The sequence below is a fragment of the Eptesicus fuscus genome, chromosome 5, assembly GCF_027574615.1.
Source record: "Eptesicus fuscus isolate TK198812 chromosome 5, DD_ASM_mEF_20220401, whole genome shotgun sequence".
In the NCBI taxonomy this organism is placed as follows: domain Eukaryota; kingdom Metazoa; phylum Chordata; class Mammalia; order Chiroptera; family Vespertilionidae; genus Eptesicus; species Eptesicus fuscus.
In genome coordinates, this window is record NC_072477.1 from 71,873,691 (window position 1) to 71,945,779 (window position 72,089).

The 72,089-nt window shown below is 44.2% G+C and overlaps 1 pseudogene; it reads right to left on the bottom strand.

Moving 5' to 3' along the window:
• Nucleotides 1-40,250: 40,250 nt before the first annotated feature.
• LOC114232038 (THAP domain-containing protein 3-like) lies at nt 40,251-53,589 on the bottom strand (annotated as a pseudogene).
• Between the last annotated feature and the right edge of the window lie 18,500 nt (nt 53,590-72,089).

Sequence of the window (72,089 nt, forward strand, 5' to 3'; positions counted from 1 at the left end):
AGCTCATCTGAAGCCGTGTGTTTGACTGTCACCCAGTCATGGCCTGGATCACTCATGCCCCACCAAAGTATCAAATATGCGCCAGCACCCAGCTTGGTAAGACACCCCTCCTCTGTGGTTCGTTTCCTGGGTAGACCCAGGAAGGAGGCCTGGGAGGCTAGCAAGAGGCAGAGGGCAGCAGGAGGAGCCCAAGTCTCCATGCACTAAAGTTCAACCAGGACCCAAAAGATCTGGGCCTTTTGGGTTATTTATCAGTTACACCTATAAAGTGTGTGCTTGAGAGCTTTTTAGAAGCTTTTCATACTTACTCTGACATTTGACCAAAGATCCTCATCGACTAATCTTATCTTAAGAAGCCAAAGATTGAGTCCTAGGGTATTGGGTGGTCTAGACAGAAACGGGGATGACATTAAATAGTAATTGGGTCAGTCAAACACACTGGTGAGATTAGAAAAGAATCCCAACCCTTTAGAACCCGGACAAAAATAGCCACAAAAACAGAGACAGCCCCTTTTCCCTCCAAATGTTTTCCTAACTTCCATCTAAGATACTTAGATATTTAGCGTCAAGTTTGTAAAACTGTCTCTCAGAGTCTCTAATAAAACCTGCAACAACGCTCTTCTCCAGAGCCCAAAATATGCTCCTTTCTGCCTGGAAGGGACAGATACCTGCAAAGACATTGTCAATCTGTCAAGATTGATTTAACATGCAATTTCATTTTAATGTTGGGCTTTTGGACCCAAATTGGACTTTCTATCTGACTACTGTGTTTCTTTTTTCCCCCTCTCCTCTCTGGCATATCTTAGAAGTGCCACCACCAATGAATCGCTGGGCGGCTCTGTCCAGTTCAACGTGAACAGGAGATCAAATGGTCGAAGGTAATGGGAGGGAGGAGGTAGCAGGACACAAGCTCTGGAGGGACCCAGGTGCTGCTTCACATAAAAAAGCTAGGCTCGCCTGGTGGAGTGGCTCAGTTGGTTGAGCATGTCCTGTGCACTGAAAGGTTGCCTGTTCAATTCCCAGTCAGGGCACATGTCTGGGTTGTGGGTTCGATCCCTAGCTGAGGCATGTATGGAAGGCAACCACTCGATGTTTCTCTCTCTCTCCCTTCCTCTTGCTAAGCATGTCCTTGGGTGAAGATTTTTTTTTTTAAAGCTAGGCTTTCCGGCCATTGAAACCCCTGAAAAAGGCCTAGACTTGGGGCAGTAGCAGTGAATTAATTTCCTTTTCCTAAAGTAGAGGCTGGAGTCTGGATCTGGGGAGGCAACCTCGGTGGACTCAGGAAGAAATCCGCTGTGATGGCAGCGGACGTGCAGTGGCCGGGAGGCAAGAAGCTGCCATGAAAGGAAAGGATGGGTTGGTTTTGTAAGGAAAGTGGGGTAACAGAGGTGGCCTTTGCAAAGTCTAAACAGCCTAGGGAAGACAAGTCGGTTTCACAGAAAGGCCCACCTAAAAAGTTCCACCGGCGCCAGCCAGTCTAGTTTTGATACTCCTAAGGTGTCAGCAGGGAACTGCCCGCCGCTGGCCAGTCCCTTTCTCCTCTTTAGGCAGCAAGCGGAGCCGTGGGTACGAGTGGGCTGGGTGGGTGCCTCCCTGTGCGAGCTGCCTCCTTGGTGTGCAGGCTCCAGGCATCTGTTCTCGCCGCCTGCCTAAAATAGAAGGTCTCATTGTGATAGATTAATCCTTTGGCTCAGATCCTGCCCCGGTCACCAGCTCAGCCTGCACTGCGTGGGTGGGGGAGGTGGGGACAAGGACACTTAACTCATTCAGCACATCCCCTCCTGTCTCCTGCAGGAGTGCCCTGTGCAGTTGCTCAGCCTTTATGGAGAAAGGGAGGCCTGGCTGGCAGGTGCTGGGCGGCCTCCACCAAGAGGCCTTGTTTGCTTCCTTTTCAGGGGCTCATGGACCCCTGGGGACGAAGGACCATGTGAAGGGAGACTGTTCCTTTCTCTGATCTCTCTGAACACTTCCTTTGGCTGCTCCTTTAGCCTGTTTGTATTTCGATTTCTTCATCTGTTAAGTGGTGATAATAGTTTTTACTTGCCTCATAGAGCTGGTATTATGATTAAATGAGTTAATACGTAGGAAGTGCTTGCAACTTCACAAAAGAATAAATATTGAATGATTTCATTTATATGAGGTACCTATAGTAGTCAAATTGATAGAGACAGAAAGCAGAATAGTGGTTGTCAGGCATTGAGGGGAGTGCGGAGTGGGGTTGCTGTTTAACGGGTGCAGAGTTTCAGTTTGGAAAGATCAAGAGTCCTGGTGACGGCTGCACAACAATGGGAATGAACTTCATGCCACTAAACTTTACACGTAACAAAGGCTATGGTGGTAAACATCATATTATGTGCATTTTACCACAATTAAGCACACACGCACAGACACACAGGCAGTGCCAGGTATTCCTTTCCTACTGCACTTTATAAATACTTACGTATATAAATTTTCTCCCAGAAAAGCCTCTTGCTCATATATAGTATTACTGTCACCTCAATCATAGATAGCTTCAGTTTACCCACACAGAGTGAATGAATGAATATGTGTTGGGCCAGAAAGTAAAATATTCCAAAGTAAGTTCTGTTGCTGTTAACCTCCTAACTTACAAAGGGACAGTGTTCCCCACCCGAATGCTGAAGTGGGGAATCCCAGATGCTACACTGGGAAAGGCTCCAGCAGAGTGGTAATTAATTGTCATTTCTTCCTGGATGAATTGCTTATAAAATTTAGGAATACTCAAAGTTCACCTGTGAGACCTGCTCAGGGTCTACCTCAGGGTCATCTGTGTTGGAAGACTATTTAGAGAATGCGTCAGTATAGCCAGTACCCCAAAGATTTAGACCCGCCCTAGGATGGACTTGAGGCTTCATTCAAGGTTTATTCATGCCCGTCTCCCAGGACCGGCCCTTGGGAGGAAGAAGCAGAGAGCTGTGCATCCTGCCATGCACTCTGAAGCCCATCCTCTCAGTGAGGTGTGTTCTCGTCTTTTCTGACCGTCCTCTATCGTCTCATCCAAAGTGAGCAAGGAGAAGAGAGCCAGTCTGTACTTCACAGAAAGGGTTCCAAACCTAAATGTTATGAGTCTCAAAAAACATTGTACAAAGAAACAAACAAACAAAAATCTAGGAATCACCTTAAAGAGTTCTTTGGAAAGATCCAGAAATGATTCATTGCACCTTATAAGCAAGGAGAAAAACCAGGGGAGCAATTTAAGGCTGAGTGCATAAAAACTCTTGAGTCTCACAAACTAAGCATGAGGCTATTTTTGTGTGGAATACTTTCACAAGCTCGTTGGGGCGGTGCGGGGGCTGGGGGGGGGGTGGTGTGAGGCTTCATCAGAAAGCAGCCGTTCACCTTGTAATTTTTGGATCCTTAAACAACATTTGGTCCTGGCTCAGGAGGCTGGGGAAGGAGGAGAAGTTGAGGGACTTTGGGCAGCAGAACTAAACAGCCACAAGGCAGATGATTAACATGGTGGCTGAAAAGGGCAGGAGAGGAGAGAGGAGCCAAAGGCTTAGAGATCATGAGAGAACATCAAATGCTGCTGGGAAAAGTTGGGAGACAAAATACAGGTTTAGGCTCTGGCCCCAGCCCTCCCACTGACCTGAATATTTTCTGTCCCAGACTGACCTCCAGTTTCACACACTTTGGTCTTCTGCAGCAGCTTCTGCCTAAGTTCCCAGGGAGCTAGAGATTACAGATGAGTCACCGTGTAATAAAGCGTTGTACCCTCTGGGCCACCTTGGGAAACACTTTCTGCTGAGTAGGCCCAAACGCGGGGTGGGGGTGGGGGGTGTCAAGTCAATTCCTTGTCAGCCAAAGGCTCCCTGTTGAAGCCTCCCCCTGGGTCCTCTGCAGGGACAGGGGCAGGACAGCATGTGAGAACCTGATCTGAGCAGCTCTGGCTTTTGCTCCCTTGTGTAAGCTCTGATGTAAAGATGCTTTCCTCACAAGGGTGCTGCACCCATTCAGGCTCTCAAGATTCGCTTCATGCAGGCACACACCGCAAGTGCACGTGTGTACACACACACACACACACACACACACACACACACACACACACACGCAGCGCCTGTGACCAGTTTCCAAAGCCAGGCCTGGGACCCAATGGGGCCTTGTTTCTGAGGGGGATGGAATTGCCAGCTAGAAATAGCACGCTGCTGCTTTCAGCAACGGTGCTAAGACACACACAGCCCATGTACACTTTGCATGCAGACAGAAACCCAAAGGAGAAATGATTTCAAATAAAGGTATTTGGCATCCCCGCTAAAGTGAGAAGGCAGACTGGCTCAGTGCCCAGAGAATCAAGAAGCAGTCATTTCTAAATCGAAACCTGTTGTTGGTGACCTTGAGCAAATCATTAAACCTCTCTGTTACCAGCTAATCAACAATGCAAAAAATAATTGAGAAGAAAAAAAAAGAGAGAATTAGTAGAATTCTTCGCCTATATATAAAGTACAAAGTGTTAGGGAATGAAATAAAGACTTGGTAGTTCTGTTTGGATATTCATGTCTTATTTCACATCTTCATCCCATTCCTTTGCGCTAGGTAGTCCCACTAATTCAAGCTGAGATCTGCCCACCCTCAATGAGGAGCATCCCATAAGCTGCTTGCCCTAATGGTAGCGGTGTAATGAAATAGAGCACACACCCTCACATACCCCAGCAGGTCCTGACTTGATCTGCCAGCTGATGAGGGAGTCTCAGCATGGTTCACCATGTGGAATAGAGTCCTGGATTATCAAGCATAGACAGCTAAGCTTCAGGCTTCTTGTTTCCTCACGTTTCTTAGAGATTTTGCTCTCCCCATCCTCCCACAACTGTAGTCTCCATGTAAAAATTAAAATGTCACCATTTTATTAATTTACATTTAATTTATCTAAGAGCTGATCACTTGGGGATTTGGATCCAGAAATATACTCAATTATTCTGCACTTGTCAGAGTCAGAAATAATGATTTCTGTGCAAGGGGATTATGAAATACAAACCAATTTTCATTCATTGCAATCAAGTCATTTCTGCTATGAACCTCTTAATAACTTACATAGTTGGGTCTTTGTAGGGTTGGGGTGAGAGAGTTAGACTGAAGGATATGTATGACTGAGATCTATAACATCCTGTCATGGGGTGGGGTGAAGGATGTCATCAATGTAAATATTTCACCTATGTCTGATAACAGCCAATTTTATTAAATGATGAGATCTAGCCTTTTTTGCTCAGTCATCTATGGAGAGACTAATCTGGTATATTTCTATTTTAGTTAGGGCCCATGCTCTAAAATAAAGCAGCAAGTTGTTTTGAAATGAAATGAATTAATTTCTCTTTAGCCCATGCAATTATTCTCATTGAATATCCTGCTTGTGTGTGTTATTTTCTCCAGCATTTCCATATAAATGTCTAACAAGGTAACCAGAAATAATAAGCTCTTGACATTTTCCTCCTCCTCTTGGACAGAACCTAATTATTCCCTGACATCAACTTTCCTTGTCAAGAGAGTCCCACGGAGCCTAGAAGCAAGGACAGTTTAGCCTTTACAGATTAGCAGAGCTGAGGAATTTGTACGTGTAGCTTTAAAATAGATGAGGTGTCAAACAGGGGTCAGTTTTCATGTAGGACATTTATGGTTAAGAGTCTGGTAACTTACATTGCTTAGCGTATTTATTTATAGTAAATTAACTATTGCAAAGCTTGGTCCCAGGATATTTCAGGGTCTGTAGGGAAGTCAAATGCACGCGCGCACGCGCGCGCACACACACACACACACACACACACACACACACACACGACACAGACATCATTTGAACACTAGTTCTTCAAGTTTATTCTACCTTCTAATAATGATTTAGAGAAATTTAAAGGAATTGTCAGAATCAAATGATCTGAAGACTTGATGTGAAAACAAGGCTTTGTGCTTACAAAGGGGAATTTTCATTAGCCATTCTTGCAGATTCATTCTTAGCTTAGCATGGGACCACTCTACCTGGAGTAGGGAAGAAGGCTTCCAATTCCTTTTCTAGGCCTCTCTGTTCATCTCTACTCACTGCCCTTCCAGGTCATCCTAACCATCATCCTCTTCCAAAGACCCAGAGGTCTCCTGTGGGCTGAAAGCAAGCTCAAAGAACATGACCAGCAAGGTATTGGGAGTTCATGGGAGACCCCTTTTAGAAGTATTTACAAGTTAAAGGAGAGGCCTAGAAAAGGTGAAACTTGAAAGAACTATGCCTCTACTGCTAGAATTGTGGGGGTCTTGGCAGAATGGGAGTGAATGGAAGAGGGGCGTGATTGTTTTGGAGGGAGAGACATCTTCCTAGAGACCATTAAAACATACCATATATATCACCTTCTATTCTCCTTGCTTATAAAGCCACTGCTAGGCATTCAAATGAAAAGTAACTTTGGGTATAACAAACTTGGTTCGGTTCCATATTGCTTGATTCTTTCCCAGAACCTGTTCATACACCTAAAAACATGTTTATTGGCAAACAGTGAACATGCTTTTATTTTAAACATGTTTTTATTGATTTCAGAGAGGAAGGGAAGAGGGAGAGATAGAAACATCAATGATGAGAAAGAATCATCCATCAGCTGCCTCCTGAACGCCACCTACTGGGGGTTGAGTCCACAATGTGGGCATGTGCCCCAACCAGTAAGCGAACCATGACTAACTGGTTTAAAGGTTGAACCTCAACCATTGAGCCACACTGGCCAGGCAACAGTAGACATGCTTTTAGCAAAAAGTTGTCTGGTAACATTTTCAGGGTTGCTGGCAGATATGCTCTATGCACTTCATTTCTGCTGTTTTCTTTTTTCCTACCTCTTTTCTAACAGTTCTCCTCCAGGAACCCCACCTGATCTGTCTGTCCTTTTGCTACTGCTCCTGGGCAGTCTGAATCAAATGGTTAAAGGGGAGTTGCATGTAAGTCCACTCAGCACTTACATAGACAGTGACTTGCATGTGTGAACTGCCGGCATACCCAGGTCTGCAAGGTTCCTGCCTGAGGAACGGCAGGGTACTGCTCTGAAAGGCAAGGCAGAGTGTGATCACCAGGGTGGGCTGAAGGGCAGGAAACACCATGTACTTTCCAGTCTCTGTCTGAGCCATCTGGCAGCTGGACAGGGCAGAGATGGCTGCAGGCAGAGAGGGCACGTCTGTTCACCAGCTCTGTGCCTCTCAAGCCATAGAAACTGCTCATTCGTAAGGAAACGTGTTGGTTCACACACATGGCTTCCCTCCTCCATTTACAAAGTGCAAGGTCCTCAGAATGTCTGTTATGCATATCTATGTTTTCAAATTAGAGCTGGTATTTATACTCAGCCAAACCTGGGGGAGGGTAGTAAGGTGCTGGAGAACAAGATTTAAGGTAGGAATTAATTTGTGTTGCTGAACACATTTTAGGGACTATTGGTTCAAAGAATGATGGCCAATCATCAGACTCACACTGAAGGTGTTTCAGTGGATGTAGCCTCTTCCACCTTCTCTGCAGTTTAACTCCAGTTCCTTTACTCAGAGGTCCTTCTTTGAATGAGGTCAAACAGCTCCTGTGGAATACTTCTGAATTATGAAATCTGTCTGGTCAACATGATTTCCCTTCCCTTCCCTTCCCTTCCCTTCCCTTCCCTTCCCTTCCCTTCCCTTCCCTTCCCTTCCCTTCCCTTCCCTTCCCTTCCCTTCCCACATAACTGATATATGCTAACATCACTGAGGTGGCAGAACTTGAACAGCATTGATTGCCATTATTATCTAGGTCTTGACTGAAAAACCATTTGCATTGTTTTCATGAAACCCTGATGACGCAGCTCATAGAGGCCAGAATGATGCAGCGACGGAGCCCAGAATGCTGGTTCGGCCTCTGTCCTATGCTACTTGAGAAAACTTCTTCCATTTTCTCTGCCTCAGTTCCTCCATGGGAGAAAGGAGGGTGTATTTGTCTCCCTCTCTTAGAGATATTGTCAGTAGAAAGAGAAGAGAAGGAAGTGAAGATCTTCTGAGGCTGTGTCACAAGGCCTTCCAAGGTGGCATGGGTTGCAAGGGAAAGTCACTTTGGCTGGGAGTCATGGTCATGACTTTAGTTCCACCTTACAGGCTCTCCCAAGACAGGAGGGCTCATACAGCTGGTATTGGATGCAGTGTGAAAGGAATCTTGTTACTGCATAAGTGATTCTGCTGGGACCTCAGTGCCTGCGAGGTGTTTAATGAACACTTGAATAGCTGAAAATATCTTTGACTGGAATACAGAGCCATGTCTTACATGCAGTGGCCACTCATTAAATGCTTGGTTCATGATGTTATATTTCAACTCATTCTGTGTAAACAACTTAGAGTCTAGTGTTAAGTGCTTTGGCATTACGTTGCTCTTAAGATGAAGGTGGGGTGGTATTCAGGGCCAGCCACACCTGCGCTCTATTAGCAATGAGGGTACAGATGTCTATGCAGCACAATGAAAGGCAGTGGCGAGTCTATGGCTTCACTATCAAAGCCTAAGAGGTCCTGGAAGGTGCTGGAAAGTCACTGTTGACTCTCAAAAATAAATGGATCCATTCTTTCGACTCATCATTGAACAGAAAAGCCAGACACGGCCATATCTAGCCATGCCAAGCCAACACCCTCATGGAGGTTTTGCTCTTCAGTATTTCTCCAGAAAACCCAGAACCACATTTACATTTTTTTCTAAGTCTTTCTCCAGGTTGCACAGTGAGAAAAGCTCATCTTATCTACTGGACAACTCCAGGTTCCCCCGACACTCATCCAGTGCATAGAGCAGAGGCTGCAGGTCCAAGCACCACACATGTGCTTTTCCTGAGTGAGAGCAGAGATGTGCTGTGTCTTGGGGCCCATTTCATATGCACGTTATCATATGTGTGTGATCCAGAGTGTATCAAGAAAGTCCTTTAAATGGACCATCTTATGTTCATGTGGGGTTGCAAGACTAGCTATGTTGTGCCATGTTTTTATTTGTCAAAAATGTATTGTATGGAAAAGAGTATTAACCTTTTGCACTCGGATGTCTAGATTAAAATTACTCTTTGAATGTATCAATAATTTGAAATATAAAAAAATCCAAATAAATAAGTTTGTATGAAAAGAAACTCCAGTTTCTTATTCTACTGCCATGCTTTGTAAAATCTGGGGTATTTAAAAAATTAAATCCCGAGTAGAATAAAGGAATCGAGAAAAAAGCAAGCGAGTGCAAAGGGTTAAAGGGGCAATTATTCTGCTTGGTGGTAAACTCACCAGCTTCAGTGTTGGTTAAGGGGAATGATAACTGATGACAGAAGTAAGGACTGAGAGGAATAGGAAAGACTCCAAGTTTCACTATTTTATCATGAAATGAAGGGGAGAAAATAATATTGAAATTGTGACAGAAGGCAATGAGAAATTAGGGCTGGATCCATATAAAGTGATATGCACCTGAATGTGGTGAGTTCTGAAAAGTTTAAGAATTTTAGTTTTAGTCCCCAGCCCATGGGGCTAAATCTTTTACAACCTCCTACAGAGACTGTATAGAGGCTGTGCCTCTTCCCAGCAAGATGAGCACAGCTTGCCTGCATCTCTGAGTTGTGATGGGTGTAAAGACTAGGTCATAAATGCTTCCTAGGAACACTTAATATCAAATTACTGAAATAATAGTGTATTTTCCAAAAGCCCCTCCTGCCCCCTCTGCTCCATCTGCTAAATGTGCTTGGGGCCTTGCATGGTTCAGGATTTAGAGCACGCCAATCATTTGAGGGGAAAGTGACCTTCCCCCAGGGTGGAGAACCTTGTGTTTGACCTAATGAGGACATTCCCTTCGGAGCTGAGAGCCAGGAGCCCTCTCTCCTCTGGGCCCTGACGTTTGTGTGTTGTCTGCTGACCAGCGTGGCTCTCCACTGGCACATGCCTTCACCTGGAGTGGCCTGTCAACAATCAAATTGTCCACTTCTCCTGGGCCTATAAGGAGGCAATTCCATAACTACATCTGAAAATCAGCCTCACTGCTATTGTTACACATCATATGTTGACATTATAGTCCTCTTTTCTTTGAGTTTATAAGTGCCTTTTCCTGGTGCATTACACAGTCTTTATTTCCTTGCCATCCCTCAAGGACAACCGAGTTGTAGCCTCTATCACCTCTGTTCCAGGTGCCTCCCTGCCTCTAGTCTCAGCCCTCTCCTCAGCCAGCCTGAGCACCCTTCTATATTTACCTCCCAGTGCACTGCTTTGATCATATGCTCCCTTGTTAGAGAAACTTCAGTGACCGCCCCCATTGACTATCAACTCAAGTCCAAATTCCAGAGGCTGGCATTTAAGAATCTTCCCAATAAATTCTCAACTTTTCTTTCTAGGCTCATGTCCATTTACAGCCCACTTATACTCCTTACTACCATTAAACAGAGATACTTACATTTTCCAAGTACAGGCTATATTTTCCTAGTCCACACTCACCCAATTCCCCATCTCTTTGTCTACCTTCTGAAGTCCTCCCTATCCTTGAAGGCTGAGTTCATGTGTCCCTTTTTCACAAAGCCTTCCTGGTATAAGAAAGCATGCTCTCATCCAAATCCTTTGTTGTTTTCTTATTTCAGCTTTAAAACATAATTTATACAAATATTACATATTTGTTGTTGAAAAAAAAATTTTAATCAAAACAAGGAAAATAAAAAATTTTCATACCCTTGTCTTCAAAAATAACTTCATCTCAGTAGAACACCTGGTATGTACACTTCCAGATTTTTCCACATACATATACACACATATCTTACACATTTTGTTTCACCTAATTGGCATGCTTGGGTATTGTTTTGACTTGTACTTATTATGTAAGTTCAACATAGCCTATACTAGACTGTAATCTCCTTATGGGTTGCAGTTCTTTTTATCCCTCATAGCACTGAGTACAGAGATGTTTTTTAAGTGTTTGTTGATAACCAGAATGGATTTATACACTTCCCTGAAGACTTGGGGAACTCTCAAAAACATTATCCAGTGCCAATTAAGGGGCAATCATAAAAAACCTATTTCTTGTATTTGAACTACTTTTATTGGTTATTTGTGAAGAAATATTCAAATTTGAACCCTGTATGGTCACGGGAACCAATAAACTAAGCCAACCAATAGCCTAAGTTGATTGATACTTAATAGATTCACAGATTTTTAACTTCTAACTTCTTAGCAGAAGTTGGGAAGATGCAAGAGATGTAGGGTCTTGGGTAGAGGTATGTTCTGGAAACTCCTATTCCTAGTCCACTCTTCATGTCCTAAATAAGGGTGCAAACCCCCATCTCTAGAATTTTTACAATTCCCAGTGCAACATTTGGTTTTTAGTTGGGAAACTAAGGGCTGTGGATATCTCAATCTCACATTTTAAACTTGCTTACCTAGACTTAGGACTGCCCGTTCTTTGCCCTCAGAGGCCAGTTCTTCACCCCAGCTCTAAAGGAAATGCCCATGTCTTGTTTCTCAACTGAAGCTAGTGCAGTTTCTGAGTGCTTATTCAGAAAATATCTTCACAGGACCAGAATGGATATTTAAGAACTGAGCTGCCCAGTTCAATTTTTCAGATGACTCATGTGGTGAGAGCTGAACTGACCTGAGGGAGCCAGCAGCCGGGGTGCTAGGCTGGTAGATGAGGCACTGCCCTGGCATTGGGTTGGATGGTGAATCAATGTTGTCACATCCCCTTTTAGGAGCTGTAGAAAGGGAAATAAATGTGGCTCTCAGCCACTCTAAGCATTTCTTAAGAAGGAGAGAAGATCCAATCATGGAATTGTTTGGAACCTGGCAATCCAAATTGAAAAGAAAGATCTGAGATTTTTCTGTGAACTATGAACTATGAAGATGCTGATAATTTGTTGTGTCATTCTTGTTGTTGTTATTGTGTGTGTTTATTTGTTTAAAATAATACTTTTTTATGAATTCAAAGGAAAGTGCAGAGAAAATAGAGCAACTCGGATTAGTTAGAGCAAGTTTGCATCTATGGAGAGGAACAGGGAGAAGACATGTCTCATTATTTTATAGCCATAGCTTGCAGAGACATTACTATTTTTTTCAAAATCCTGGAAGTATTCAGCAAAGTTCAAAATAATCAAATGGGAAACACCTGGTTCTTTGGGGAGACACACTCTAGTAATGGTGATTTCTTGGGCAAATTAAAATAGATCTAAATAAATTTCAGCTGCAGGGATTGGACTGAGCAGTTCTGCAAAGGTTTGACATAGGCTATGGGAAATCCCAGGTGAATCTGTGCCTGACAAGGAATTCTACCTTTCTCTAGGAAAGGAAGGTGAGACAATGTCTCCAGGATGAGCATTTTCCTCCTCAGAAACATCATAGGTCTGATGCCGTATTTTGTGGAAACTAGTTCACAAAATAAAGCTTTCTGTTCTCATTCATTATTTTCTCAATATTAAGTGGCTGCTCTCTGCAAGACACTGAACTGTGTGTTGTTATCTGTGTCTTGGTTGAAATCATTTTCATGGGGTCACCTATGATGCAGCGATGGAGCCCAGAATGCTGGTTTCTGGTTTGGCCTCTGACCTTCTATGCTATTTGAGAAAACCTCTTTATTTTTCTCTTAGTTCCCCGATGTCTGAGATGAGGGTGTTTTTTGACTCTTTCACTCGGAGATGTGGTCAGCAGGGAGAGAAGAGAAGGAAGTGAGGAAGTGCTAAGACTCTGACACCAAGGCCCTCCAAGGTGGTGGTGACATGGTTGTAAAGGGAAAGTCACTTTGGCTGGGAGACACAGCCATGGGTTTAATCCCACCTTACAGCCTTACAGCTTCTTCTCAGACAGGAGGGCTCAGCCTGGAACTGGGTGTGGTGTAAAAGCAGTATTGTTATTACACAGCTTTCCTGTTGGTCTATTTACTCCATGTTGTTTTCTTCATCAGTGAGTCCCCAAAGCCTGGGAGGCGTTCCACAAATACTTGTTGAATAATTGAACAACTGGCTGGATGAGAGTACTTGTTGCTGGACTTCAAGTGCAGTGCCCTACAAGCCCGGACAGTAAATAAATGCTTGGTTGATGATATGCAGTAAATAAATGCTTGGTTGATGATATTTCAACCTACTCTATGTACAGAATTCAGAGTCTGCTGTTGACTACTTTGGCATTTCATTGTTTTTAAGAGGAATGAAAGATGGTGTTCAAAGCTGTCCACACCAGCACCCTGCTAGCAATGAGGGTACAGATATCTATGCAGTGGAAGGTAGTGTGATGTTCTGTGGCTTCATTAATAATGAATTGGAAATGGTGAAAAGCCTGGTTATTCATCTTTCTTCCACCTCCCCCTCATTTAGGGCTTGGACTTTGCAATTACGGGCTCTGTTGAAAAGCTAGTAACTAGGAGACAGTCAGACTTGATATGTCCTGTTGAAATCTGCTAGGAATCTGCATCATAATGACCATGTTCATATGATGACAAAGAAGCCCTCTTAGAAAAGAGCTAAGGACTGTGAGTAAATGAATTAATTACCGGGTAAGCAGCATAGTTGGAGGAGAGATGGGAAAGTCTGACGCCTAGTGGTCATCATGGAAGACCTGGAACTAATCACACGTGATTCTAAGGAAAGTATCTAAAAAGCATCGCTGAATCCTGCCTAGGTCTGAAAGGGACTTAAAGAGAACCATTTCCAACTTTAAAAGAAATGTTTTAAGAACCAGGTCTAAGATCTTATCTGTACCCTGACTGCTGGCCTACATGGTGGGCTGATTAAAGTTGTGGTGGAAAAGACTGACTACCAGAAAAACATAGACCCATTAAAGAAAATCTAGAGCTTGTAGTAAGGGAGTGGCAAGATAGCTCCAAGTCAAGTTGCAGACACCAAGCTCCAATTCAAAAAGGGACTGAAGAGAAAGGCCCTTGAGTTCAGGAATTACACACCTTTCTTCCTCAATTTGTCTATAAAAATACTAGACTTGGGTGGAGTGATTTCAATTAGTCTTTTCAGCTCTAAAGCACCTCATTTAAGGCTTTTAACAGGTGAATATGTAGACACCTCAGTGAGTAATTGAATTATCTTCAGCAAGCCATTGAATCTCTATGCTGTGGTCCATGGAAAAGTGGAAAGTAATTTTATTCCCTGAAAACCTTTCTGAGAGGTAATTTAACTACAGTTAGCAAAAGAGTTTGAAAGTGCAGTATTGTTATTACATAGCTCTCCTGAGTTTAGGTATATCTCATAAGAAAATAATCAAACAAATGGTAAAAGGTGTGTAATTGAGTTGTTCATTGTAAAAAAATTTTTTTAAACAATCCAAAGTTCATTAGTAATGAATTGGTTAAATAAATCAAGTACTTCTATATAATCAAGTACCTCCATATAATCAAGCACTTCCATATAATGGAGGGCTTTTTAAAAAGATATTGTAAGATGTTAAAAATATCTTAATATTGCAAGATGTTAAAAATATCTTGAAAAAAGCAGCTCTGTGTGTGTGTGTGTGTGTGTGTGTGTGTGTGTGTGTGAAAATCTCAACACCGAATGGTGGAATTATTTGTGTGCCCTTTCATTCTATACCTTTTTGTATTGTGTGATTTATTTCTGGCAATGAGCATATATAACTTCACAACAAAAAAATCAACAATAAAACATCTTAAATTTTTCATTTCTATCCTTATTTCATGGAGAAGATGAAAAGATGAGAGGAGATAATATATATGAAAACTATTAGGCTTTACTCTAAGGCACTTGACCTCTGACAAGGCACTGTTACTTACTTCATTTTAACAATAAAGTGTTTGCAGGGAGGTAGGGCACTGAGGAGGGACAAACACTTATGTGCAGTTCTCCTCAGTCTTTGCTTTTGAGGCTCTTCCTGGGTTGTTTTGCTTGCTGTTAAGAGATAGCTAAGAAACACAGTCTCTCTGTTGCAGTGATTTTTCATTTCCTCTTTTTTTGTTTTTGTTTAAACATGAAGACAAGATATATTCACCAATAAATATCACTAAGAAAAATCAAATTTTGGGAATATTTTTAAACTTTGGGCTATGATTTGTCTCCTTTTATAGGCATTGTTGGTAATGATGTTGATAATAAGTGCTTTTCTTAATGATGTGTTTTAATCTTACTAAAACCTGGGACGTGGGTAAACCCATTTTACAGATGAGGAAACCAAAACTCAGAGGGCTGACACCTTCTCCAAAATAACACTTGTGTCTTCTCACCCAACTCCACTCCTGGCTATACTATGAGCTCCTCTAGAGAAGTAGTGATCTTCAGAAATAGAATACATCTGAAATAAGAATTCTGGCTCCAGCACTGACTAACTGTTCAGGTGGGTACAAATTATTTAACCTATCTCTCAGTTTCCTCAATTTCAAAATGAGGAATGGAGCCTTTACCACACAGGGTTATTATGAGGAGTCAGTGAATTAATATCTATAAAGTGCTCTACAGAGTCTAGTACATATCGGCAAACAGTGGTCATCCTTATTATCATTATTGTGTTCTTAATGCTTAGTCTTTTGCATGCATCATCTCATTGAGCCCCTGCAATAAGTCTATTAATATAGGAAACTAAGGCTCAGGGAAGTTCACAGCCAAAGAGAAAGGACTAATCAGTGGAAAGGTGGGGATTCCAACTTAGCTCTGACTTCAGAGCCCACCCTCTGCTGCCTGCCCCATGTTGCTGAGCTGACCAAGATGAAAACGAACTGAACTGTGGTGGAGTAAAGAGCACTGCTGAATTTTTTCTCCATGTGGTAACAGGATTATTTGCTTCAGAGCAGTTTCATACAAGAAGATACTCAACTTTATGCCTGAGGCAAGAACTACGTGGTGCATTGTTTAACTGTCTGTGTAAAGCAGAAATTTTTCAATGCAAGCGATAGCAGCCAGTTTATTGGCTGACTAAATGAAATGCCCAGGGACAGATCTCCCCTACCGTCAGATGTGATCTGATCCAAGAATAAAGTGATGCCTCCAGGAATATTTCTCTCATTGTTTATGAGCTATCTTTGTTGGCATCACTCAGGCTTTACCTTCTTAGAGGCCAGATGGACACCAGGGGCTCTGAGCTTGTACCTTAATAGTCACATCTATTGAATTCCAGCAAAAGTCCTGAAAGGCATCTCATTAATCTGGAGCCACACTCCCCTCCCTGAACCAAACCTTGTGGTCAGGGTGATGGAATGTTCTGATTGCATTCAGCCCATGCTAGGATTAAGTGACACTCCTCACTCCTCAAAAATACAGTGAGATATAGACAGACTAAGAGTGGTGGTCAGGTGGCTTTCCAAAAGAAATGTTCATTGTTATTGCCAGAAAAGGAGTGCTGTTTAGGCAGAAAGGATCTATGTCCACTACCACGCTGTTCACTTGCAGATGATGGTGTCTTGGACTGCAGTGAGGAGATTGGACCCTACTGCCCAGGAGCTGAGGAAACTTAACAAATCCCTTAACTCCTCACAGCTTCAGTTCTCTCACTTGTAGGAGAATCTAACATTGTGCATGGCCCCATTTACTTCTCATCATAACCCAATATTGTAAATACTTTAAGTAGTCTGAATCTTTCATTTTACAGCTCAGAAAACCTAAATAAATCATTTGTCCAAGGTCACACAGCTGGAAAGTGGCTGAGTCAGGATTTGAACTCAGCCAAGCTTTTCTGCCATTTATCTGTACAATGATGAAACTGGACAAGATAAGCTCCTATTTTGTGCCCTCAATGTTCTGTGTTTTAAAAAGAAGAAGAGGAAGAATAATTGATCAGAGAAAGGAAACTCCCAAAAGACCCATTTTACAATAAGTGTTAATTTGGAGAGGTAATGGTTTCTTGGTTTCATGCATTCTTATCTTCTCTGAATCTGTTACAGGAAAATTGTTGCTGTCATTTCCAAATGAATTTCAAATCTGACTTTTAAAATAGCCAACTCACTGAGGTCTTTATTCATTGTCAGCTTAGTTGCAGAAATATAATGATTTCTTAAAGCAATTGCATAAGACACTCCACTTAATGAAAACTTAATAGCTGAATATGACTGTGAAGAAGATATTTTTCTGCCTAATAGTAACTTCCTTTTCATTGTTTCTCTTCAATGAATTATTGAGAAAACATCAAGATGACTTACACATTCTCCAGCTTAAAGCTGCTTATCCTCAAAATCTATGTCTGGAACTGTACTTTGTTACTAGATGACTTGCGGTAAAAGCAGTCTATAAATTAGTAACTCACATTAAAGTACAAAGTAGCTACTTAATGTTGAATAATGAATCAGGCAAAGCATTTTTACATTGCTAATTCATGGTTAAATAAATAAAAATAATCATGTAATATGACAAGTTAGCCAGGGAAGCAGCCAAAATGCAGAGACAAATAAACAGGCACAAATGACAGAAATAGAAGAAAGCAAACTACTGGATATAGAGTTCAAAACCACGGTTATAAGGTTATTCAAGAATCTTCTAGAAACCGATAAATTTAGTGAGACCCTCAAGGATATGAAAAAGGACCAATTAGAAATTAACCATACACTGACTGAAATAAAGAATAATATACAGAGATGCAACAGCAGACTAGAGGATCCCAAGAATCAAGTCAAAGATTTGAAATACAAAGAAGCAAAAAACACCCAACAAGAAAAGCAAAAGGAAAAAAAGAATCCAAAAATATGAAGATAGTATAAGGAGCTTTTGGGACAACTTCAAGCTTACCAACATCTGAATTATGGGGCTGCCAGAAGAAGAGAGAGAGCAAGATATTGAAAACCTATTTGAAGAAATAATGACAGAAAACTTCCCCTACCTGGTGAAAGAAATAAACTTACAAGCCCAGGAAGCACACAGAACCCTAAACAAAAGGAATCCAAAGAGGACCACACCAAGACACATCATAATTAAAATGCCAAGAGCAAAAGACAAAGAGAGAATCTTAAAAGCAGCAAGAGAAAAACAGTTACTTACCTACAAGGGAGTACCCATATGATTGTCAGCTGATTTCTCTACAGAAACTATGCAGGCCAGAAGGGAGTGGCAAGAAATATTCAAAGTGATGAATAGCAAGAACCTACAACCAAGATTACTCTACCCAGCAAAGTTATCATTCAGAATTGAAGGTCAGATAAAGAGCTTCACAGATAAGAAAAAGCTAAAGGAGTTCATCACCACCAAACCAGTATTATATGAAACTAGAGGCCTGGTGCACGAAATTCGTGCACTGGGGGAGGGTGTCCCTCAGCCCAACCTGCACCATCTCCAATCTGGGACCCCTCGGGGGATGTCTGACTGCCTCTTTAGGTCCGACAGGGATCGGGCCTAAAGAGGCAGTCAGACATCCCTTTTACAATCTGGGACTGCTGGCTCCCAACTGCTCGCCTGCCTGCCTGATTGCCCCTAACCACTTCTGCCTGCCAGCCTGATCACCCCCTAACCACTCCCCTGCCAGCCTGATCGACACCTAACTGCTCGCCTGCCAGCCAGATCATCTCCAACTGTTCTCCCCTGACAGCCCGGTCACCCCCAAATGCCCTCCCCTGTATATTGCCTCTTTATTAGATAGGGTATTTTCTTTAACATATTGGACAGCTCTAACTGGTTTGGCTCAGTGGATGGAGTGTCGGCCTGCAGACTCAAGGGTCCCAGGTTCGATTCCGGTCAAGGGAATGTACCTTGGTTGGGGGCACATATTGCAGGAGGCAGCTGATCGATGTTTCTCTCTCATAGATGTTTCTAGCCTCTATCCTTTTCCCTTTCTCTCTGTAAAAAATCAATAAAATGTATTTTTAAAAAAACATATTGGACAGTGTACCTGCTGTGGTCTTGACAAAACAGTAAAAATGTAAACCCAAACTAAAAGTGTCATAAAATAAACTCCTTAAACAGGAATTTCATGAGACTTGGAAAGGTGATATCCTGTGGTTGTTTCTTCCTTTTTTTCTTCTCTTTCTTTTTCTTGATGTTTCATCTTTTGTCCTTTCTTACTTTTCTCCTTGTATTCCTTTTCTGTCCTCTCTTTCTCTAAACTTTTCCTTTGGTAGAATCATCAGTACTTGAATCGCTCCCTGGGGGCATGGGTGCCTCCCAGCCAGACACCGAGGGCTACCACTGGGAGGGGTTGCCGGCATGGGGGCACCTCCCAGCCGGACACCCCAGGCTGCCTCTGGGAGGGGATGGCAGTGTGGGGTTGAGAGTGCCTCCCATCCAGACACCCCGGGCTGCCTCTGGGAGAGGATGGCAGCGTGGGGTCAAGGGCGCCTCCCATCCAGACACCCCGGGCTGCCTCTGGGAGGGGATGGCAGCGTGGGGTTGAGGGCGCCTCCCAGCCAGACACCCCGGCTGCCTCTGGGAGGAGATGGTGGCGTGGGGTCATGGGCGCCTTCCAGCCAGACACCCCGGGCTGCCTCTGGGAGGGCATGTTGGCGTGGGAATGGATGCCTCCCAGCCGGACACCCCGGCTGCCTCTGGGAGGGGATGGCGGCGTAGGGTCCCCGGCACCTCCCAGCCAGACACCCAGGCTGCCCAGCTCTCAGCGGCAGCCCTCCCTGTGACTGGGGGATTCCAGCGGGGCTGAGCGTACTGGTCGCCGCCATCTTGTGGTTATGGGGGCCGCCATTTTTGTCACGGAGGTATGGTTAATTTGCATATTACTCTATTATTAGATAGGATGCTGAAGGTTATTCTTTAAGAAGAGGAAGAAGAAGAAAAAGGTAAAGATAAAAATTATGAACAACAAATACATATCTATCAACAAGTGAATCTAAAAATCAAGTGAATAAGAAATCTGATGAACAGAATAAACTGGTGAATATAATAGAGTCAGGGGCATAGAAAGGGAGTGGACTGACAATTCTCGGGGGGAAGGGGGTGTAGCGGGAAGAGACTGGACAAAAATCATGCACCTATGGATGAGGACAGTGGGGCAGGGGTAAGGGTAGATGTTGTAGTGGGAACCGGGTGGACAGAGATATGGGGGGGGGGGGCAGGAACAACTGGCTTATTTTAGATGTTTCAATGATATGAAAGATTAAACTATAGCTTTTGGTATAAAAATGCCAACATTAAATATATTATATTCATTTTTTAACTTATTGAACAAAAGAATACTTCACTTAAATTTCTTGGTGTCTCAAAGAAATTTTTGAGTGTAAAGATTGCTCTGGTGGAGGCATGTATGTTCCAAATTGTCCTCTCCTTATTTGGGATTATTTGTTCAAGTGTCTCACCAACTGGTATCATGATTCTAATATATACACAGTAGTCATGCAATTTGGTCAGTACTAAGAAGAATTTAGCAATCATCCTACCTAATAAAAGAGTAATATGCAAATTGACCCTAACTCCGCTACACCCACAAGCCACGCCCACCAGCCAATCAGAGCAAGTATGCAAATTAACCCAACCAAGATGGCTACAGCCACGGGGAAAGTAGGAGAGAGGCTTGGGTTTCCAAGGCGATAGAAGAAGCCAAGCTTTCCGCCTTCCCTGACCGGCCTAAGCCTCCACTCAATGCTACAAAGTTTCAATTATAGAAGGTAAACAAATCCAAACAGAAATGGCTGCCAGCCATGGAGTGAGCAGGAGGCTTGGCTCCGCTCCAGGATACAAAGTTTCAATTGTAGAAGGTAAATAAATTCCAGATACCAGGGCCTCTGCTTGGGTTGCCAGGGGGCGTGGCCAGCCTGCAAACCACCACAGGCCCCTCACTCAGGCCGCCCCACACCCCAAGGGAACCCCCACCCTGATCCGGGATACCCTTCAGGGCAAACCAGCCGACCCCCACCCGTGCACCAGGCCTCTATCCTATCTAATAAAAGAATAATATACAGATTGACCATCACTCCAACACACAATATAGCTGCCCCCATCTGGACACAAGATGGCCAGCAGGGGAGGGCAGTTGGGAGGGACCAGGCCTGCAAGGGAGAGCAGTTGGAGGCGATCAACCCTGCAGGGGAGGGCAGTTAGGGGTGACCAGGTCAGCAGAGAAGGGAAGTTGGGGGCAAACAGGCTGGCAGGGGAGCAGTTAGACATCAATCAGGCTGGCATGGGAGTGGTTAGGGGGTGATCAGGTTGGCAGGCAGAAGCGGTTAGGGGCAATCAGGAAGGCAGGCAGGTGAGCAGTTGGGAGCCAGCAGTCCTGGATTGTGAGAGGGATGTCCGACTGCCCGTTTAGGCCCGATCCCAGTGGGACATCGGACATCCGGGCAGTCGGACATCCCTCAAGGGGTCCCAGATTGGAGAGGGTGCAGGTTGGGCTGAGGGACACCCACCAACCCCCGTGCACGAATTTCATGCACCGGGCCTCAAGTGAATAATAATTTTTTCTGAGTTCCCTTCCTAAAATCATGACTAGTATATGCAATAATAACTACAAATATGGCATTAGCAATAACTACTATTTATGTAGTATTTTTATTGAAGCAGGCTTTGTGCTAAGTGTATTACTTACATTTAGTCATGTAATTTTAAGAAGTCTGTAAAGTGGATTAGTATACATTTTTTTTACAGTGAGGGTCAGAGAAGTTAATTAAAATTCCCAACGTCACACAGCTACTAAGTGGTGGACTTAGTATTTAGATTTTCTTATAGCCCTATTCTGAGGCCAACATCTTCCCCTCAACTTCAGTACATTTATTATTTATTTATTTATTTATTTATTTATTTTATTTTATTTTTAATGAATCTTTATTGTTCAGATTACAATTGTTTCTCCTTTTTCCCCACATATCTCCCCACCACCCAGTTCCCACCCCCCTCTGCCCCTACCTCCCCCCCGCTGTCCTTATCCATAGGTGTATGATTTTTGTCCAGTCTCTTCCCATACTCTCCACACAGACACCCCTTCCCCCCTGAGAATTATCAATCCACTCCCATTCTATGCCTCTGATTCTATTAAGTTCACCAGTTTATTCTGTTCCTCAGATTTTTAATTCACTTGACTTTTAGATTCACTTGTTGATAGATATGTATTTGTTGTTCATAATTTTTATCTTTCTTCTTCTTTTTCCTCTTTTTAAAGAATACCTTTCAGCATTTCATATAATACTGGTTTGGTGGTGATGAACTCCTTTAGCTTTTTCTTATCTGTGAAGCTCTTTATCTGCCCTTCAATTCTGAATGATAACTTTGCTGGGTAGAGTAGTCTTGGTTGTAGGTTCCTGCTATTCATCACTTTGAATATTTCTTGCCACTCCCGTCTGGCCTGCATGGTTTCTGTTGAGAAATTAGCTGATAATCGTATGGGAGCTCCCTTGTAGGTAACGAACTGTTTTTCTCTTGCTGCTTGTAAGATTCTCTCTTTGTCTTTTGCTCTTGGCATTTTAATTATGATGTGTCTTGGTGTGGTCCTCTTTGGATTCCTTTTGTTTGGGGTTCTGTGCACTTCCTGGACTAGTAAGTCTATTTCTTTCATCAGGTGGGGGAAGTTTTCGTTCATTATTTCTTCAAATAGGTTTTCAGCATCTTGCTCTCTCTCTTCTTCTGGTACCCCCATAATTCTGATGTTGGTTCGCTTGAAGTTGTCCCAGAGGCTTCTTACACTATCTTCAACTTTATGAATTCTCTTCTCTTCATGCTTCTCTGGAGGAGTGTCCTTGGCCTCTTTGTATTCCAAATCTTTGAGTTGATTCTTGCAATCCTCTAGTCTGCTTTTGGGTCTCTGTATAATATTTTTTATCTCAGTCAGTGTATGTTTAATTTCTAGTTGGTCCTTTTTCATATCCTCGAGGGTCTCATTGAATTTATCGGTCTTTTCCATGAAATTCTTGAAAAACCTTATAACCGTGGTTTTGAACTCTATGTCCAGTCGCTTGTTCTCCTCCATTTCTTTGGTTTGTGATCTGTTTCCTTGCCTTCTCATATTCTCTGCTTCCCTGAGTTGGTAGGGTAGCTTTGTGTACTAGGTGTCCTATTGGTTCAACGGGTCAGCCTCCCAGTTACCTGAGGTGGACACTCTTGGTGTACCCTTGTGTACTGTGTGTCCCCCAGCAGGAGCTACAGCAAGAACTAGTTTTCTCCTCCTTTGCTTGGGTGGTTTTGGAGCAGTCTGACTGGAGCTGCAGTTAATTTGGTTGAGCTGCCACAGAAAAGGCCATTTATATGCAAAAGCCACTGTGTGGAGCCTGGGCGGGTTTGTAGAATGTGCGGGGTGGGGCCTCAGGGCGGGGCGGGGTCTCAGGGCGTCACTAGGCTGGGGCGTGGCCAACGGCGATGGCTGCCGTCAGCCGTCTCTGCCTTTCCCGTTTCCAAGTCCCTGCACCCCGTGCTCCAGCGCAGTAAACAATGATTGCTAGGCGCACCACCGCAAAAAAGTCACTCTCACTTTCCAACCCGATGGCCGAGAGTCCAGCCTCTCCCCGTAGGTGTCTGGGTCCCCCGAGTGTCCCCAGAAATTGGATTTCAGAGCGATCGGGAGCTTGTCTCCCTGCGGGTTGAAGAAAAACCGCACGCCCAGTCGCCCGCTGCCAGCCCGATTCGCGCGCCTCAGTACCTCAGCTCCCCAGCGTTTGTGCTCCTTTCTTTTCATAGTTGTAAATCTACCACTCAGCCAGCTTTCCCGTGGTTCTGGGTGGTAGACACTCTGTCCCTTAGTTGTACCCTCGAAATTGTTGTGTGAGGCAGCAGATTAGCTGCTTAACTATGCCGCCATCTTGGTTCCTCTCCAACTTCAGTACATTTAAATTCTGAACTCTGACACAGGCCCTATATAACCTGTCCTGTTGACACTCTGTTAAGAGCTTAAAAGTTCCTGAATAGAGAAGAATTTTTCTTCCATGGCTTCCCAAAAACTAGATCTATAAACTATTTTGTAGGAATAATCTTGAGGGTGAGGAATGGTAACCATGAATTGAGACCCATTCAGATCATATATCATATTGGAACTGTGCTTGGATCACTGGGAAGTTTTGTTCTTTAGCCACTGACATTGACTTTTTCAGCACAAAACACCACATGCATTATGCTGTCATCAGAGCCATCCTCGGTGATAATTGTAACATGCCAGTGAAGAAAACACCCAGCCCTGGCTCCCATGGCCTACTTCTGAAAGGAGCTGCATGGCTTTACAATGATCGCTCAGCCAGGCGGGGAGAAGGGGAGGGTGGGAGAGCAGCAGGAGAAGAAATCTTTTCAATCTGGATGAACAGATCAGCTGCCTTGGACACCATGCTGTTCTGGCCAAGCCAGGGTTCCTGTGACATCATGCCCCACTCTCATACTGTCAGCAAAATTCCCTGAGGACAACAGCTGCCCCTGCCTACAAACAAGTGTTTCTGCTCACTCTACTCAGGGATGCATGCCAAGTCCTCTTTTCCATGAGGTGCTCATCTTCTTCCTACTCACCCTAGATGAGAATGCTAGAATACCACGTTTCCCTGACAGTTACTTAGTAGACAACCACGGGTGAGGTGGTCAGACACTGGCCATCTCCAGGGCTTCCCTACCAGGGTGCCACAGGTGGGTTCCAGGTGAGCAGAGACATAGATTGGTCTCTCACCCTGGAGCAGCAGGAAGGGGCATCATGAGGCCACAGCCCCAGCAACCTCTAGTTTTTCCATTTTCACAAATTATTCCTCTCCATTTGTGCCAAGATGTGAAAGAATTTTGGCAGCACTGATAAAAATGACTGGTTACGACTCTAATATTATTTCAGTTATCATTAATAACAACATAAAAGTACAAAGAATCTCAAGAGAGCTAAACTCTTATTTCCTGGGAAATAGGCAAAGTATGTCAGATAGCTAAATTCTGCCTCTTAATTATTCATTTTGTGATCTATGACAAGATGGTAATTATACCCCAATAACCAGAAAATTCAAATGTCCAGGTTTTCATGGTTCAAAGTGATTGTTCTTAACCCTAGAGTACTGCAGGGTTATTAAGGGCCTCTGACTCATTGAAGCTAAAGTGTTTCCTGGCATTGTGGGGTATTAGATTATAGTCTAATTCATCAAGAAATTGTAATCCATTTATGATATGACATTAGAACATTTTACAGTTTTATCACGGGAAGTTTAGCCCTTCTGAGATACTTTAACTGTGATTGAGGTAATTTACCAAATCCTCAATTATAAAACAGTGATTATGCCTTGGTTATGGAGTCATAACCTTATTATCAGGATTTCCTAATTTTGTTACATTATCAACCAGGTTAATGGAGACACTGCCTTGGTCTTCTACTCAATAGTCATTATTTGTCTTAAAATTAAGTATGACAAATTAACCTCTAAAAACAGATCATTCCTGGAAATTTGTCTATAGGTTCCTAACACTCCAGACCAATTTGGCATCAAAAGTCTTTCAGTTCATTTTCCTAGACAACAAAGTGATCCACCACCATATACATTTGACTTCTGGTCCCAAACCAACACTTTTGTCTTTCTCTGGGGTTTCACCAGTAGTCTTTCTTTCTTTCTTTCTTTCTTTCTTTCTTTCTTTCTTTCTTTCTTTCTTTCTTTCTTTCTTTCTTTCTTTCTTTCCTTCCTTCCTTCCTTCCTTCCTTCCTTCCTTCCTTCCTTCCTTCTTTCTTCTTTCTTTCTTTCTTTCTTTCTTTCTTTCTTTCTTTCTTTCTTTCTTTCTTTCTTTCTTTCTTCCTTCCTTCCTTCCTTCCTTCCTTCCTTCCTTCCTTCCTTTCTTTCTTCCTCTTTCTTTCTTTCTTTCTTTCTTTCTTTCTTTCTTTCTTTCTTTCTTTCTTTCTTTCTTTCTTTCTTTCACCTAATTACAAGCAATGTCAGTATGCTCTCTATATGCAATATTCTCTATTATAATTTTCCATCAAAGTTTCTTCTGTTCAAATTTTAAATTAAATTTCTCTTTCAATTCTTTTTTTTTCCCTGCATTCAGGAACCTAGTTTCTAAATTATGTTTACCACTAATTTGTATAGAATCATGTCCTAAGTAGCCAACATCTTGCCTGTGACAAAACCGTTGGTTTAAAAACATATTTAATTTACACTACAGATGGATTTCTAAAAGTGAGAAAATCTGCCAAATAATTTAAAGCCCCTTACGGTAGATGTCAATAAATACTAAATTACATATACACAATTTATTTGATATTTCTTTTGCTGTCAATGAGTAAAAATTAATTAAACTGAAGCATTCCGCACTGACCCCTAGGGGAAAATGACAAAGTATAAAATATTTAAAATATTGCTTTTGCCTTATTAAATTGACAATAAGTTGGGATTCAAAACCAACACTCGGCCAACAATAAAGAATACAAAATAGTTTATGTTCAGTTGCTTAAGTGTATGGCAAAGACTATTCATATTTCAGAATGTCGAGGCCTGACTTGAGAACTGGGTTCTTGAGAACTGGGCAGTCAAGTATGGATTTTTGAAGGGAGAGAGATGGGCCTGGGAGTATCACAAACACAGGGAATAAGAAATTGAAGGTATAAGGGCCAGAAGCCATACAAAAACCACCCAGATCTTAACCATTCTCAATAAAGTTGGGCTAAATTAATTTAGTTCAATTGAAAGGAGACATAACACTTGATTGGGAAAGATTTTGAAAGGCTAACTAGTGCACTTTCCTGTCATTTTATAGCCCACTCCCAGCAAACACAAATTGGACCTATTTTTAAAGACCTAAAGAGACAAATTTTCAAACACCTTGAGTGAGCTGGCCTGTTAACAGCTCTTCCTAAGAAGCAAATTCTCCTGTGAAGATAGTATTATAGTCCTGCTACCCTCCTTACCTGCTTATTATTTCTTGTTCTGTCCTCTGGGGTGTTAAACAAATACTGGTTATGATTATTTTGGTCAGATGCCCTTTGTGTAATTAAGACCCTCTTTGGTTTTCTCTTCTTTGTTCCCAAACTATTTCTGAATTCAAGCATTCCCGTTTCTTTTCCTGCATGTTCATTCTGACTTTATGGCAGTGTAAGGCCCCTTGTCCCCTTTATTCCCTGAAGGCCTAATGAAGAGTGATGATCTGCCTGAGTGAGGACTGCCCTCTCCTCATGACCACACTGTGTTAGCCCCCACAGGCACCTGGGGAATGCAGCAGGTGAGGAGGTAATCTGGTTTCTAGCGAAGGCTGAAGTGAATTGATTATAGCCGCATCTCATTAGCAGCCCTGGGAACATCTAGCAAACCACATCATCATGATCTGAGAGATGAGAGTTAAAGAGAAAATGAGAACTGTGAAAAAGGAGAGAATTGCCTTCCATTCCCATTTCTGTACTATGCATTTAGGCCACAGCGATGTCAATTTTCTACTCTAATTGGAAATATACATTTTCATTAAATTGTCTGTCTATATAATGGGAGGGAAGTTTCACTTTCACTAGTGATGACCACTGATTTCTTTAATTTTAATTAAATTAAAATTTTAATCTTTAAATTAAATGTATTGGGGAACATTGATTAATAAATTATATAGATTTCAAGTGTACAATTATATAATACATCATCTGTATAATGTATTGTGTGTTCACTACCCAAAGTCAATTCTCCTTCTGTCACCATATATTTGACCCCCTTATCCTCTTCTACCTCCCCAACACCTCCTTTTCTCTTTGGTAATCACTATAGTGTTGTCTGTGTCAATGAGGTCTTGCTTGTTTGTCTTATTTGTTTGCTGTTTTCAGTTTTATAACACACACATGAGTGAAATCATATAGTTTTTTACTTTTTCCAACTGTCTTATTTCGCTTAGCATGATATTCTCAAGATCCATCCATGTTGTCACAAATGGAAATATTTTATCCTTTCTTATGGCTGAGTAATATCCTATTGTATATATGTACCCCATCTTCTTTATCCAATCATCTACTGAAGGACACTTCAGTTGTTTCCATGTCTTGGCTACCAAAAATAATTCTGCAATGAACATAGGGGTACATATATTTTTTATGAATAAATGTTTCCAAATTTTTGGGTAGATATCCAAAAGAAGGATTGCTGGATAATATGATAACTCTATTCTTAATTTGTTGAGGAACCTTTGTAATATTTTCAATAGTGGCTATACAAGTTTACATTCCCACCAGCAAGGTATGAGGGTTCCTTTTCCTCTACAACCTTTCCAATACGTGTTAATTGTCTTGTTGATAATAGCCTACCTAACAGGTGTGAGGTAGTATCTCATTATGGTTTTGATTTTCATTTCCCTAATAGCTAGTAAAATCTAGCATCTTTTCATATATCTGTTAGCCATTTGTATGTCTTCTTGGGAGAAGTGTCTGTACAGGTCTTATTCTAAAGAAACCATGTTCTTCATAGTGTTCCCCAGCTCAGGATCATGACAAATAAGTTCTCTTGCTTATGGTACCAATTTGGAATTCCTCGGTCTGATTTTCAAGGCATCCTATAAACTGTCCCATCTACTCATTTCACCACATTTCTCATGATTTTCTGGAGCGTTCCCTTTGCTCCACCAGAGCAAACTCACTCTAGAATAAACCACTATTTTTCCTACCACTATCCTTCACTAACATGAGATAGAAAGCTGTCCCTTCTTGTTTCCTCTCTACAAAACCCAGTGAATTCTCCTAGGCCCAATTCAATTTTCTCTTAGAATTACAGATTCTCAAAATTGGAAGGAACCTATAAGGCTATCCAATCTAATACCTAGCTTATAGTAGAAACAGACACTTTGTAAATATTTGTGGATTAATTAATGAACTACACTTCTCCTAGAAACTCCAATTAGGATTTTTTAAATTATACCTATTCAAAATATATCATGAGTCAGAACTAGAGACTAATTAGACTCTCGCATAAAACTCACCCTGAAAACTTCATTTTCACTTTTCAAAGATCTGGGGGAAGAAATTTGATGGTTGGTGTTGATTATTATAATTTACTGTAATTATGAAAGTGAACAATTGCTTAAAGTAGTTAGATTGGACCAGGGAGGATGTCTTGGCTCAATGAAGCCTCCATCAACAATGAAAAATTTTTAAACCAGGGAGCCCTTTGTTAAAGGCATTCACTCCTGCCAATTCATTCTCTTAAATTGGCAGAAAGATTAAGGAATAAAGATTAAGGGATGCCCACCAAAGATGTGACTAGATGGATGTCATATCATCTTCTAGAGAGGACAAAGAGGATATACCAGAGCCAGAGGAGATACTGGACACTGACTTGCAGGATTCTTGATGATTAAGGAGAGCAAGAGTGTATGATCTTATATCCTGTAAAGTCTAGTGGTTAATAGTTTCTGGAGTGAGATTTCCTGGGTTCATATTCTGCCTCTGCTCCTGTGACCATGAACCAGTTACGGTGCCTCTGTTTCTGCATGGGTAAAATGAGGAAAATATTACATGGGATGTGTGTTTTTCCAGGGGAAAGGGGTGAGAATGAATTAATGATTTTGTGAGCCAGGAGACATGAGGTCATATGAAAGAACTTGAGGTAGCCTCACACTGATAGCTCAGTTTTGTACAAACAATATTGAAGGCTATGAGTGTGGAGTTAATAAAAAGTAAGAATAGGTCTCTTGGAGGCTGGGGTTGAGGATGCCAGCAGAACACTAGGTTTAGGAATGCTATGGATGACTTGAGGAAAGGGGGCCATTCCAGGGTATAAAAATATGGAGGAAAAAAATCAAATACTTTTATAAACTGGTGGCCAAAAGGCCTAATGCGAAGTCCTTTCAGTGACCATTGTATTGGCCCAGTGAAAATACTTAACCTTCCTGAAAGTAGTCCGTAGAGGAGTTGGGGCAAGGAAATGTCCACTGAAGGCAAGTGAAGGAGACGTGGTCAGGAGGTTGGAGCAACCCTTGTATTTAGGGACCTGAGCTATTGCATTGCTCTTCTGTTGAAGTTCCACGTTTGGAAAATGGTATCTTAGGGAGGAAATGGCCCCAGGAAGGACCAGTATAGGCAAAATTTACCAGCCCTACTTTTAGAAGGCGCTCCTCTTAGGGCATGCTTTAGCAGCTCCAGGAGTTCTGAGCAAGGCATCTGTGCCTAAGTTCATGTTTGGTTACTCACATTCTGAGGTCACTGACACCTATTGGTCCATCTTTGCCCTTGAGAAAAGACTCTGCATTGCAAGCTCTGCCTGGGTTACTCCCTGAGAAACCAGAAGATCAACGGGTGTCTATGTTGGCTCCTTGAGAGAGGTCACTTGGTTGGTGAGAGACTATAAGTAAAAATAGAAGTGCCAGTGTAACCTCTTGGGCAAATGACTTATTCATGGGCTCTAAATTATTGAGGTCATTGAAAAGAGTGCTATTTTTAATCTTTGAGAGCAAAAATATGGGGTGAACTGCCCTTTAAGGAAGGCTGTGTCTTTATAGGGCAAAAGATGGATGAGTGAACAGTGATGGAAAGGGCAGAGGTGGGTGCAAGCACCCTGTGTGGGCATGTGCTCAGCGGGCGACCCTTGGAAGCTTGTGTCTGTAGACCAGTCTGCCTCATGTGTGGCTACTTGGCATGAGGAAGAGCCCTTTGAGGAGATGAGTTGGCATTGCAGGCAGGTGCTTTAAGTAGAGTGATTTTACAGTGCTGGACAGAGCTCCTTGCCATAAGGTACTGTCCCCACCTCTTGTCACTCCTCTAGAGCTTAAAGGCCTTGTTTTTCTCTTGAAATGCAAATAGATCCCTGGGAAACTTCACACATTGATAGTTTATCAGTGGCCACCTCCACTTTTGGAGAACACCTTTGCAAGAAAATGAATCAATAGTTGATTAATAGCAAAAATAGAATGCAGAATAGTCTTTTGAGTGAAGGTAAGAAAGAAGGGTTGTGGTAGATGAAGGACCTGGGATGTAGGGACTTTGAAATGAGGACCCTGTCAAAGAAGGGAGAAATGGACACAAGCAACCTTCCATTTGAAACACAGTATTTCCTCTGCACTGTCCTGACCTCCTTAAGGTATTTGGATGATTTTCTCTTCTATCCATATTTCATCCCCTTATAACACTTCTCACCCAGATTTCACCAACAAATATTTCAGAGAGCCTTGTATGTGGAGTTGCTGGTTCTTTCATTTAATATTCTTATAATCCTTCTTTGCCCATTTAGCATTCGTTTTTACTTCTCAGTGTCTGAATTTCATTTCTAAAATTAGAAAAACTCCAAATTCATGAGGCAGAGTTCATCTTCCTTGATAGGGCCTCCCTTGAAGCTACCACATGAGCCCTAACCTACCCCCACCCCTGACAGGCATTAGAGGCTGGTGGCCCAAGAAAGCAGGGATGTTAGAGAATTCCTTCTGGGAGTAATGGGGGCAGTTACCTCCAGTTTCCAGTGCCAGCATCCTGGGTCCAGCATTGACACACTACACTGCCCTTCATGCCAATGCTGTCTTTATGAGATCAGCTCTGCATCCTGCCCATCTATTCCTCCTAAACATTCTATGACGTAGCCAATATCCTCTTAACAAAGCCCAGATATGCTTAATTGATAAGGGTTGGTATTTGTTGTGTGCAACTTAGAGTTCTGATTTTTCATTTATTTAACAATACACATTTTTCTATGTACTAGTACTTTACAAATAGTAATCCATTCAATCCTGATACTATGTCTCTGAAGTAGGGACTATTATTACCCCATTTTATAGATAAGGAAACCAAGATACAGAGAGGATTCTTAATTTGCTTTAGTATCTCAGTTGGCCAGTGGTAGAGCTGGGATTCAAACCCAGACTCTTAAACATTTTGTTCCCCTGTCTCCCAAACAGAGCTTTCTCCATTTTCTTCCCTTGAAATCCTTCCTATTACTTCCACCTGACTTTATGCTTAGGCCTCCCCATCCTGTAGTAAACAATAAGGACCTGTGTCTCAGACCTGCCTGGTTACATCACTAATTTGTAAATCTAAACAGTTGCTTAAAAAGAGTAGATGTTTTTCTCCTGAGACCTCAAGACACTTCTATACAATTGTGAGAAACTATTTCTTATGAGAAACCTTAAAGTTTGCCTTAACTAAGTATCTGTGGGAATGCCTAATAATTTTTAGACATAAGGAGAAAATATTGCTGTCTGTTAGGGAACAGCAAGGCCAAAAAAAATAGTATTCATTCAAGCCAACTTATGAAACCCTTCCCTGTGTTCAATAGCCTATGTTGAAATATGGAGTAAAGATGGTTATTTCCATGTATGATACTCAGAATAAATGTACAATCAATATCAATGCTGGTTCTGATGGGGTTTGTGGTTTCTGTTTCTCACTGTCTCTCTTTGTCTTTCTCTTTCCAAACCCTCTGTATCCTTATTAATTTGCTCATGATCCTGAGCAAAGCACTGACTGGCATTCAAGAATACACACCTTTCACTGGGCAGGAACCCAAGCAAGGCAACTGTGGTCCCAAAGACCTGTCAGGGCTGTTACCACTTACTCCTTCTGGAACTGCCAAAGCCTCTTAACAACTCAGTTCCTTCTGCTGACTATTGCTAAGTGTCCATCCTCCCAATTACATTCCACTTAGATCACACCTATACACTTGAGGTATTTGCCAAAAGGTAATGGAACATGAAAAGATTTTTCTGTAAATGAAAGGTAACAGCTGAGAACTAGGTGAGAGAGCAGTGGCACACGCATCAGTTGTGATCATTTGGGTGAAAAGTGGGAAGAAATTCTCAGATAGCGAGAACAGAAAGCCATAAATGCTATGTCAAGGGAGACTATAAGTTCTCCTTCTTGGCTCTTATTAAAATAAGGCAATTACCAGTTAGAAATGGGAGCCTAGCCCTGCCTAAAGGCAGGAGTTAGATATCCCATTGTGCCACCCCAGTGGGCACTGACAGGCTGGAGTAGATGGAAATGCCAAGGGGAAGGGAGAAGAGACTGGAATTAGGCATATCTGCAATGCTATACTCTTCAAAATCCCCAAGGACTTTTAAAACTGTGTGTTTATATTAACACAAGTGCCCATAAAAGGTAGACAATGTACAGATTAACAAAAATTACAGGTACAGGCAATCTGCAAAACAAGAAAATTTATTCTTTGATCTTAAGGACGTTTGCAGTCAACAGACAGAACTCTGGGTAGAATTCATAGGAGTCTCTCTATGTATCTCCCTCAGTCATATGGAATGTCATTCCTGTTTTTCTCAACCTCACTCACTCTTTATGGCCTGAGCCAAACCCCATATTTTCCATGAAGTTGTCAGTGGTAGCTCTAGCCTAGCTGATTAAACTTGTCTCTGCAATCCTACTAGGTTCAGGGTCTATGCTCCCATTTAAAAGGCAAAAATATATGTTTATGGGTGAATGTGGTCTAAGGGTACAAATTTCCAGTTATAAGTCATTCTATATAATAAAACCCTAATATGCAAATTGACCGAACGGCGGAACGACTGGTCACTATGATGCACACTGACTACCAGGGGGTAGATGCTCAACACAGGAGCTGCCCCCTGGTAATCAGTGCGCTCCCACAGGGGGAGCACCACTCAGCCAGAAGTCTCTTATGGCTGGCAAGCACAGCAGTGGTGGCGGGAGCCTCTTCTGCCTCTGCTGCAGGTGGGCAGTAAGTAGTGAGGGGTCCCAGACTGCGAGAGCCCTGGATTGTGAAAGGGATGTCTGACTGCCAACTTAGGCCCAATCCCCAGGGAGATAGGGCCTAAATTGCAGATGGACATGCCTCGAGGGGTCCCGGACTGCGAGAGGGTGCGGACTGGGCTGAGGGACCCTCAACCCCCAGAGCACGAATGTCGTATACAAAGCCTCTAGTAGGATATAATGCACAACATGATTAGTAATACCATCCTATCTAATAAAACAGTAATATGCAAATTGACCGTACCTTTGCTATGCCCACAGCCAAATCAGAACGAACAAGATGGCAGTTAATTTGCATATGCGGAGGGAGGGAGGAGTGAAGAAAGCACAAAGCAAGGCAGCTGCATGGGCAGGCGGTGGCGCGGCTGTGGAACACGTGGCCATGGTGGCCTCTGAGGTGGTTGCGGGCAGTGTGCGCAGCGGCGGTGGCGGCTGCAGTGGCGGTGGGCAGAGCGCACAGCGGAGGCGGTGGGCGGGGAATGGCGTGCAGCAGCAGCATGTGCAGCGGATGACACAGTGGCAGCGTGTGCTCAGAGTCGGCAATGCTCAGAGTTGGGATGCTCAGAGTCAGCGGCAGCAGCCGTGTCCCCCGTGAGGCCGCAGAGATGGAGGTGGCAGCGGGCTGGGGTGGGTGGGAGAGGTGGCCGTGGCAGGAGGGAAATCTGCCAAAAGTCTTGCAGGTAATATTCCTGCAACGGGTCCCTAGTGTTGTATATTTGCAAGTGGCTAAAAGAGTAGATTTTAAAAAATACCATCACAAAACATTGTAGTAATGATAGTACACATAGTGATAAATGTTAACTAAACTTATTGTGGTGACCATTTTGCAATATATACAAACATCAAATCATTATGTTGTATTACATGAAACTAATATAATGTTATATGTCATTATATATGTGTTAGTTTTTTTAAGAACCCAGATACTTATAAGTTGTGGTGATTGGAGTTTGTCTTTGTTTCCTATGAGTTAGTCTCATTTCCCAATCTGGAGTTGAGCTTGTGAAGAGGCCCAGTGCATGAAATTTGTGTACGGGTGTGGGGGGGCGGGCAGGAGTATGTCCCTTAGCCAGCCTGCACCCTCTCGCAATCCGGGACCCCTCGGGTAGGGTCCCTAGGCCTGGTCAGTGATCAGGGCCTATTCAGGGCTTTCCTTCCCTGGCTGCTGGCAGCTGGCAGCTGGCCCCAACCCCGCCACTGCCACTGCTTGCTATCTGCACAGAGCTGCCACCCCCTCCCCTACCACCGGTCGCCTCCCTTTGCAGGAGACAGACATGGGGTGCGATCGCTTGGCTGGCCTGGGCTTCCCTCTTCGGGACAATTGCTGGCTGGCCCCACTCACCCGCTGCAGCACCGACAGCCAAGTGGCCTGAGCCTCCCTCTTTGGAGCGATGGTGGGGTCTCCCGACCAATCGCATTGCACCCACCTTGACTGGCCTGGCGCCAGTGTGTGTCATAGCGTGGTTGTCCAGAAGGTGGCCGGTCATTCTGCTGTTTGGTCGTTCAGTCAATTTGCATATTATGCTTTTATTATTATAGATATGTCTTCCCAAACTTCTGGCAGAGTAGGAAGCAACTTAATTTTTAGCTGCAGGTAACTGAAAAGTCCAAATCAAATGCGCTTAAACAACAAGGACATTTACTATCTCATGTAACAAGAGGATCCGAAATAGGTTGGGCTGTTGAGGTTCCACCTTCACCTCTCTGTGATGCTGATGGTTCTACCTTGTTTTATGACTTGATTTTATCTTCAGGCTGGTAGGAAAATGGCTATGGCCATTCCTGAGCCCATTCAGTTACACCAATATCTGGAGAGAGAAAAGGAACCGTGTCTTCCTAGGCCTTTTCTAAGAAGGAGGAAGCTTCCATTACTCCTTCAACAGACTTTAAAAGTGTGTGTTACCGCCCACTGTATTAGCCAGATTCGAGCTCCATGACCTTTCTTTAGCCAGGCAAGGGGACTGCAAACTGCCCCCAGAACTGAGGCAATCTTCCTCCATGTTACAGGTGGTGATGGTGAAAGAAGTGAGTTATTTGAACACCAAGGAAGGAAGGAGGGCGAATGAGCATTGGATAGACAATCAGTGGTGAACAGGAGTGCCTTGTGCAGGCTTATGAGAGCCAACTGTTAGATCAGAAATTTTGAATGATGGTGCTTAAACACAGCCATTATCAAAAATTAAATTATATATGCTTACAATTGAAGTACGTTAAAGCAAAGGTAGTAAATATTCAAAAGTCACCAATGTGCTTATTTTTACTACATCATACTATTAGCTATGCTTTTGATGTTATTTACAGTTGTTGATGTCGGAAAGTGATTTATTGTTTCACTGTCCAGATTTAAGGAAGAGATGAAGAAAATGTTAATAATGCAGCTTAAACACACTTTCTTAAATCTGCAATCAATGAAACAATAAATCACGCCCTGATTTTTACCATCTAACTATTTCCATGATGTGAATACTGGCACCATATAGCCTTTTTCTTGGCCAATGTGATGTCACTAAATGCAGAGCTGAGAAAGATGGACAGTAGCTCACCATTATATGGTATTCCCACTACGCAGATACAAAATCTGTAGCCATTTTATTGTGCATAGCACAAAAAACTGAAGACATATTCTCCCAGTTTTCAAAAGCCATTATTTGAACCAGCAAAGTCATTCACATCATTGACAAATGAGCAATGTTTTGACATACATCTTCCTTGTTTTACTTTTATATTACTCATTAACATAATAAAAGTATCAACCAACATTCAGATCAGAATTTTACTCATTTGTTAACTGCAACCATAGAATGATTATGGATACAATAGTTCAGAAAAAAATCATCAAAAGCACCCTTGCTGGTTTGGCTCAGTAGATAGAATGTCAGCCTACGAACTGAAGGGTACCAAGTTCGATTCCGGTCAAGGGCACATGCCCACGTTGTGGGCTCGATCCCCAGTAGGGGGCATAGAGGAGGCAGCCGATCAATGCTTCTCTCTCATCATTGATGTTTCTATCTCTCTCTCTCCCCCTTTCCCTTCTCTCTGAAATCAATAAAAATATATTCTTTAAAAAAAATCAAAAGCCTTCTGTGAAAATTGGCTTTACCAAATATACAATAAAAAGTATTGTATCATTATTATTTATAAGTGGTATGTTGCAATCCTTTATATTAGTAAACTCTATAATAATATACACGTACTAATATATATAGTGCACATACTATGTATTGCATATATAATTATATGTAATTATATATAAAACATATAAATAAAAATATATCATAGCCCTAGCTGGTTTGCTCAGTGGTTAGAACATCAACCCTCAGACCAAAGGGTCTCAGGTTCGATTCCTGGTCAAGGACAAGTACCTTCATGGCAGGCTGGATCTCCAGCCAGGGTCAGGGCATGTGGGGGAGGCAACCAATAGATATGTCTCTCTCACATTGATGTTTCCTTCTCCCCCTCCCTTCCATTCTCTCCAAAAATCAATGGAAAAATATCCTCAGGTGAAGGTTAAAAATATATATATTTCCCCCTAGAGAGCCTGTTATTAAACACTTACCAGCACAACAGTGGGATTACCAATATATTAACTACAACATCCTTGATGCCCACTTAACTTAATTTTGTTCCAGTGTCATTTGGAAAATATGCTAATCTGATTTTAGATTTCCTCAATACATTAAATATAGATTTAAAATGGCTCACTAAGTTTATTTTTGTACGGGAGGGTTTTGAATGGACAACTTGCTTTGGTTCAGTTTGCTAGAGAGTTCAGCAAATCAGGGGGTTCATTTCCCTGTGGAGTCCATAGTTGGAATCAGTTCAAGTTGCTGGTAATAATAAGCTACACTGATAAAGAGGTTTACCATAATCACATTATTCTCTCTGACTGTGACGAATCCTCCTGGACTTGTGAGGCATTTTGACACCTACTGAGAGGTGGGTGCTCACTCAGGAGGGTGCTCAGCTCCTCTAAGGGAAAGGAGGAACTTCACTCACACAATGTTTCTGCCTCCTTTTCAACTTGCTTTTCCCTGAAGAACAGGTTAGTACGCCTGCTATTCTGCCCTCTGTCATGTTACCTAGTGGTAGGAGGATAGAAGAGTTCTTGGCCCTTGGGGATGTATTTTAGAATTTGGTCCTCTTCTCAGGCCAGACCTAATGTGCCCTCCTTGGGGAAGTCTCCCCTGGGCTTTACTTCTGAGTGATCGTTTCTCTTCTCCGTAAATGTGATTACAGTATGTTGATATGGGCAACGGAGGAAACCCAGTCAGTATGGTTTTCTTCATAATCTTATGTCTCTTGTTGCTTATCTCAACAGTGTTTCTCTTTTAGATTTTCAATGGGCTTAAACAAATCTTGACGCCTGGTCGGTGGTTGTTATTATTATTATTAATATCAGGGCAATGGCAGCAGAATAACTACACAGATATCGATTATTATTTTCTTTTTACAAATAAGGAAACTGAAGCCCAAAGAATTTTAGTAACCAAGGTTTTAAACAATTTGTCTGATGCCGAAGTGTCCATTTTTCCCACTATACCAGGATTCCTCTCCTCCCTCAGTAACTCATTAGGACTCAATCCTATTGGAGACACATACTGAATGAGGAGAAATTTCAAAGGTTGCATTTGGGTAATATTAATTAGCCAATTTCAAAGGTTGCATTTGGGTAATATTAATTAGCCAGTGACAGGGAGGGTCAATTAGCCTTTGTCCTTGTACAAAGGTGCGTTGGGACATTCTTACTTTAAGGTCGACCATTACTTGGCTAATGGGTTCACTAACAGTATTGGTATTTTTAAAATGCATGATTGGTGTCCTCACAAGTCTACAAAGGTCGGGTGGAGCCAGGACAGTACATGCTCTGAGACACTTCCTGAAAACCCAGTGGTTATCTGGGCGCACTGGGGCATGGAGTCCTCCGTTTCATTAGTTTCACAGCCTCTTGGTGTTTGAATCTCCAATTTCAACTTCTTGAAATATGTGTCACAGGGTTTTTTCAGGTTTCATTGTGTCGGTGACGTGCAATAGAGGCCCAGCAGTACCAGAAATGAACTGTGCCCTGTGCCCTGCCAGATGTGCCTATAGCTGGTTTTTCTGGGGAATCCCAGCATTCAGGTCAAAAAAGAGATACCTTAGGTGTAAGGCCAACCAAGCAAGGAGCTAGAAGCCTTTCAACAAAATGATCCCTCACTATTGCAGAACTTCTTTATTCTAAACTCTTGCACTCAGTCTGAAGAAATAAAAAGGGCCAAAGCATTGACATAGAACCATGGCAACTCCTGGCATCCACAACCAAGTGGCATTATGCCTAGAGAGAGAAAGGCTGTTGCTGGCATCCTTTTGCTTCCAGGAACTGCTTCTAAATATCAGAACCAAAAACAGATGGAAATGCTTTGTATCGTAACAATTGAGATGCTCCATGTCATCCCGGGCCAGAATAGGCTTGTCCAAGGTTATAAGCTCAGCACAGTGCTCAGCCATGCAAGTAGGCTCAGCCTCCCAAGAAGAGTCTCTCCAGCCCCCGTCACAGACGGTTGAAATAGGCACTGGGGCAGCCTTGAAACACAGGAAGTGCCACCAAAGGGCAACAAAGCCTGTGGCTGTGTGTTCAAAAGGTCTTCCTCCTGTACCTACTTAAAGAAGTAGGGAAAATTATATACCCTGGGCATATTTTAAATTTACAAGTTTTATCATAATTTTTTAAAAAATATATTTTATTGATTTTTCACAGAGAGGAAGGGAGAGGGATAGAGAGCCAGAAACATCGATGAGAGAGAGACATCGACCAGCTGCCTCCTGCATATCCCCCACCAGGAGATGTGCCCGCAACCAATGTACATGCCCTTGACCGGAATCGAACCTGGGACCTTCCAGTCCGCAGACCGACGCTCTATCCACCGAGCCAAACCGGTTTCGGCTATCATAATTTTTTATAGTTGCAAAAGATGTCGTTTCTGACATACTGTATGTTGCACATGTGCATTCAAGATCTTTTATTTTTTAATTTGTTTAAATATACTTTTTATTGATTTCAGAGAGGCACAGAGAGATAGGAACATCAATTATGAGGGAGAATCATTGATCAGCTGCCTCCTGCATTCTCCCCACTGGGAATGGAGCGTGCAACCTGGGCATGTGCTCTGACCGGGAATTGAACTGTGACCTAGGTTCATAGGTCAACGCTCAACTACTGAGCCACACCAGCCCGGCCCAGGACTATTTTTTAATTGAGAGAGAGAAACATGGGTTTGTTGTTCCATGGATTTGTGCACTCACTGGTTGCGTCTAGTATGTGCCCTGAGCGGAGGTTAAACCCCCAACTTTGGTGTATTGGGATGATGCTCTAACCAACTGAGCACCCCGGCCAGGACCAGCGTTTGCATTTATACAGGAGGAAACCCTGCGGTGTAGGAAGACGCTTGGTCACCTAGTTCCATCAAACCAGGCCGGGTAGAGGCACTCTTTAGAACAGAGGCCGCTGTCAGCCGGAGCTGGCTGGCTGGGCAATGGAGGGCCCTCCCTGCTGCCTGAGTCATCTGTCCCCACTCTGGTGTGGGGTGGGAGTGACCCGTGCACGAAGTCCCTCCCCATGGGGGTGTCTGCCACTCTGCTCAGCATGCTGTGGTTCTGAGGACGCTGGCCTGGCTCGTGCTGAATGGACAGCTGGGGCAGTCACCTGGATAATCAAGTTCCTCATGTTCACAGCCCGATGCCACCAAACCAAACCGTCTGAGGCCGCGCTGGGCTCCTCACCGGGCATGCCTCGCTGCCCCTCTGTCCACAGCAGGACTGAAAGGCTCATGGCCAGAGCCCCTGCACCGCGGCCCCATCTCCCAGGCTCGGATGAGAAAGCCGGGCTGCCCGGCTCAGCTCTGCTACTCTGGCTGGGGCCCTGCCTGGGGGCCTGGCCGCCCTGCTCCATGGGCTAGCTGGAGACGGCACAGAACCGCATCACCAGCCTCTGGGCCTTCAAGCGCTTCCAGAGCTTTTCCCATTTTCCTTCAGGGTCACAAACAGTTTCTTTTTTAGGGCATCTAAGTTCAAAAGGGCGTAGCTGTGATCAGATGGCTGGGTGGGGCGGGGACGGGGTGGTCTGGCCAGCTGAGCAGGGGCCTCAGCTGCTTCCAGTCTACATGGCAGGACCTGCCCTACAGGGTCTCCGGCGCTGGGAGGCGGCTGCGGCCCTTGGAGGGCTGTGTCCGCCTTTCTCTCCGGGCTGTGCTCCCTGGCCTCCGCCTCTGGAGGACCTGCCTGGCGTCCGGGAAGGCGAACTCCGTGGGCACAGCGTTTTGCTTCAGGTTCTTGCGGTTCCCAAAGGCACTGAAGCACTCGGGGCGGAAGTGCTCCGAGCAGATGACCGGGTGCTGCTTGGGCTCGAAGTTGCCCCGCCAGATGTTGAGCAGCCATTCCTGCAGCAGCTCGGGCCTGCTGAACGGGAACCGGTGGAAGGTGAGCTGCTTCCTGCGGTTGCTGTAGTGGTTGCAGCGCCGCCGGGCCGCCTTCGTCATCTCCAGACCCAAGATCTTTTCAACGAGCCCTAGCCGGTTTGGCTCAGTGGATAGAGCATCGGCCTGCCAACCAAAGGGTTCTGGGTTCAGTTACGGTCAAGGGCATGTACCTTGGTTGTAGGCTCCTCCCCGGCCCAGGCCCTGGTCAGGGCGCATGCAGGAGACAACCAGTAGATGTGTTTCTCTCACATAGATGTTTCTCTACTATGTCTTTCCCTCTCCCACTCGTCCTAAAAATCAATGGAAAAATGTCATCGGGTGAGGATTAACAAAAACAACAACAACAACAACAACAACAACAACAACAACAAAAAAGGATCTTTTCCACAAAACCTTGAAGTTATAGATTTAATACCCTCAGTTTATTGAAAATATCTACCATATAATCTAATTGACAAAGGCAGTCCTCGTTGTCAAACTAATAAGAACATCGGGAATACTTTGTGTGTGGGGGGGCAGGATGTAATTTAAAAACTGCAAATAACTGATTTAATATGTATTCCCCCTCAACAACCTCTCCCTTCTGAATCTTAACTGTGAGGAAGTGGAAGAGAGAGAGAACAGCGTGTCACCTGGATGACACAAAGCCACTGCTCCCTTCAGTATCTCTCCTCCCGCCTTCCTTAGCTTTCTTTCAGGGGACCCCCCTCCAGAGCAGGGGTGGGGAACCAAAATCATTTGGTCCGGCCCTGCCGAGGCAACTGCAGGCAGGACTCAACATTCCAAAACTCTAGGAGCTTTTGTCAGAGCAGCAGAAATTTATATTAAGTGAATTATATGAGGCGAGTAATCTTACCAATATCCAAATGGTCCTTGGCAGAAAAAAGGTTTCCCACCCCTGCTCTAGAGTGATGTCTTATTTTATGTCTTGTTTTCACTATCAGAGCAATGCACCTTGGTACAAAATTGGAGATGGTTAACGTGTGCCTGTCTTTCTAAAGTGGGGCAGGGTCTGCCGTGGAAGTGGAGGTGGGGAAGGAGGATCTGAGTGTTTTAGAAAAGGTGGTGGAGAGGTTGAGTCTGGAAAGTTACTCTCTCAAAGCTTTCAATACTGTGTTCCGCTTGAAAAGTTGTCCTCACCCCCAAAGGAAGCAAACCATTTTGGAAAATCACTGTTCCAAGTCGTGGGCATAGAAATGGGGTGTTGTTGCCAGGACTCCATGTTTATTGGCTTCTGGGTCTTCTTTCTTTCCTTTGTCCATTTCCTCTTCCTCTTCCCTTTCTTTCCCTCTTTCCTCCCTCCCTTCATTAACTGATAGGAGCAGGGACCATCTGCTTTTCCTCCACTATCTGCTGCTCCCTCAGCCATTAACCCTCTCCCTCCCCAAAGTGGGTAGAAATTCTTCCCTATCTGCCATAGTTTAGGGCTCACCTACAGATTTCCTCTTTGCACTGAGAGTGACACGGAGGGTGACCAAGTCCCCACTGAGCTCCTGCAGCTGAAGTGTCAGAGCCCCTCACTTGCCCATCTCATGGCCTCTTCAGAGGGTCCCTAACATGTTTACAGTATCATATATTTTTGTAAATTTTTCAAAGAAAGGTATTTTGTTATTCTCTTACTTAAAGAAGACACCCCCCTCCAAATGTATAAGATTACCACGCCATTAAAATTTCCAGACCTGGCAAATAAAAATTCAAGATGCCTGGTTACATTGGAATTTCAGATAAACAACGAATAATTTTTTATTATTCCAAAGATTACCTGGGACATACTTCTGCTAAAACAATTATTCGATGTTAATCTGAAATTTTGTCTGGCGGCTGCCCTACATCCTCAAAACTTTGATCCTCTCCTGTATGGCCACCAAATGGTAAGGTGAGCCTTGCTCTTTCCAATCAGATAAACCATCTTTGAATTTATACTGTAAACTCTTCTCAGACTATAATTTGAAAGGTCTATGCTGACCGAACTTATGCAATCTTATTTTTTGGCACGTTTTTTGCTACCGAAACACAGATCAAAATAATTTCCCAACTCTGTGGGGAAATGAGAAACTCTTTTCTAGTGAGAGACGAGAAAACTGTGAAATGTCACTGCTGCGCTTTGTGCTGGGATCCAGCAGGGAACATATGTGTTTGGATAGAAAGCTCCATGAGTGGGTGCAGAGAAGCAATAGTGAGTGGGGGAAGGAGAGGAGAATCATGGCTCAAGAAGATTTGGGTTGCAGCAGGAAGCAACAAAGCAGTGTTTCTCAAGTGTTTTGAACTCTGACCTACAGTGACAAATACATTTTCCATAGTGACCCAAAACACACCTCCATATATACGTGACTAAAACAAGTTTCATGAAACTTTCAACATTTTATGTACAATTACTATGTGTAATGCACACTGATATTTTCTACTCTAACCTTTTTTTTAAAACGAGTTGATTGCACTCAACTAACTCTGTGATAGATCATGAACTGTGATTGAAAAGGCATGGCAGGAGAGCAGTGCTACTCAGAGCAGCTGCTCAGAGGACTGGTTGTGGTGTCCAATAGAAAAGGAGCCTGCATCACATTGTAAGTTAATGAGCTGCTGCTTCACTGAGAAAATCTTGCCCTGAAAACCATGTCAGCTGAACAGCATGCTTCGTGACAGTCGATTCATTGTTCTGGTTGCGTTCCTTATCCTGTCTAATGGGTCACAAAGAGTTAGAAGGTGACACCAGTCCTCAGATGACCCTTCAGGAAGGAAGCAGTGCAGATAAACCCACAGAGCAGGAGTCCAGAGGAGCACAGAGGGGGTGCAACTAGAGTGTGAGGAGAGGGAAGGAAGAGCAAACAGTGAACGCCCCTTAGAATGTGCATGGATACATGTCACTGAGACCAGGGGACCTGCTTTGGAGAACGTGTAGACACCTTTCCAGGTACCCCATCCAACTGAAAGACAACTGGTTTAGCAACAGAAATTTAATTGCTGCATGTGGAGGGATAGGTTGGAGAAAACGTGAAGATTTTACTGCAAAGATCTGGATTGGGTTTCCTTACCCTGAAAAAAGTAAACTTCATCTCCCACCTCTACTCTGTAATAGTTTCCTTACTGGTTTCACCATTTCCACTTTTGCTCCCTACTTCCAGCCCACCCATCTATTTCCTATATAGCAATCATAGTAATATGTCTAGAACATAAATCAAATTATGTCACTACCCTGTGTAAAATAATAAGTCATTTCTCACTGAACTTAAAATAGGATCCAAGTTCCTGAGCGTGTAGGTCCTATGTGACCTGGCCCCAGCCCACCTCTCTAGCCTCACCTCTTCCCATTCCCTACACCCACTGCTTTCCTGCCACACTGCCCTTCTTTTATTTTTTTTTATTTTAATATATTTTATTGACTTTTTACAGAGAGGAAGGGAGAGGAATAGAGAGTTTGAAACATCGATCAGCTGCCTCCTGCACACCCCTTACTGGGGATGTGCCCGCAACCAAGGTACATGCTCTTGACCGGAATCGAACCCTGGGACCCTTCAGTCTGCAGGCTGACGCTCTATCCACTGAGCCAAACCAGTTTCGGCAACACACTGCCCTTCTTTTAATCTCTTACAGGGTCAAGATCTTTCCTGCCTCAGGTTCTTTGCACACACTGTTCCCTCTCCTGGGAGTGTCCCCCTTCCACTCCACCTGCATAAGTCCTCTCCTGAATGACTCACTCCTGCCTCCTCTAATTTAAGTTCCCTTGGTTATATTCTCAGCACCCTGAATTTTCTTCAGAACATATAGTATCCTATCTAATAATAGAGTAGTATGCAAATTAACCGTACCTCCGCGACAAAAATGGCGGCCCCATAGCCACAAGATGGCGGCGACCAGTATGCTCAGCCCCGCCAGAGTTCCCCAGTCCCAGGGAGGACTGCCGCTGAGAGCCGGGCAGCTTGGGGTGTCCGGCTGGGAGGCGTCCGCGCCCCCACGCCGCGATCGCCGCCCGGAGGCCGCCCGGGGTGTCCGGCTGGGAGGCGTCCGTGCCCCCACGCCGCCAACCCCTCCCAGAGGCCGCCCGGGGTGTCCGGCTGGGAGGCGTCCGCGCCCCCACGCCGCCATCGCCGCCCGGGGTGTCCGGCTGGGAGGCGTCCGCGCCCCCACGCCGCCAACCCCTCCGGGAGTCCGCCCGGGGTGTCCGGCTGGGAGGCGTCCGCGCCCCCACGCCGCCAACCCCTCCGGGAGGCCGCCCGGGGTGTCCGGCTGGGAGGCGTCCGCGCCCCCACGCCGCCAACCCCTCCGGGAGGCCGCCCGGGGTGTCCGGCTGGGAGGTGCCCAGGACCCCACGCCGCCATCCCCTCCCGGAGGCAGCCCGGGGTGTCCGGCTGGGAGGCGTCCTGACCCCACACCGCCAACGCCTCCCAGAGGCAGCACGGGGTGTCTGGATAGGAGGCGCCCAGGACCCCACACTGCCATCCCCTCCCGGAGGCAGCACGGGGTGTCTGGATAGGAGGCGCCCAGGACCCCACACTGCCATCACCTCCCAGAGGCAGCCCAGGGTGTCTGGATGGGAGGCGCCCTCAACCCCACGCCGCCAACCCCTCCCAGAGGCAGCCCTAGGTATCTGGCTGGGAGGCACCTGCGCCCCCCAGGGAGCGAGTCAAGTACTGATGATTCTACCAAAGGAAAAGTTTAGAGAAAGAGAGGACAGAAAAGGAATACAAGGAGAAAAGTAAGAAAGGACAAAAGATGAAACATCAAGAAAAAGAAAGAGAAGAAAAAAAGGAAGAAACAACCACAGGATATCACCTTTCCAAGTCTCATGAAATTCCTGTTTAAGGAGTTTATTTTATGATTCTTTTAGTTTGGGTTTACATTTTTACTGTTTTGTCAAGACCACAGCAGGTACGCTGTCCAATATGTTTTTTTTAAATAAATTTTATTGATTTTTTACAGAGAGAAAGGGAAAAGGATAGAGGCTAGAAACATCTATGAGAGAGAAACATCGATCAGCTGCCTCCTGCAGTATGTGCCCCCAACCAAGGTACTTGCCCTTGACCAGAATCGAACCCGGGACCCTGAGTCTGCAGGCCGACACTCCATCCACTGAGCCAAACCAGTTAGAGCTGTCCAATATGTTAAAGAAAAAACCCTATCTAATAAAGAGAGAATATGCAGGGGAGGGCATTTGGGGGTGACCGGGCTGTCAGGGGAGAACAGTTGGAGATGATCTGGCTGGCAGGGGAGCAGTTAGGCATCGATCAGGCTGGCAGGGGAGTGGTTAGGGCAGTGATGGCGAACCTATGACACACGTGTCAGCACTGACACACATAGCCATTTCTGATGACACGCGGCAGCATGCCGAGGATGAAACATTTGCTGCTCCTGAAGATGAAACATTTGCGACTAGAGTCTTGGAGTTAGTTTTTTCCTCAAAGTGACACACTACCCGAGTTATGCTCAGTTTTTTGACGAAGTTTGACACACCAAGCTCTAAAGGTTGCCCATCACTGGGTTAGGGGGTGATCAGGCTGGCAGGCAGAAGTGGTTAGGGGCAATCAGGCAGGCAGGCGAGCAGTTGGGAGCCAGCAGTCCCGGATTGTGAAAGGGATGTCTGACTGCCTCTTTAGGCCCGATCCCTGTCGGGCCTAAAGAGGCAGTCAGACATCCCCCGAGGGGTCCCAGATTGGAGACTGTGCAGGTTGGGCTGAGGGACACCCTCCCCCAGTGCACGAATTTCGTGCACCGGGCCTCTAGTGGTTTATAACTAAATAATTATCTCTGTATTCTTTTGTTTGTTTGCTTAATATCTGTTTCCCCATTTAGCTGAAGCTAATTCCTAGAACGATGCCTAAAACATTAGCAAATGCCCAACAATTTTTACTAGTAAATCAATGAATGAGGATTATGATGACTAATTATTTCATATGTATGCCAAACATCGACAAAATATATCTCTTTAACCCTAGGCTTGCTGACAAGTACACTTCATACAATGTGTGTGCACAATGGATCAGACACCTGTTTATCAGTGCTGGAGTGGGCTTGGATAGGCTTAAGAGAGCCAGTTCTGGGTATTTCTTCCCAATTTCACATTTAGTGCTATGAGAGGAGGATTTGTACCACAAAAATCAGAATATGCTACAAACAGGGACTTTTTTTCTCTTTTGGAGAGCCTGTTTACCAGAATACCGCTGGTGACTAATATACGTATATACTAGAGGCCCAGTGCATGTGCACTGGTGGGGTCCCTTGGCCTGGCCTGCGGGCCATGAAGCTAGTTCATCATTATCCCCTAAGGGGTCCCAGATTGCGAGAGGGTGGTTCTCGGGTGACGCACCCCAGAATCGGGCTCCCTCCTCTCTGGTTCTGGGTGCGTCACTCTAGAACCGCAGCTGCCAAGTCACCACAGCTTGGCAGCTTCTACATTGAGCATCTGCTCCCTGGTGGTCATTGCACATCATAGCTAACAGTTGGACTGTTGGACAGTCGAATGGTCAGATGATTGCTTAGGCTTTTATATATATAAACTAGTGGCCTGGTGCATGAAATTCATGCACGGGGGGGGGGGGGGGAGTTGTCCCTCAGCCCAGCCTGCACCCTCTCCAATCTGGGACTGCTGGCTCCTAACCGCTCACCTGCCTGCCTGCCTGCCTGATTGCACCTAACCACTCTGCCTGCCAGCCTGCTCGCCCCCAACTGGCCCCCCACGCCGGCCTGTTCACCCCCAACTACCCCCCCTACCAGCCTGCTCACCCTCACCTGCCCTCCCCACCAGCCTGCTTGCCCCAAACTGCCCCCCTGCTGGCCTGATCGCCCCCAACAGCCCCCCCCCCACCGGCCTGATCACCTACAACTGCCATCCCATCCTGGCCTGATCACCCACAACTGCCCTCCCCTCTTGGCCCCTAACCACCTCTACCTCGGCCCCACCACCATGGCTTTGTCCAGAAGAGCGTTCGGAAGGTCTCCTGGAAGGTCTCCCAGTCTAATTAGCATATTACTCTTTTATTAATATAGATAGAGGCCTGGTGCATGGGTGGGGGCTGGCTGGTTTGCCCTGAAGGATATCCTGGATCAGGGTGGGGGTTCCCTTGGGGGGCAGGGCGGCCTGGGCGAGGGGCAGGGGCAGTTTGCAGGCCAGCCACGCCCCCATGGGGTAAGGGTTCCCGCTGGGGGGGGCATGGCCAGCCTGGGTGAGGGGCTGAGGGCTGTTTGCAGGCTGGCCACACCCCCTTCAGGGTGGGGGTCCCTGCTGGGGTGCCTGGACAGCCTGGGTGAGGGGCTGATGGCTGTTTTCAGACTGGCCACACACCCCAGCGGAGACCCTCACCCCAATGGTGGTGTGGCCAGCCTGAGTGAGGGGCTGAGGCCCGTTTGCAGGCCCCACCCTCGGTGGCCGGCCCAGGCCACCCAAGCTTCCCGTGCGCTCAGGCCGGCTCTGTGGCTGCCACCATCTTTGTCCCGCTAATTTGCATATTTTCTCCTGAATGGCTGTGGGCATCGAGGAGTGACAGTCAATTACCATATTACTCTTTTATTAGATAAGATACCCAACCTCATGTTAGGTATTACAGAGTCACCATTAAAATAGTCTTCATCCTGTCTAGCAATACTCTCCAGTCTAGTTTAGAGAATAACTAGGATACATCAGGAATCAAGGAGAATCAGGGTATATCTGTGGAGCATAAGCACATCCATGGTCAGAAGAGGATTAGACCAGTGTGGGTTGGAATAGATACCAACAGACCTCCATGAAGCCATGCACATTCCTGCTACATCCTTCCAATCACACCTCCAACCTGCTGGGTGCTCTGGCAAGGTAAAGACTTCCCTGCCCTCAGTTTCCTAATCTATGAAATAAAATGGTCCAATTTGATTGTCATTAAGCTCCTTTATTGCTCAGAAAAATTGCATGGTTCTAAATGATTAGAAATGTGAGCCGTAAAACACCATTCTGAAACATCCTCTCCTGTGATTGATGTTCTCTCAGGAACTCCAATTGGGGATAAAAGGGTGAAGTGACAATGACCCTCTTGCTACTGAGTTAGGTCAGTTTTCTTTTAGCCAAAGAAGAGACGTGACATCTGAAGATGGCAGGAGATCTCATGGGTTTTCCTCCTGAGCATCATTTGTAAACCCAGTGACCATTTGACAGGGAAGTAAGGTTACTATTTTTAAATCAGCAGGAAAAGGGCAGAACAGCAAGATAGAGAGATGATTTATCCTGTGGCCAGAGTGCACAAAACTGACTGGAGAAACTAATCAAATCAGGCTTGATAAAGCTGATGCTGCCTTCTCTCCCCTGTGCCTAGAAGTCTTATCGGAGCTGGTCTGCCAGGGATCCTGATTTAGGGCACAGATTGACTCTTCTGAGTAGCAATCCAATTGCATGCATTTCAATTATTGGATTTAAAAAAAATCATTACCATTAAATATAACACAAAGCTTTTGATGATGCTAAATGCTGGCCAAAAGCTGATGTCTGGAGGGACCTGCTCCCAGGCACCTGTGGAACCCCCAGGTGGGGCTGGTTCTGGGCTCCCAGGCCCCCTCCCTCTCCTCGCTGCCTCCCCCATGTCCCTAAAGGCAGGAACAGCTGCTGCCAGGTTGGATCGTGCAGCCCAACTCATCTCAAACCACCCTGAAGCCACAGGGCAGCAGGAAGCCAGCCTGACAGGCTTTCCCCACTCAGTGCAGCCAGGCTGCGGGCTGCGCTACTGCAGGCGGCCATGCTGGTGTCCAGCTCAGACAGAGGCGAGGCTGGAGTCCTAAGTCCCTCTGGAGTTACCCCCCACAGCTGGCTGTGGCCATGACAGAAAAAGAGGGTCGGGGCTGGGCCACTCCAGAGTCCAAGTAGACATTTTGGGGGGCCTGATCTTTTTTATATTTTTAGTTGGAGCATGAAGACAGGAAAGATCTGGTGGTGAGAATAGTTGAATTCACCTCAGACTTAATGAGTGCCTGCACCAGGGTAGAAAGGCGAGTTGGGTGGGCCAAGGGGAATAAGAACACAATTTCTGCATTTAAAAAGTTCACAGTCTAAGGAGAGAGATTTTACATGAACAAATACTTTCAATGAAGCAGGATAAGTGGTAATATAAACATATGCACAGGTTGCTATGGAAGCACAGAGAAGGGATTTTAGACCAAAATGCGCTGTCCCTTGAGCTGTGTTGTGAAGGATGAGGAAGCGGCAAATGAAGCAAGTCAGAAGGAGAGTTCAGGCAGAGGGAAGTCCGAAGTGCATTAGGAGCACCCACGATTGGGAGTCACGGGCAGCTTGGTAGAGGAAGGGTAGAAAAAGGAAAGCCAGGGCCTGGGAGACACAGAGAGGGAGGTAGCAGCCAGGGGATGGAGGCACCTGAGTGCCTGGGTAAGGAAACTGAGCTCTGCTCTATAGGAGTTGGGGAGCCATTGAAGAGCGCTGAATAAGGAAGTTACATGATCCCTTTGCATAGATAGATCCCTCTGGTGCAGAGAGAGGGTGGGTTTAAGAAGAGTGAGACTAAAAGGCAGGCAGTTCCATTAGGTTTGTGCAAAGATATTGGTGCTCCAGGGCAGTGCTGGTAGAGATAGAAAGGAGTGGGCGAGTCTGGAAAGGATCTAGGAGGTAAGATCAGAAGGACTAAACATCTGGATGGTGGACTAAATGGAGGGTGGGATGGTGAGGGAGAGGGATTTGCCTAGGATAGCTGTCCGGTTTCCTGCCTGAGTGATGTGAATAGAGCTTCATTTCTCAAAGTATGTACCTTGTACCACCAGCTCTGCTGGGTATGAGAAGGTATTGTGTCTAAGTGGCTGCATCCTCGGGTAAGTTTGAGGAATGCTGGCGTAAACCAAGCAACATCAGATCTCTCTGCTGCAGGACTTCTCAGAGCCTTTAGTGTGCTGCTATTAATAATAATAACAACAATAATAGTAATTACAATCATTATTAAGAACTTACATGAGCTCCACTTACCATGTACTCTTTGAGCCATTTGGAAAGAAACAATGTCCTTGAGAAACTTTTCTGAAACTTAGAAGTAATCAGTGAATAAGCTCACAAATATGAACTAATAACATAGTATAGAACTAATAACAAGGTCATGAAGCAAGAAGCTCCTAGTGCCGGTGACCTGTACCAAAAGCAATGTGGAGCATGGCCAGGTGCAAGGCTAAATATTTGATATACATTATTTCAGGTTCCCATAACAACACTGTGTGATAAGAATTTTTTTTTTTTGCCTACTTTACATGTGGGAAAACTGGGGCTCAAAAAAATTAAATAACAAACCAAGGATTACCACACATCTAGTAAGGATTAGAACCTCACCTATAAAATTACACCACATCATTTCTACGTGCTAATGTATTTAGTGATCTATAAGGAAGGGAAGGATCTAACATACTGCGTCTCTCAAATTTAAGTGACCACAGAACCTCTGTTTACGGGGCATCTAACAAGATTAGTGGTACGTGAAGTGCATTAGTGGAGTGGAGTGGAGTGCTGCTGACCAAGATCAGGAGTACAGACTGATGAGGGAAATTGTATTTATGCAAATCATGCAGTCTAAGATTGAAATTTGCCAAAATAGAAATATAGCTAACATGTTGTAGAAATGCAAAATGGGCAGAAATTATTTTTCAATATTAATGTTCAGAGAAAATGGTCAGTTAAAATGCTATTGGCTTCAAGTTACAGAAGAACCAACTAAAAGGAGCTTAACAAAGACACTTTAAAGCATAACAAATTTTGGAGGTAGAACAATTCTACTATTAGTTAATTTAGTGGCTCAACATCATCGAGTATGCAATTTTTTCCTGTTTTTTTGTTTTGTTTTGTTTTTGGCTTTGCCATCTTCATTATGCTCAATTGTCCCTCTGAAGCCCCAGGTGGCTGGCACAGTCCCAGATGTCAGATGCAGACAGCAGCGCAGGATGTCAGGACTGACTTTAGAGTACTAAGACTCAGCAAAGCACGGTCGAAGAGGGAAGATATTAAGTGATGTTACTAAGAAAACATCTCCTTATACTCCAAGAAGCAAGTGATGCTTCCTGCTCGAAAGCATTGCAAACATTTCTTGAGTTCATTGCTAAATCCAGATTGAACCAGGCAACGTGAGCACAGACACCAGGCACTCGGACTGAGAGACGAGCTGCCATGAGCAAGCAGGCAGCTGGTGCTCAGCTGAGCACGCTGGAGAGAAGCCAAACCTCCGTGAGGACTGTCCTGAAAGTCGACTGTGAGTCAGCACAGCACGAGGACTGACAACTTCAAAATAAGGGCCATCCCAGGGCCAGAGCGTCCTGCTGCAGATGGCCCAGGCCAGGGGCACTGTGGGCCCAGAGACACAGAAACAACCAAAGTGTGCCATCACTTCCCTGGGACACTGTGTGATAGACTGTCAGGTGGGGCCTCCAACAGGAGGTCTGCTGAGTGTGTGTTCAGCCAAGTCTCAAATTCCTATTGTTATCTTCGTAACAGTGATCAAAACTCTTCCAGGTGTGTTATTAGAGGTACCTGGACTATTGGAATCAACCCTATCTCTGGCTCGGATTGATTCTAAGAATCAAAGTGAACAGAATTTAAGACCTGTGTCCCATAGAAACTCATTTCTAAATTACAAAAGCACTTGGTAATCTGGAAGCCCCCATGCAGATGGCAGCCCTTATTATTAGGAACCATATTGAAGGGGTTGGCATGCGTGTTGGAGGAAAAGAAAATGAAAAAAAAAAGGGATTGAAAATAAAGTACATGTAAATGTGGAATTTAGATCATAGAAAACAGAAGATCTGATTAAGAGACATCTCTGCTGTCAGTTTTCTGTCTTTCAGTAGCAGCAGAGATGTGGTAGAGCTGGTGGATTCTCGTTTATGATGCACTACGACAATGGGATGGAGGACCAGGGCGAAAACGGTTGGCAGGAATCTCACATAGCAGCCTCTGGAACAGCTCTCTAGTCTAGTAGTTTGGGAGTTTCAAGTTTGAAGGCAGAAGATGACAATAAAATTGTACCCAGCTCAGATTTTTTTTCTGCAAGTGTTGAAAGGCTAGTGAGAAAGGAGTGCTATGATGAAGAGCAACATTTTAAAAAACAGAACAGCTCAACCTACAAAATGATGTTAGAAAGAAGTTACAGAGGGGCAATCGGAGGCCAAGGACCTGAAAGGAAAAGCAGGCGTGGGGGAATAGGGCTGGAGAGGCAACAAATGTGTATGGGTTTGCAGCTGCTCTGCTAAGTGCTTTCACATGTCAAGTCGTTTCATCAAAAAGGCATAACTGCAAGGCCAAATTAAATAATGTTGAGGTTCATAAAACAGAACTTAAGTTACAGGTTAAAAGCAGTGTCAAGTTCTGTAGGAAGCAATACAATGTGCCGCAAGAGACAGATGTGGGAAGGAGGACCCATAAGATCATTGGTCATGGTTATCAGAAAATTAGAGACTATGCTGTTGTCATGAGGAAAGACTCTATTGAGTCTTATTAAAAAGCAGGTGTTGAGGGTCTGGGGGATTTTTCCCCTCTGGGTTTCATGTTATAAGTGGAGAGGGCCTACAGCTTCTTATTCCACCAATTCCTTCCATTTCTCTCTAAGGAAGAAATAGCCTACATGATTGGTGGGCTTGGAGAAGCTAAAGGTACCTGTCTCAGCCCCTTTCTCCTTCCTCTTTGGGGATCTGCCACCCCTCAGAGAGTACACACCTCACACTGCTCCTCCTTGGCATCCACAGGGGAGACCCAGACAGCTGGCACTGCCATGGCCAATTGGGAAGCCAAATCTGGTTCTGGGATGCATACTGGGGAACCCATGGTTGCTGCATTCATAAGCCAGTCCCTCTAAGTCCAACCAAGTCTGTAGCAGAAACACAGGTGATATTTTCCTTTCCACCTGCCCAACTCCTACATCTCCACCTCACTGTTTCTAACTCAAGTATCCTGAGAAGAATGCTATTTCTGACCTCCTCCACCCCCAACATCAGGAAGTGAGTGAGAACAAGAATCAAAAGTTTTAAGAATACCATCCAATGTAGTGGGTTTAAACTTATTTTACTAAATCAAGTCCTGATTCTATTGCCTAACATTTAAGACCCTTTATGATCTGAAACCAATATATCCTGTGTGTAAGCTAACCCACTTCCCAGCATGCATACCACCTTCTAATGGAATTGGACCGAACACACTCATCACATTATTGTCTCTGTGCTTGAGATATTCCCTCCAAATGGAAAATCTCTTTCCCCATTTTTTATGTCTATATTTGACCTATATATTCTTCAAGGACTAGCCTAAATTTCACCACATCCACAGGTGCTGCTGCAGCAGGTTCTATTTAGAGGTCCCCTACCCAACAGTCACCCCCACTTTCTTCTTTTTCCACAGAACCCCAACTTTCTTTAGTTCTCAGGTGACTAATGTACTCTAGGTGAGGCAGCACCCCTGTGAACCTTGACTATCTACTAGTAAACCCCAGTCCGTAGTGCCAGTCCCCTGCCAATGATTGATTTAGGAGTGAACATGTAACTGGGTTTGAACAACAAGCCATTTAGAAAGAAATTCAAGGCTGGGAAAATGATTCTTGATATTCTGAAAACACTCTATCAAAACTGCTTCTCTAACTGTCCTGACCAATGTGTCTCAGTTGGTTGAGCATCGTCCTATACACTGAGAAGTCACCAGTTCAATTCCCAGTCAGGGCACATGTCTGGGTTGTGGGCTCCAGTCCCAGTAGGGGGTGTGCAGGAGACAGTTGATCAATATTTCTCACATCTTACATCGGTGTATCTCTCCCCCTTCCTCTTTCTCTAAAATCAATAAAAATATATTTTTTTAAAAACCACTCCTTCAGTACCAGAAGTTTCTCTTTCAGCAGCATTTTAAACTTATTTTTTTCCTCTGGTTAAGGTACTGCCATTTCCCCCCCACCCTTTTTTTTCCCCTCTTTGACTTTCTTTCTCACAACTCTGATTCATGCTATATACCTGTTTTCTTTTTGTTTTGCCTCTATATATTTCCAACAGTGTGTTCCAATGAATTCTCTTCCAGTCAGAAATGTCTATTTTGGTTTGTAAACCCTATGGTTCTACTCTATTCCTTGAGAGAGTTCTACAATTTACATGCTCACATGTTCAACCTCTTGGATACCTTTATTTTCCTCCTGTTGTAAAGAAATGTGCTGCTGTCATATACATACATACATATATATATATATGTATATATATATATATATCCTCTCTAATAAAAGAGTAATATGCAAATTAACCATCACTCCACAACACAAGCCATGCCCACCAGCCAAGCCATGCCCACCAGCCAATCAGGGAGAGTATGCAAATTAACCCCAACCAAGATGGCTACCAGAAGGGAGGCTTGGGTTCCCCGGCAACAGAGGAAGCCAAGCTTTCCACACACTCTGGCGGGCCCAGGCCTCCACTCAAGGATACAAACTTTCAATTATAGAAGGTAAACAAATCCAAACAGAAATGGCGGCAGCCACGGATTGAACAGGAGGCTTGGCTCTGCTCTAGGCTGCAAAGTTTCAATTGTAGAAGATAAATAAATTCCAGATACCAGGGCCTCTGCTTGGGTTGCCAGGGGCGTGGCTGGCCTACAAACCACCACAGGCCCCTCGCCCAGGCCTCTCCACACCCCAAGGGAACCCCACCCTGATCCAGGACACCCTTCAGGGCAAACCAGCTGCTCCCCACCCATGCACCAGGCCTCTATCCTATTTAATAAAAGGGTAACATGCAAATTGACCATCACTCCAACACACAAGATGGCTGCCCCCATGTGGTCAAAGATCCTGCCCCCCTGTGGACACAAGATGGCCACCACAAGATGGCCAGCAGGGGAGGGCAGTTGGGAGGGACCAGGCCTGCAAGGGAAGGCAGTTGAGAGGGACCAGGCCTGCAAGGGAGGGCAGTTGGAGGTGATCAACCCTGCAGAGGAGGGCAGTTAGGGGTGACCAGGCCAGCAGAGGAGGGAAGTTGGGGGCAAACAGGCTGGCAGGGCAGCAGTTAGACATCAATCAGGCTGGCATGGGAGTGGTTAGGGGGTGATCAGGTTGGCAGGCAGAAGCAGTTAGGGGCAATCAGAAGGCAGGCAGGCGAGCAGTTGGGAGGCAGCAGTCCTGGATTGTCAGAGTGATGTCCGGTGGGATCAGGCCTAAACGGGCAGTCGGACATCCCTTGAGGGGTCCCAGATTGGAGAGGGTCCAAGCTGGGCTGAGGGACACCCCCCCACCCCAGTGCACGAATTTCGTGCACCGGGCCTCTAGTATATATATATATATATAATGGATTTCAGAGAGGAAGGGAGGGAGCTAGAGAGAGAGAAACATCAATGATGAGAGAGAATCACTGATTGGCTGCCTCCTGCACATCCCCTACTGGGGGGGATCGAGCCCGCAACTTGGGCATGCGCCCTTGGCCAGAATCGAACCTGGGACCCTTTAGTCCGCAGGCCGATGCTCTATCCACTGAGCCAAACCAACTATGGCTGTGCTGCTGTCTTCAGGCAGGATTACTTTCACCCCTTATTTTTCACTTTACACAAGACTATCTTTCATCTTTCTTGCATCCAGAGCATATCTCTCATATCAATTCACTGAGTTTACTCCCTTTTTAAGTGACCAAACTACCATAAATAAGTAACCTTTGATCCTGTTTTTGACCTTTTGATTCTAAATATTTGGTTCATGGATCACTTCATTACTTTTAGTCCTTTCCCTTTTGCCCAAGGTTATAGTTCAAATATTGTTCTAATACCATCTTCTTGAACTAAGTAGGAATAGCTCCCAAACCTTAAGAACATGAAATTATTTTCTCTTTCAGATTTCCTTGTGGGTTGTGGGTAGAGATGTTTCTTCCTAATTCATGTTTTTGCAATTCCATATTCATGGAGGGGGGCATAAATGGATTTATTAGTACATGTGTATTCCCAGCAGTCCCATGCTGATGACAGCCTTTAATCAAAGCTGGAGAAAGGAGTTAGGACATAGCAGAGAAACTAAGGTGATAGATAGAATAAAGAGCTGGATGAGAAGGAGAGCAGACTTAAAATAAAAGCCAAAGAGGGGAGGATGGAACGTGAAAGGAAAAGGGGGAGAGAGAGAGAGGTGGTATACAAAAGGCTCCAGAATATCCTCCCCTGTGAGAGAACCAGGAAGAGGAAGAACAGCTTTGAGAAGTTCCTGTGGAGAAATTGCCAGTAGTGGAAGCACAAATGAACAATGAGAAGTCACCCTGGCTGGTGTTGCTCAATGGTTAGAGCATCAGCCCGAGCACTGAAGCATCACGGGTTCAATTCTGGTCAAGGTCACATACCTTGGTTGCAGGCTCCCAGCCCTGGTCAGGGTGCAACCAATTGATGTTTCTCTCTCTCTCTCTCTCTCTCTCTCTCTCTCTCTCTGTCTCTCCCTCTCCCACCCCTTCTTCCTAAAAACCAATGAGAAAAAAAAATTCTCAAGTGAGGGTTAAAAAAAAGGGGTGGAATGAGGAGATTAGAGAACTAAGAGGCAATTAAACCTGAAGTGAAGCTTCCCTAACCGTCCCATTTAAAATAATAACCATGCCATTGTGTATGCCTTCTCCTAACTGGGTTTCTCTCTACAGCACTTATCATATCCTGTCAAATTTCCTACTTATTCCACTTACTGTATCTCCCTCCCACTAGGCTGTAAGCTCTATGAAGGGAGATTTTTTTTTTTTTTTTCAGTTTTGCTCTTTGCTATATCTCTGGTGCCTGGAACAATGTCAGTAAATATTGGTGGAATAAATGAATAAAATATCCATTTGCCTCTGCGAAGCAATTCCAAGAACACGTAGGCTGGTCAACTTGGCAGCAATTCTAAGGCTTTATGTAAAGGCTTCAACAGGTTGGCTTTATGTAAATTTGCCAAGGCAGGAGGTCTTTGTATATTGCCATCTCTATTGTCCACATTCTCATACTGCTTCCCTGCTGCTCAGAGGGGACATAATGCTACACCCCCCTAGTCCCCACCACTCAGGAGCTCAGTGCGCTATACTCCCATCTCTCCTCCCTGTCCCCTGATTTACACACACCTTGGGGTTTTGTTTGGAATATCATTTCTACGTGAATTGGTGTGCTGCACTGGCCAGGACTGTGACACTTGCCTTATGACTCCTAACTAAGGAAGCAAAGCCTCAGCTGGGGAGTCTCACTCCAGTGGGGGCATTTCAGGGTGGTGCAGAATCCAGAGCAGAGAGGTCCTTGTTAGTTTAGGGTATCTTCCCATCCCTCTCACTGAGCAACAGCCCTGGTGCCAACCTGGACCTTCAGGGGTGTGCAAGCCACCTCCTTTGCCTGTCGTTAGGTCTCCAGGAATTGCTGAGTTGAGAAATCATCAGTAGGCATTGGATGGCCACTGCCTTCCCTCCAGGGAGTCTTTCAGTGAAAGGCCTGAGTCTGAGACTCAGATATTTTGTGCTCTGGGTGGTTGGTGTCAACAAAGGCAGAGAAAGAAGCTCTGCTGTTGCCTTCTGCTCTAGTTGGCACCGAGTGTTGCGGACACGAACCAGGACAGAACATGATGCTCCCTACCTCAAGTCTTCAAGGGTAAGGCATTTGAAATCTCCAAATGCCTGAAAACCAGAGACTTGTTTTTCTGGCGTGGGCTTGGTTTCTAAATAAAGCAAGAGATGTTTTGTTTGCACTTCTTTCCTTTCTGTCTGTGGCTCCTAACGTGTGTGATATTAATGAGGTGTGACGGGCTTCAGGTTTTTATTTATAGCGATGGAAAGTGTTTTTCCTGTCTTTGCAGAATTCTGGGCCTCTGAGGTGGTTTTGTACAGTCTTAACATCTTGAAGGTTAAAAGTGCAAGAAGCTTGATGGTTCTAGATTCAGAAGCTACCTTCGAAGGGTAGACGAGAGCATGAGGAGTCTGAGGGAATTGCCTCAGTACTTCCACCTACTGATACATGATGGATTGGCTGGGAAAGTGGGATAATAATTACAAAAATCTTTACATCATCATAGCAGAAGGCCTGTTATCTGATAACCATCAAACGACAAATAAAAACTCATAGATACTGACAACAGTATGGTGGTTACCAGTTGAAAAGGGGGGTGTGAGGAGGTGGTAGTAAGAGTAAAGGGGGTCAAATATATGGTGATGAAAGAAAATTTGACTTTGGGTGGTGAACACACAAATGCAATATACTGATGATATGTTATAGACTTGTACACTTGAAACCTATATAAGTTTATTAACCAATAAATTTAATTTAAAAATGACTATCAAGACTGAAAAATTTTATTAAATTAGGAAATCAAAATGATGCCTACCTTAAACATTTTATTTTATATCACACTAGAGGCCTGGTGCATGAATTCATGCACATTGAAAGGAAATTAATTAGAAGAAATATTTTAATATCGCTATTCACCCTTTCTCTATAATAGGAGTTTCAACCAAATTCACGATCGACAATGACAGATGGAAACACACATACAGTTGGCGCCAGTGAGAGCTTTATGTATATAGATAAACTTTCTTAATTAGACCTGCTTTCTTATTTAGCTAAACTTTTTCCAGCCCAGTGAAGCACCCCAACTTCTCTTTCAGGTAATTGTCAGCAACACAGCAGTAAATATCAACATGAAGCAGATTATTATTGTAGATCATGCAGGGAGAACAAAGGGTAAAATATTTAACTGCAACAGTGTTTGACTATATTCTGCACAGTGAGAAAACCTGAAGTCATTTTCAAGGTCCACCATTTCTTACTTCTTTTCAGTCAGGTCAAGTTTCTAAACTTTCTAAATCTCCGTTTTCCAGCTAATGAAAAGAAAATAGGATCCCACTGAGTCTCCTATCTACCTACTCCAGGACTTCTGTGAGGATCATATGAGATGAGGCACAGGAAAACACTTCACAGACATTTAGTTAAAGTGTAAAATGTTTTCACCTGGCTATAAAGCAAGTCTGGTTCCTGGGCTGAAGAAATGCCAAGGAAGCTAGTTGCTAGGGAGAGGAAGCCAGGTGTTGCTACGTGACATCATTACCTGGAGCCCAAAGCCACCATTTCTGGACTGGGCTGGGCTGGACTGTGGACCATATTTTGCACCATAGGGGTCTCAGCAGCATCAGCTGCGATTTGGTGGGCTGTCACTCTGGGGTGGTGGCAGGGCCCGTGACCCACTTCGGGGAATCATTGGACTTATGATTGCTTTATGGGCACTAGGGCTGTGAAGCCATGGCTAGCGTGGCCTCAGGTTCAAAGACTTGGAGAAAGAGCTGATGTGCAAATTGAAACACAAGACAAGAAATATACATTTAAAATTATGGGAGAAGCCAGGGAAAGCTTAACTGTAGTAGCCAAGTTCCACTGAGTCTCCGTTCCCATCTGCTTTTATTTACTAGAATACACAATTGCCTTTTAGGAATGCAAACAGACATATCCATGGTAATGTTTAGTAAACAGTAAGATTATCAGGTTGGGGGAGTTTGCTTTAGGCCATTGAGTCAGTAGTAGGTAATAAAATGCAAATATTCACCCTGTGAATATTCAAAGAGCCCAATTCAGCCTTCTGACTGGACTTCTCACATTTATATTATTTACTGTTGATCTTGGTTCTCAGCACAGGTTCACAGTGCCATTTCTCTGTAAATGGCCAGTGCGTGTCATGGCAGCTCCTGTGTTGAGCGTCTGCCCTCTGGTGGTCAGTGAGAGTCATAGCAACCATTTGGATGGTTGGTAACTTAGCATATTAGCCTTTTACATATATATAGATAAATATATACTACACTCATTTACCAATCATTTGATTAGAGCCAAATCCTTTTACATTGATATGGGTCTGTTGATATACTTCTATATTGTCTTTCTTAAATAAATCACATCTATAATGTATTTTTTTTTAAATCATTTTTATTTTTCAATTACGGTTTATATGCATTATTATATTAGTTTCAGGTGTACACCCCAGTGATTAGACATTACATAACTTACTAAGTGATCATCATGATAAATCTAGCACCCATCTGGCAACACACATAGTTATTACACTATTATTGACTATATTCCCTGTGCTGTACTTTGGTAATTATTCTATGACTACCAATTTGTATTTCTTAACTAGAGGCCCAGTGCATGAATTTGTGCATGGGTGGGGTTCCTCGGCCTGACCAGCGATCAGGGCCAATCAGGCTATCTCACCCAGTCCCGATTGGGGCCGATGGGGACTGGCCAGCCGGCCGGGGAGGACTCCAGGGCATGTCCAGCCCTCTTGCGCAGTCCTGATTGGCTGGACTCCAGCAACAAGCTAACCTACCGGTAGAAGCATCTGCCCCCTGGTGGTCAGTGCATGTCATAGTGACTGGTCAAGCGGTCCACTGAATTGTTGACCAATTGGTCGGACACTTAGCATATTACACTTTTATTATATAGGATTCTTTCACCTTTTTCACCCATCCCCCGAACAGCCCTCCTTTCTGGCAATCATCAGAATGGTCTCTGTATCTATGAGTCTGTTTCTGTTCTGCTTGTTCATTTATTTTGGGTTTTTTTTTAGATTCAATTGTTGATAGATATGTAATTATTGACATTTTATTGTTCATATATTTGATCTGGGTGTTTTTTTTCTTCTTCTTAAAGAATGTTTGGGGAGCCTGTCAGGAGTGACTCAGTGTTGAGCATCGACCCAGGAACCAAGAAGTCACCAGTTCGATTCCCTGTCAGGGCACATACCCGGATTACAGACTCAATCCCCATAGAGGGGTGTGCAGGAAGCAACTGATCAAAGATTCTCACTCATCATTGATATTTCTATCTCTCTCCCCCTCTCCCTTCCTCTCTGAAATCAATAAAAATACATATATAAACAGATCTAGAGACAGAGAAACATTGATCAGAACATCAAACCTCAGAGGGAAGGTAGGGGAGGGTGGGGGTAAAGGGGAGAGATCAACCAAAGGACTTGTATGCATGCATATAAGCCTAACCAATGGACACAGACAACAGGGGGGTGAGGGCATGAGTAGGGGCATTGGGGGTTAATGGGGGGATAAGGACACATATGTAATACCTTAATCAATAAAGAAATTAAAAATAAATAAATACATATGTATTTTAAAAAAGAATGTTTGGGGAGACACAAACATTCAGATCATAGCAGACTATTTTCTCTTCTTGGCTATTACAAATAAAGCTGCTATGAATATTCATGTTCAAATATTTGAATAAAAATCTGTTTTTATTTCTCTTGGGTAAATACCTAAGAGTAAAATGGCTGCATTATATGGCAAAAGTATACTTAACTTTTTTTTTTAATTGCCAAACTGTTTCCTCAAGTAAGTATATCATTTTACATTCCCACCAGCAATGCATGAGAGCTCTAGTTCTTCCACATCCTTATCAGCACATGATATGGCAGTCTTTTCAATTTGGGCTATTCTAACAGCTGTGTGGTAGCATTTCATTGGATTTTAATTTTCATTGCCCTAATGATGTTGAGCATGTTTTCATGCTGTTGTTTGCCATCTGTGTATGTCTTGGTGAAGTGAATATTAAAATATTTTTCCAATTTGGCTCAGTGGATAGAGCATCAGCCTAGGGACTGAAGGGTCCCAGGTTCAATTCTGGTCAAGGGCACATGCCCGGTTGCAGGCTCAATCCCCAGTATGGGGTGTACAGGAGGCAGCCAATCAATGATTCTCTTTCATCACTGATGTTTCTATCTTCTCTCCCTCTCCCTCTCTGAAATCAATAAAAAAAAATTTATTAAAAATGAATAGGTAAAAATTTAAAAAAGAATTCTTTAAAAATATTTTTTTTTCACATTTGTAATTGGGTTGTTGTTGTTTTTTTCTTAGTATTGAGTTTTGAGAGCACTTTATATATTCTGGATATGAGTCCTTCATTGGACTTATGATTTGCAAATATTTTCTCTCAGTCTGTGGCCTGCGTGCATACTCCCTCCTCCTGATCCATGAAGCCTCTACTCCTCTATCTATACTCAGGACCTCACTCCTCCTGCAGCCCCAGAAACTTTGCTTTTTCAGTTGTTTGCATCTCTCTTTCATTGTTAAACCCTCTCTCTTGTTCCTGGACTATTCCTATCACTGTACAAACATGTTTTTATAATGCCCTTTAAAATAATACCAGTAATCCTTCCTTCACTCCAGATCTCCCTCTAGCTATCTGCCCTGTTCCATTGTACCTTTCATAGTCAAACCTACTGAGGAGAGTTATCTCTGCCCTCAGTGGACCAGCAGCACTGGCATCACGGGGGTCCAGTTGGAAATGCATGACCTTGGGTCCCATCCCAGACCTACTAGGAACTCTACATGCATGTTACAGTTTGAGAGGCACTGCTCTATAATAGTGATTCTCGAACTTAGCACATTGGAATCACTTGAGGAGCGTTTGATGGGAACCATCTATAAAGACCCTGATGTAACTGATATGGGGTGCTGCCTAGACATTGGAATTTTTAAAAATTCTCCAATTGTCTCAAAGTCAGCCAAGTTTGAGAACCATGGATCTCAATGACATGCTTCCTTACTCCCATCACCCCTTCAATACACTACAATCAGGCTTTTGCCTCCACCAACAGAAAGGTCTCTTGCTGAGCTTACCAATTATGATGGTTGAATTTATGTCATCTTGGAATGAGGCTATAGAAAGCATTAAAACAAATAAAATAACTAGACAACCAGTGGACAGTAATTTCTGAGAAAAGAGAGTATCTGAAAACTGAATGCTGACAACATCTCACAATTCTTCCACTCAAGTTAAAGATGAAAAAGTGAAGTTGATGATAAGTGGAAGTGGCTTTCCATTCTTCGGGTTTCAGTGTTTAATTCATGTGCTCTCTGGAGCAGCTCCTGATTCTGATCTGTCTAATTGCCTCCCCACGGCACGCACTGGCTTCCTGACGAGCTCAACCAGCAGCTGCAGGGGCGCCCTCAGCCCTCAGCTCAGATGGCGCGGTTGTGCCTGTGGTTCACAAGAGGATTCTGCAAGGTGTCTGCCCTGCTGAAGAGAGAGAACTTTAATCAGCAATTTATTTAACTAAGCATGGGAGGTACTGGCTTAACTCTTCCTAGCCCTTCAGCACTTTCAATCTCTCTAAGTGGGAAAATCCTGCACTTCTTGGCCTGGTGGGATTGCTGCTTCTATTTTAGTCCCTGCATATTATACGTGATAAATTTAAAAAGCTTTTATTCATAGGTAAGAGGATCAAAACTTTTAGTAAAAAAATGTAAATTCAGCTTGTTCTCAGGACATGCATTGGGCTTTGTTTTAAGTGAAGGCAGCCATGAAGAAAAGGCGGTACAATTGTGAAAAGGACAACACCTAGAAGAAATTCAACTCTGTGGATTAGAAAAAGCACCCATTTTAGGCAGACAAATTGTAAAAAGGTGGCCCCATTGGACATGGCAATTAGACATAGGCAACCCTCAGATCAATTTGAAAATAGTGCCCCCTTCTGTGGGCTACTGGGCTTGTGATCTGGTCCAAGAGCTGAAGCAGAATTCAGCCCCTATTCCTTCCTTCTTATCTACTGGCAGAGGCTCAGACTGCATAAGTTATCCCTCTAAGCACAAATCTATGTTAGAACTCAACTTTCTTAGGAGGACAAAAATGGGAACTGCAGGGCCTGGCCAGTGTGACTCAGTTGGTTGAGCGAGGTCACCGGTTCGATTCCTGGTCAGTGCACATGCCCTGGTTGCAGGCTTACTCCCCAGTAGGGGGCATGCAGGAGGCAGCTGATTTATGTTTCTATCTCCCTCTCCCTACCTCTCTTTCTAAAAAATCAATTTAAAAAACACTTTTTAAAAAATGGGAGATGCAGGGCTGTGTAAATAAATATATTTTCTTCCTACCACAATGCTATGAATAGCACAAGGGCAAATGATAAATAATAATAATAATAATAATAATAATAATAATGCACCCTGAAGAGGAAGGATGAGTGAGGGATTGCATCAGAAGGCTGCAGGATGAGTAAAATTCATGAGGGAATGTATGAGTACTTGAAACTGACAGCTTAGTGAAGGAAAGTAGCAGAAAAAGAGAGGTTGCTCTATGAACAGGTTGGACCACAGCTCAGACGTGATGAAGAGAAGAAGGTCAGATTTACTGAGAAGGAGTAGAGTTGGATCTAACAATGAAGAGGTGAGTGCCTCAAAAGCACAGCCGGGTCATCTTCAATCTAATAATCCCAGTGCTCAGCATGGAGCCTGGTTCAACATATTTACTTCACTGGTTGACTGATTGAGTTTTTAGACAATACTAGATTGATCTGGAAGGCGTAATGGCCCAGTCAAAGCAGCAGCAGGTGACGCCATCCCTACTCTTTCTTGATGATACAGCCAGTCACTCCTGCATTCACACTGCAGCAGTCACATCTGCCTGTGATTCAGATCCGAGATTTCAGCCAGTGATTGCCAAAGCTGACTGATCACAGGAACACCCAGGGAGCATTCGCCAACCCAGATGTTTATGATCATCAGCCAGGTTGAGCAACTATTAAGTTAACCAACAACAAGGATGAGGAGAAAACTGAGACGTGGATCTGAGGGGGTAGGGGTGGTGGGGAGCTTCCCTAAAAGGGTGGTAGGAACTTGTTGACCTCAGTTTCTGAGAACATTCCCCCTCTTTATGCCCTCCCCCTACACATCTGTTTCGTGTATCACCTAATGTTGACGCTACAGCAGCATCTAGGTTACTTCAGTTTGGTAACCTTCAGGACCACAGCATCATGTCAGCTGTCACTTTGGATTCACCCTAAGTCATCAAAGTTATTATCTGTGCAGAAAGGTGGCCAAATGTTCAGGACACTCCTCTCCTGTGGTTCCAGCTTCCAGCCTCTCCTATTCAAAATACAGTTTCTGAGCCAAAACACTATATCCCCCCAGCTCCCACCTCCATCCCCCAACCCCCAACCCCCAACCCGTTCTTTGAAAATCCTCCTTTCTATACTGCACAGTTGTTGTAGGATATTTCTGGGTTACAAGGGATTATATTCCAAAAATCCCTTTGTTGATTATTTTTTGTAACTCAAGACACATTTCCCAGAAAAATAATGTGCAATTTCTAGACCCACCCATAAAATTCTTTTTAACATGTACTTTAACTCACACATTACTCTCACTAGTTGCTCCTCATTTAACTGATGACTAAACCAAGGCCCAAGGAAAGTGAGTTGCCAGCAAAGTGAGTTGCCCAACCCAAGGCTCTCAATGGAGTGAAGGCAGGGAATGGCTTTGTGGTAGTGTGGCAGGCACAAACGCTGACTGGAACTCAGGCAGTGAGCAGACTGGAGAGAAGGATGTGTGCGTACAGTTCTAAGGGCATCAGGGAAAAAGGCTGGGTGGCCACCTGGCTTCAATGTCCAGCCAGAGCGCTACTTGCACAGTATGGGGACAGCCCTTCCCCCCACCTCCAACTCCACTTTCTCCCATATGCATGATAACATCATTATACAAGTGCACATATTTATGCAGAGGCTTCATTGTATCAAGCACTGTACAGGAGTTTGATATCCTCACTTTACATGTAAGAAAAGTGAGGCACAGAGACATTAAACAAATAACCCAAGATTGGAGGTGATGAAGCCAGGATTCTTAACCATTACACAGCTAATCTGTACTAATCCACAGCTAAACAGCTCTCCTTAAAGATCTGGGGAGCTGCTGAAAAAATGTAGAGGTGATATTTAAAAAAAAAAAAAAGGAAAACATTTTCAGTGATATAGTTTAAGGCATTCTCTTGAGGTGTGATGTCACTAATCATGTAACTCAGAACAAACCACTGCTTTAGGTGCCAGTTTCTTCATCTATTAAAGAAAGGCATTGGATGGGATGGCCACCTGCAGCTCTAAAGGGCTGTGTTTCTAATTTCATGAAAAACAGTGTGTGGACAGGCTCTCTGCCTGTCTGAGTGTAAATACTGTGTTTAAGTCTTTGTACCACAAAACTGTAAGGTGATGATGATAAGCCTCAGTTTACTCATCTATAAAATTGGGATAACAGCAATACTCCACTTTATTGAGATTAAGTGGGAGAATAAATGTAAATCCTCTAGCATGTGATTTAACTTTAGCTATGTGACTAGCATGCAGTATGTGTTCAAGAAATGTTCCCTTTATCATCATCACCTTACATATAGGTGATACCTATCAAGGTTTTCCAATTTTAAAGTCCTGAACATTGAAGATGCAATAAAGAGTTGGCAAATTCTCAGAGTTGGAAAATTTGCAACTAAGATATTATAACTGCCTTCTTTTTACATTAAAAAAATGCATTTTCAAAATCAATTCCTGTAAATTAATCCTTCGTGCACTTGTGTCATAGTTCATGGAAGAGGAAAGATTTCATTAGTATTTCTAGGGGTGTCCCTGATTGCAATTTTCAGCCTCCAGCCCCAAACAATGACATGTTTTGAGCAATGAATTAAAGAAAGGCAAGCTCTCTTTTCTACTTTTTGAGAAATTCTACTGTTATTCAATGCCCCTATTTCATGGCCTCTAGCAAAGGCACTGAACTGGAAATGGAGTCAGGAGACTCACGTTCTAACCCTCTGGGTTTCACTAAGTAGCTCTGTGACCTTGGGGAAGTCACTTTCCCTTCCTGTATTCACTTCACACCTGCAAAATGCTGGGCCTGAACTGGACAATCTTTATGGTCCCTTCAACTCCAAGATTGTGTGGTTGTCATCTCATCAGGCGATTTTATTGTCCTTATGACTGACTATTCTCTTTTTGTCTCCCTCAAGCTCAAGGTGAATCCATCCCCGAGACCCAGTTCATATGCCAACCCGAGGCCACCAACAAGGGAAGCCGAAACCTCTGACTTGGAGACTCCGTAGGGATGGAGAGAATTCCAACACTGAATATCGCAAGTTTTACTCCCCACTGAAGACATAAAATGACCCAAAGAATGTAGATCTAATATGTGGAAATTGTCATGGCAACTCACATATCAGGGTCATAAATGTCACTGGAAAGCAAGCATCTGAGAATTACATCATCTGTCCTGCCATCCTCCAGCAGGGGGCTGGGCCGCTGCTCCAGGAGAATGAGTGGGTGGCAGTCAATACTGTCACAGCAGCTGTCTCTGCTTCTGCACTGCCCAGCGCACCACACAGCTGAGCCGCTGTGACAGGACAAAACCCTTCTTTGAGACAAGAGGGGGTGCTTTCCACTCTCGCCCTGATTCATGCTGAGTGTGTAGGTGTCCTGAAAGCTGGCCCTGGGTTTGTAGACACCTTCGCTGTGGTCCTGGGACAGCTTGAACACTGGAGGGGGGAGGCTGAGGATGTCTCATGTGCACCCAGGAAAAGTGGTTTTGTGATGAACACAGAGCAGCGACTCTGCCACAGTGGTCATTTCATTTACGTGGATATCCAACTTGGAGTGAGTGCCTACCGTGGGCCAAGGATTCCCACACATTGCTTCCTTCAGTGCCTGAAGTTGACTTTAATTTGATTCTACCTACACAAAAGTAACTGAAATTGGGACTTGGGGGTGATGCTGTGGTCCTGAAGTTGGCCAACCTGAAGTAGCCCAGGTGCTGCTTGTAGCATCAACGTTAGTTGATACAGGAGACTGAAAAGTAGTATGAGTATGTGGAAAAAACCTACTTTCTGCAAAACACTGTGACCAATTGTATGTATGGCAGGAAGCAAGAAAGGATGCAAATATAGAGTCCTTCAAAAGAGTTTGTAATTTGTGTGGAGAATCAAATGTGCTCTATAATATGGAGAGTTCAGGCAGGGGGATGCTGGCTAGGGAAGGGGATACTAATGCTCAGCTAATATCTCAAATTGGGATTCTGCTACTGTGAACCCACTTATTAAAAGTTTGTTTTTCTTGAATAAGAAAAGCATGCACACGCTATATATAATTCCAGTGGGGACAAAATGATATTCAGCGGAAGCCTCTCTATCTTCCCTTTCTCCCAGCCTTCCCAGATGCAACCACACCTACAGTCTCTTGTATAGCCTGCAGAAGTATTCTGTGTATTTAGATATGTCCTTGAACTTTTTTCCTCCTTGCTTTACTCAATCTTGGTTTACTCATATCTTAGAAGTCTTCCCATAGGAATATATGTAGACTTGCCTCATTCCTTTAAATCAGGATGAGCAAACAGCAGCTCACATATCAAACCCAGTCTCCACTTGTTTTTTTGTAAATAAAGTTTTTTTGTAGCACAGTCCCATTCATTCATTTCCTCACTGTCTGTGGCTGCTTTTGCATGACAATGGCAGAGTTGAGTAATTGCAACAGAGAGTTATGACCTGCAAAGCTTACAATACTTCTTCTATGGCCCTTTACAAAAAGATGTGGGCCAACATCTGCTTTAAATTGTTGTCTAATAGTTTGTGTCTAAAGTGTGCTCATTTATTTTAATAGTCCCTTATTAAAAATACACCAGATTAGATTTTTAAGCTATTATTATTACAAATACTGCTGGAATTGATATATTAATACATGTGTCATTCTCATACATGTGAGTATATCTGTATAAACACCCAGGAGTAGGATTACTGGGCAAAAAAAAAAATGTCATGAGCTTTTCATGGATATATCTGTTAACCTAGTCCCCAGCATTAAAGATATAAAGGAAGGTTCAAGGCCAGAAGATAAGGAAGTCTCTGGGCTGGGAGAGGGAATGAAGAACAGCATTTGGAAGGAGAGTTAATGGTGGTTGCTCCCAGCCCTACCCCTGGAATGGGACTGTGGGAAGCTGGTGGATGGAAAGCATGTATCTCCATTCAAATAAATTTCCTGAGGTATCAGCACTGTGGAAACCAAAACAAGAGCATTCATTCCTGTGAAGGTCACTCTTTGTCCTAATGACAACCTACTCCTTCCCTCCCTCCCTGCTCTCATCCCCCACAGAGAGCTGCATTAGAGCCTCGGAGGCAAACATGTGTGACTGCACTTGCTACTCCTTTGGGGGACAGCTGTGTGGGTCGCTGGGGTCACAGAGAGTTTCACTTTGTGTGGATAATCTTCCTGGACCCTGACTTTGCTAGTCCAAGCAGGGTTTGGCGATGGGGCTCTGGGTTCCCCAGCCCTTAGAGGTTAGTTTGAGCTCATCCTTGGGAGGGGAATGTGGAAAGTACAAGCTTTGGGAAGAAAGTCACCCCTCAGAGACCCAGAAGAAATCTTTTCTCTAGAGAGCAAAGGTGGAACCAAGAATCGGGAACAATTCAGACCTCTGCTTTCACCCACTCACCCCCTGCTGTGTGCCAGGCACTCTGGGAGGGGTGAGTATGCAGATGAATAAGAGAATCTGGCTGCCTGTCAAAGAGCTCACAGCAGGCAGTTCCCAAACGGTGAGCATCTTTTAAGTTTTCAAGAAAAACACAGCCATATTTGATATCTGTCAGACATGGTGCAAATAAATAACTCTAAGTTCACAGCTTCAACCTGAGATTGAAACGCTCCTTTTGATGATACCATATCTTCGCAAAGCTACGTTTGGGGCCATTGCTGTGCTAAAAGGCAAGTAGCATGCAAACTCGACATGGAACTGAAAATGAGAGTAGAAATGTCCAGTTCGATTCCAAGTTGGAGAAGCTGTGCATACTGAGTTGTTGCACCCATCCCACTAAGTTAAGTGATTGGTTATTTAAGAACTAGAAGCCTGGTGCACGAAATTCGTGCACGGCGGGGGGGGGGGGGCGTGTTCCTCAGCCCAGCCTGCACCCTTTCCAATCTGGGACCCCTTGTGGGATGTCTGACTGCCCATTTAGGCCCGATCCCACTGGGCAGTCAGACATCCCTCTCACAATCCAGGACTGCTGGCTCCCAACACCTCGCCTGCCTCTGCCTGATTGCCCCTAACCACTCCCCTGCCAGCCAGATTGATGCCTAACTGCTCCCCAGCTGGCCCGATTGCCCCTAATTGCCTTCCCCTGCCAGCCTGGTCACCCCTAACTGCCCTCCACTGCAGGCCTGGTCCCCGCCCAACTGCCCTCCACTGCAGGCCTGTTCCCCTCCCCCCAACTGCCCTCCCCTGCAGGCCTGGTCCCCCCTAACTGCCCTCCCCTGCAGACCTGGTCCCCCCAACTGCCCTCCCCTGCTGGCCCGGTCACCCATAACTGCCCTCCCTGCTTGCCTGATCGCCCACAACTGCCCTCCTTTGCAGGCCTGGTCCCCCCCAACTGTCCTCCACTGCAGGCCTGGTCCCCCCCCAACTGCCCTCCCCTGCAGGCCTGGTCCCCCCCAACTGCCCTGCCCTGCTGACCTGGTCTCCCTCAACTGCCCTCCTCTGCTGGCCCGGTCACCCATAACTGCCCTCCCTGCTTGCCTGATCGCCCACAACTGCCCTACCCTGCAGGCCTGGTCCTCCCCAACTGCCCTCCACTGCAGGCCTGGTCTTCCCCAGATGCCTTCCCCTGCAGGCCTGGTCCCTCCCCAACTGCACTCCACTGCAGGCCTGGTCTCCTCCAACTGCCCACAACTTCCCTCCCCTGCAAGCCATCTTGTGGTGGCCATCTTGTGTCCACATGGGGGCAGCCATCTTTGACCACATGGGAGCGGCCATCTTGTGTCTTGGAGTGACAGTCAATTTGCATATTACTCTTTTATTAGATAAGATGATATAGAACATGTCTTTTTTTCTTCCAATTTATGTCTGTTGTTTTTCAAATGACTACAAAGTTGTCAGGACAAAAATACTATTTATAAAGTTGTCTGGACTATCTAATAAATGGAACTTACAAGTATTTCTTTTGGCCTATGTGCACTGTAAAACAAAAATTACCAAAACACTAACTGCACTGTGAACAGAAAGAGTTTGGGAACTTCTGAGATGGACATGAATGTGGCTTCCCAGCACTGTGACCTGGGAAAGTTAACACTGCAAGCTCAACCACCAGTTCCTTAATTACATAATAGGGATAATAAGACTAACGACCTTGGGGGCTATTGTGAAGGTTAAATGAGCTAATACAAGTCAAGAATTTAACGTGGGGCTTGGCAAATAGTAAGTGATCAGTAAATATAGGCACATATTGATCCACAGAACCCTCAGCACCATAAAAGTATATTTAGCCCTAACTACTTCGCTTCAATTTCATTTTTAAACCTACAGCTTCTCAAATCAAGTGCTGTTGCCATGGTGACTGTTGTACTGCCTGTAATATCTGGTGTCAACCAAGTCATTCTGAAGCCAGGAAATTAACAATCCCCCTGAGGTTTGTCACAGTACTATGCTAATAATTTCACTGTCAGTCTTCTGTTAGGGCTTTGATCCTTATATTAATTGCTTATTCTGTTTGATAAGAAACACACTTTTAGTAAATCTAGTGATACTTTAAGAAGAAGT